Raw genomic sequence first — 72089 nt, forward strand, 5'->3', positions numbered from 1 at the left:
TCCCAGATTTTTCTGAAACTATCCTGCTCGTTATTTCTTTGTTTTCTTTTTAAATTTATTCATTTATTTTTAATTTTTAACATTCACCTCCATGAAGTTTTGAGTTCTAAATTTTCTCTCCATCTCTTTCCTCCCCACCCCAAGAGAGCATGCAATTTGATATAGGCTTTACATATACATTCATACTGAACCAATTTTCACATTAATAATGTAGTAAATAATTAGAATTAATTGGAGAAACCATACTGTCCATTATTTCTTACAACCCAATAGTATTCTGTCATAACCATATACCACAACTTGTTCAACTATTCCCCAATTGGTGGGCATCCCCTCAATTTTCAATTCTATACTGCCTTCAAAAGAGTTGCTATAAGTATTTTTTTGTATGATTAGGTCTTTTTCATTTTTCTTTAATCTCTTTAGTATACAAATCTAGTAGTGGTATTCTTAGGTCAAAAGGTATGCACAGTTTTATAGCCCTTCACATATGATTCCAAATTGTTCTCTATAATGTTTGGAATAGTTCACAACTTCCCCAACAATGCATTAGTGTTTCTGTTTTTGCACACCTCATACAGCATTTGACATTTTCCTTTTCTGTCATGTTAGCCCATATGATAGGTGTGAGCTGGTATATCAAAGTTGTTTAACTTACCCTTCCTTTAATCAGTAGTTATGTAGAGCACTTTTTCATATAACTATAGATAGTTTTTTTTTATTCTGAAAAGTGCCCTATCACCTCTATTGATCACTTATCAACTGGGTAACAGCTTATTTTTTTTTAGAAACTTGACTTAGTTCTCTATATATTTGAGAAGTAAGGCCTTTATTAAATACATTTGCTAGAAAAGTTTTCTCGAGTTTTCATGCTTTCCTTCTAATTTTACTTGCATGGTATTGTTGGAATATACATACATACATACATATATATATATATATATATACATATATATATATATATATATATACATATATATATATGAATTTCATGTAATCAGAATTATCTATTTTACCTCCTATAATCCTCTCTATCTCTAGTTTGGTCATAAATTCTTTTCTTATCCATATATTTAACAGGTAATTTTTCCCCCTAATTTGTTTATAATATCACCGTTTTTGTCTAAATCATTTACCAATTGTGACCTTATTTTGGTATACAGTGTGCAGTGTTGATATATGCAGTTTCTTCCAAATTGCTTTCCATTGTTCCCAGCAGTTTTTGTCAGATGGTGAATTCTTCTTCCAAAGCTTGGCTCTTTGAGTTTATAAAACACTGTATTACTGTGGTCATTTACTATACTATATCTTGTACTTAATCTATTCCACTGATGAACTACTGTTTTGGTGCATTTTTCCCATTCTTCTCCCTTCCCCTTCTCCCAGGGTGTTCCAATTTTTCAAACCTTTATTTTCTTAGATCATCCCAACAAAAACAACTCACATCCACAGCCTCTGTCTATGTAGACTCCTAACTTTCCTAATGATGATAAAATCCCTAATTGTTATTTGTGTCATCTTCCTATATAGGACTGTAAGCAATTTAACCTTTTTAAGTTTCTTATGTTTTTTCTTCCATGTGTTCTTTTATATGTTTTTCTTGAGTTTTTGAATATTGAATATTTGAATATTGTAATTTCTATTCAGCTTTGCCTTTTCATCAGGAATGTTTGAAAGTCCTTTATTTCCTTAACTATCCATTTTCCCCCCTTAAAGATTATACTCAGATGTGCTGGGTAAGTTATTCTTAGTTGTAATCTTTGGTGTTTTGCATTCTGAAATATCATATTACAAATTTGGAAACTTCTAAGTCTTTTGTGATCTTGACTGTGGTTCCACGATATTTGAATGGATTCATTCTGGCCACTTACAATATTTGTCGTTGATCTGAGAGCTCTGGAATTTGGCTGTAATATTCCTAGGAATTTTCCTTTAGAGATCTCTTTCATGATATGATTAGTGGATCCTTTCAATTTCTATTTGGCCTTCTTTTTCTAAGACATCAGGGCCGTTTTTCTTTACGATAAAAATAAATATGATTTTGAGGCTTCTTTTTTGATTATGGCTTTCAGGTAGTCAAATAATTCTTAAGTTATCTCTCCTGAACCTACTTTCTATGTTAGTTGTTTTTCCAATGAGACTTTTCAGATTTTCTTTCTATTTTTTTTTCATTCTTTTGACTGTTTTATTGTTTATTAATGTGTCATGGATTCACTAGATTTCACTTATCTGATTATAATTTTTAAGACATTATTATCATCCGTGAGCTTTTGTATCTCTTTTTCCTATTTGGCCAATGCAGCTTTTTTAAGGAGTTCTTTTATTCAGTTAATTTTTGTGCTGTTTTTACCATTTGACCAATTCTGTTTTTAAGGTCTTATTTTCTTCAATGTTTTTTTTAAAGTCTCTATTCTTAATTTTCTTGCATTTCTTTGATTTCTTTTCCCAACTTTTTATCTGCCACTTTTATCTCTTTCTTTAGCTTTTCCAGGAATGCTTGTTGGGCTTCTATCTAATTTGTGTTTATTTTTTTTTCCCCTTGAGGCTTTGCTTGAGAGCTTTTGCTTTGTTAATGTTGTCTTCTTCAGAGCTTGTGGCTTGATCTTCCTTGTCACCATAGTAGCTTTTTATGGTCCAGTTCTTTTCATTGTTGTTGTTTGCACATTTTCCCAGTTTGTTTCATGACTTTTAATTTTATGTTAAAGTTGGGCTCTGCTCACTTGGGAGTAGACAGGCACTGTCCCAAGCTTTAGGCTTTTTTATACTGTTATTTTCAGAGCTAGTTCTGGGAGATAGGATATTTTTGATGCTTCTGAGTGATCCATGAAGAGATATAGTCTCTGCACTTATTGTCCACACTCTGGTCTTTACCCAGGAGGATCTTTGCCTCTCTTACAAATCCAAATGCTAGCCCTTCTTCCTGCCTTTGAACTGTAACCAGGCCCACGTCTTTCCTGTAGCCACAAATGCTAGTGTTCCTCTCTGCCATAGTAATCTGAGTAGGAATTGCATATGGGCAATGGAGATGCCAAATAGTGCCCACTTCTGCATTTAATGCCAGCATATGATTTCCTACATTCGCTTTCTGACCACCAATCCTCTTACAATCTCTGGGCTCAGAGCTCCCAAAGCTACTTCTTCTACTGCTGTCTCATTTACTTCAAAGGGTTAAAACCAATGTTGGGGTTATATGTACTCCAGACTGGCCCCCACTCTCATTCTGACCTTGTATGGACTATGCCTCTCCAGAATTCATTTTGAGATATTATTTTAAAGTTGTTTGGAGGGAAATGTTGGGAAAGTTTACTGGTTTACTGCCTCTACTCTATCATCTTGACTCTGCCTCCAATACATACCTACTTAATCAGTCCTCTTTTTTTCTATTATACATATGTGTGTATACACACACACACACACACACACACACACATACATATTTGTATGATTTTCCCTCTGACCACTGCATCCCAGAATTGATTGGCATTTATTTCCCACATCATTATTAATTGTTCCCATGATTTATTATTTGGCCCACTCATTATTTAGTATTTAATTATTAAGTTTTGTCATTTGTGCTCCCTAAGCCAATTATTTTTATTACAATATTTTATGTAAAGTGTGTATTCACTATTTCTGCCTTTTTATATTTATTTGCAATATCTGTGTTCACTAATAATTTCAATTTTAGTAAAAGTTTCCTGTGGTGGTGGCCATTTAAAAGACAGTAAAAGCTCCAGTATCTCCAGCAATTTGTTAAGTTCATATTTTCTATTTTGCTTATTTTTTAGTTAGACTTATCCAATACTGAGAGGGGAAAGAATAATGCTTCCTATCACTAATATGTTACTGCCAGTGTCTTATTGTATCTTAGTTAATGTTTCCTTTATGAATTTGGATACCAAGGCATGAAGAATATATAAATTTATTACTGATATTTGCTTATTTTCTATGATTCCTTTCAGCATAATGTAATATTCTTGTTTATTTTTTGAATGTTTGTTTTTGCTTTGTCAGCATGATTACAACTTTTTTTAAATTCTCTTCATTTCTAGTATTTTTTCAAACATTTCAATTTTATGTGCATTTCTTTGCTTTCTTATCTAATCTGTTATTTTTTTCAATTATATTGGATAATTTAATTTATTTGCATTTAAAGCTATGTTAAGAGTCAAGAGTTTATGTTTTTTCTCCATTTGTCTCTAATGTATTTTTTTAAAGTTATGGCTTTTTTCTCTCTCTTTCGCAATAGACACAATACTATGTCTCTTCAATTAATTTAGCTTAATCTTTTTAAATGTGGCCTATTTCCATTGGCTCTCTTTCTATGACCCCAAATATCCTTTTATTGTTTGTAACCCCTTCTCTTTGGAATTTTGCTTATTATTCTTTTTTCTTTTCTGCTATCGATTTTGAAATTTAAATTTTCCCTTCATTTTTCCTTTCAGTTGGACAAGTATATTCTCCCTTCTCCTCTCATTCAACTGGTCCCATTCATTAGTTTTTTTTTTAATCTTTCATTTCTTTGCCCCTTTCCATAGAGGATCTCTCTCACTCTATTCATTATCTAACCTCTCTGTCTACTCTGGACCTTCACTTGCTGGTTCATGACCTCTCCACTTACATAATCCCTCTCTATTCTCTGTATTCCTCCTGGAATCAAGACTTCTGAGATATCCCTTTTGGCCTCCCTTCTAAACAATTTTTGGCACTGTTTTGTAGAGCTTGCCCTGAAATTATCCCTTTCATTGTGCCTCACACCTAGAACTGCATCCTTATATTCAGGCCATCAATGATCTATATCCTCCCCATCACATACTTTCCTCATTTGCCTCAAAATATCCTGCTCAGGCCCATGCCTTTTCAATACCCAGGATGCCAGTTGGCTTAGAAACTCTGAATTCCCCTGTCTTTGAAACAAGACAAGAAATCTTCTCACAGACCAAATCTCAAGGAAACACTTTTCACAATATCACTGTCTCCCTTCACAGAAGATCTCTTTTCACCCATAGAAGCATTCATCAATGAAGCACCCTTCCACCACAAAAAGTGTTCTTTTCACAACCCTATTCATTCTTTTATTTTTTCCAGCCAAAGGCAAGGTTTATTAGCACATTCATCATATTGGCCAGACTCCAGTGCAAGTGGGCTATATCTTAAGAATCTCAGCCATGTCTACATTTTAAGAATCTGAATTTAGACAAGATGGACATTATATACAGAAAGACTGTGGGAGGGGTCTAGGAATGTCCAAGTAGTTTGGGGTGACTGGATGAGGTATCTAAGGAAGATCTGGATGGTAGTGGCCGTAAACTGGCATGAACAGAATGCCAGGGACCTGGAGCAGGTTGCCAAGGGAGAATGAAGTCTAGCTAGGATTAAGGGTGGGGAGTGACCGGGAGCAATTGGGAGGTTATAGAACAGAATTGGGAGATTGGGCTTAGCCAGAATGAAAGCCAGTTGATAGGATTATAGCCTCAGATGAGCACCAGAGATCTGGCCAGGTAGGGAAGTCCAGGGATTTTTTCCTTTTTGGGCTCCAGATCCTAAAGACATGGTATTTTCCTTTTAGGGGTTCAGATCCCATGCCCATCATTCCCCCCCTCCAACAAATGGGACCCAGATTCTTTTGGGGTAAGGGACAGAGGTCTTGGCTACTGAAACTGCTTCCTGCTGGCAAGGGGTGTAGAGCTGTCCCTGCCATGAGGAAGTATTAAGAAGGTTGACTAGAATTGAGCACAGGCTGCATCCAGTGAATTATGGGAGGGGACATTGTCTGGGACCCACTGTTTGCTACCAGCTGTAGGTGAATGTTCTGTAGTCTGGAAGAAACAAATCTGACAGAAAAGACTGCAGGGCTCAGGTACAGGGAGAAGTGGAAGTATAATAAAAGCCCCACTAAAATAATTTACATTTGACTTGCAGGATTATCTGATCTTGTTTCTCATTCTAAAGTTTAAGCAACACTTTTGTAAGTTTTCCACCTCTGGTTCAATAGATATACAAATGAATTTGAATTTTCTAGAGGCTGACTTTCACTTCAATCTTCACTGAAATTCTCCTCCCCAAACCAAACTGAAGATGTTTTTGACTTAATTTCATTTGTTTGGGGGTACTGAATGACTATACCTTCAGGTCAAAAGCAAGATCTCACGCACTTGCATTGATCTTTTACTGACCACTTCCTCTGATTATAGAAATTAGCTATAAAAGAAAAAAAAAAGGGACTAGATTTAGGGCCCAAATATGGTGGGATAAAACATCCTTAGCCCTGTTGGGATTCAGATAATTCAGTTTTCCAACCATGCAGTATCAAATCCACCTTATAGCCAGACTCAGGAATAGCCAGGTGGGTAACATTCCTTTTCAAAGAAACATAGGACCACATCTTAGACTGAGGCTAAAATTGTCCTCTCAGCTTTTCCCACCACTATCATATTCTCTCTGAGTAGCTTGTGGCATTTCTCTCGGATGGCAGATTATTGATTATCGATGGATTATTATGATCTATCAGACAACTCAAAATAAAATCCCATGAGCTTTTACCTCAAACAGCAAGTTTCACTAACCACAGCTTAGGAAAACTTCTCCAGGATTTACATCTCAAATTTAAATTTGTCCTGGTGTGAAAAGCCAATCATTAAGAGATTATTTCTGTATACTTGCAAACTCTCAGCAAGACAAAACCCAAACAAGCTTTTTGGCAAATTTACACATTAAAACAATAACCAAACAATAGCCAAATTGTTTTAGCTGTAACCAAATTATGCAGAGTTGCTTGACATAACTGATACAAAAAGTTCACCAATTTGAAATTTGAAACAAAGCCATTACCAATCAGGTGACTTCAGTTTTGTTAAATACATTCCCAAATTACTTCACACAGAGAATCAACATCTCATAATTAATAGTTAGAACTACAACCTTAAGAGTGTGCTTACCCAAGTTCAGAGGCCAGCTTCTTTATGTTGAGCAGAATGTGCTGAACCTGAGTGATGTTTCCAGGCAAAGGTTGCCTCAGGGCCCAAGGCCATTGCCAGTGGGGCCCATGCTGTAGAGGGCAAATTCAGAGGTGGGGGTGTCAGGTGAAACTCTCTTCTCCTATGAGAGGGATTAACAGATACCCTCTTGACTCAAGGGAAGGGAGTGGGAGAAGGGAGTGACCAGGTCTGTAAGGAGGTGTTTCAAAACTCCTTAATGATCCATCACAAAACCTCCAGAATCTGCTAAGATGTTTTTAGCTGTTCTATCTTTTCCCTGTAACCTCCATGGAGGAGCATTCAGGGGTGTAGAGGGAAGGGAGTAAGTAAGCCTCAGGGAACCAAAAAGCAACTGCAGTTTTCCCAATTCCCTAGCGCTGAGAGAATGGACAAAATTGGGCATACACTTCTGGATAGGGTGTCCTTCCTTGTCCTCTATGCTGTGGAAGGTATACCCAGGTCCATGGCCTCAGACCGACCCAGTGGACCAAGAGCCTGAGAGCATCAGGCTGAGTGAGAGACAGCTTTGTAACTGTCTGCCCAAAAAGCACCTCCAAGCCTTACTAGGTGCTTAGAGAGCAACCCCAACTGAACGTCAAGGAAGAAGCAGGGGAGGCTATCATACTTTCCAGTCTTGGCTGGAGAAGAAGTTGGGGTCAGGCAGCTTCCCTGTATGGGCCACCAAAATGTTGAGTTTTAGATGGTAGGGGTGCTAGGACCCCAAAATCATAACCCTCGAGTCCTGCCAGAAAGAATTTGACCCAGTCTTTCTTTCACCCAAAGACAAGGTTTATTAGAAGATCTGTCATATTGGCCAGACTCTTAAGGAATTTTAGCATTTGTATTGCTAATGCAAGTGTGCCAGATCTTAAGTATCTGAGCTGTGGCTAGATTTTAAGAATCTGAGCCACAACCCTGTTCATTTCTTCCCTCCTCCTCTTCACCCACTCCCCTGTGGCATCTTTTTTTTTTCTGAGACCAGAAGCACTTCATTCCCCTCATTGCCCAAATTTGTTTTGAAATGGACACATCATATACTCTCCTCTATCCCTCTTCTCCCCTGTCCTCTTTAATGCAACCTCTTATTTTGTAATGCAATCACACACACACACACACACACACACACACACACATACACATAAAGTTCTAAGCAGGTTGTCACCAGGTTCTGTTCATATGCTCGAGACCCACCTCTCCACTGTTACCTCCACCTGACTTCTGCCTGGAATATATTTAGAAAGATGTCTCTAACTGGTCTTTCTTCAATCACCCAGTTGCTATTTCTATCCTTGACTATTACATTCATTCACCACTCTTGTATTTCTTTTGCCTGGGATGCTAAAAAAAAAATCTCTCCAGGTCTTTTTTTTTTTAAGAATATTTCAAAGCTTTATTTATTGTCAAGTGTTCACCTTTTTTTTTTTAAATTTATGGTTAGGGTCAGATTTGCAGGGTAGGGGGTTCCTTTTGCCCTGCATTCTGAGCTCCACTGCTCACTGGAGCATATTATTCCATTCCCTCCTATGTTTTCTGGTGGGTGTATAATAAGGTTTTAATTCAAATTTCCTTTTATTTGTATTTGAAGATCTTTCTCCTGGTCACTCGCAGAACTTGTTTCTGAATTGACTTATTAGACTGAACTACTTTATACCTTAACTTTGCACCCTTCTATTTTTTTCTTTCCTTCTGCATGTAAGATATTAACTCTTTCAATTGGAATTTCATTTACTATATTCAGCAATTTGAGGTAATTTGTATATTATTCCTTGCATTATATTATTCAGATTTTTAATAATCATTTTTCTGTCAGAGCAATACTCCTTAAATTGTCTCTAGGCAACCTGTCTTTGAAATCATTATATCTTGTTTGGACAGAGAGAATAATTTCTGTTAATGTGTGTATGTGTGTGTGTATGTATCCATATATGCATGTATTTGCTTTTCTTCTAGATTGTCCTTTGAGTGTTTGCATTCCTAATCAATTATTCTTTCTATTGTTTCTTTGATGAGATTTATTATTGCCCTATCAAGTTTTTCTATTCTTCCCATTATCTTCTCTGTGCAAGCCATAAATTCTCTCACAATTCTCCTTTTCTCTTTGTAACCACTCAGGAACAGAGATTCCATGTACTTTTAAAATCCCTAGGATCTTCTCTCTCATCAAGTGTTGAAACATTTTCCTTTGTTTTACAGTATTTACTCATAGATGCCTGAACTCATTTACATCTGAAGGCCATATTTGTCTGCTGCAGATATTTTCTTTGTCAACTTCTCTGCTTACATTTAAGGTCTTTGATTTTCTTCATCCTGAGATCTTTGGTAATTTAAACTTGTTTTTTTTTTTGTCCCTCATGCTCACTTCTTGACTCCCCTCTGATGATGGTTTCCCTAGGGGCTGAAATGTAAAGCATCTCAGCCTCCTACTAATCCAGTTAATCCATAGCTCACTAGCCTAGGTCTTTTAGAGGGGACAATACCAACCCTAGCTAGATGCCAAGATCTTTCTCTTGGATTTAGTAGAATGCTCCTCAATTCATCCTCCCCACATGGTATTCTGGTTTGTTCTCTTGGCTCCTCAGCCTGACCTGGCAGCTCCTAAAACTGACATACTAGTGCCATTGAAACTGGGAACGATTTCTGTCATTTAGAATTTTGGCTTTTCATGCTCTGAGTGGAAAGCAGGTTGGGATATGGACGTGAACTTCACTTAAAGCTCACACGTATTTCCTACACCTTCCCCTTTGTTTCTTCACTCTCCTATAGAAATTCTTTGCAGCATGGAATGCCACCATGCACTGGCCACAGATGCTTCAGGAAACTTCCACATCCTCAATCCTGGATTTCTACAGCACTAGGAAGAGGAAGGTGGGACCAAGGTGTGGAATATATTAATCTCATGTGTCAGATCTTTGCATCAGTTGGGTAGGACAATAAAGGGTGTAGGAGAGAGTTCTGAGTTTAAGGTAGACATCAGTTCATGCTTTCTTCTTTTGGTTCTTGGTGGCCTAGATCATGGGATAAGTTGAAGTTGCTTCTCTTTGGTGCTTAATCTCTGTTTGGAGAGGTTTAAAAGTCATGAGGATCAGAGATAATATCTCATCTACCATCTTTTGATCATATTACCTGAAAATTCAAATAGATCATTTTAAAAGGTTGTGGCAAAATGAGAAAGCATATATAAACAAACTAATTTTTGTAGATGGTATAACAAGGAATTTCTGGGCCGAAGTTGCTTTGTTTACTTTTTTCTATTCCAACTCATTGAGGCACACACTTAAGGACTCCCCAGTCAGTTAATTTTAAATCTTTGGCCATAATATCATAGAAGTTAGACCAAATGTATGTGCAGGTTACTACAAACTGCATGATGGAGTCTTCATTATAGGATAGGAGTAGGTCCATAATAAATTATAAAATCCATTTATGTTGCTAAAGTTGTGACCACAGAGGAGTATTCATATGAATTCCACAATATTCCTAATGGAAATCTGATTCTAGATAAAGGAATCATATATCTGAATGTGTGTGTGTGTGTGTGTGTGTGTGTGTGTGTGTGTGTGTGTTCATTATAACAGTAGGAGAGGTAAATGACCACATAAATCCTTCATGGCTGTTGGGAGCAAGAAGCTCTTTCAAATGCTAGATCTCAGATGAAGTCAATGAATATTAATGGAATTGGACAAATGAATATCAACTTGAAGACGTAATTGTAGAAAGAGCATTGGGATTGCTGCTTACTTTGTGCTAAAAATACCGAAGTCCAGTTAGAGGGAAGTAGCTCTGACCAGCCATTGGGGGTGCTGGGTAGTAGAGACACTAACAGTGTTGTAAATGAATCAATACATCAAGGGAAAATTCTCTGGTGTCCCATTTTCCATTTTGGTCATGATATACAAATGAATACACTAAGCATTAGTGGAAGGGTGAAGGGGAAATTTGGTTGAAGTCTAGAATATCTTATAGATGGATACTTAGGATGTTTTTAATTGTTTCTTAATTACATATAATGCTATCTTGAAAACATCTGAACATAGACTCTTTTTTTTTGTTTGTTTGTTTTAGTAGTACTGTCTGGATATATTCTCAACAATGGGATTATTTGTTTAGCTACATTTAATTCCAAAATTCCTTAGGGACCAATGAAGGAAAAATTTAAGACTAGACATTAGGCTAAGGGGTTCAGATCTCCTACCAGGGGTGGGGATCCTGCAGCTCGAGACCACATGTGGCCTTCTAGGTCATTGGGTGTGGCTTTTTGACTGAGTTCAAGTTTTACAAAATAAATACTTTTGTTAAAGGGATTTCTTCTGTGAAGTTTGGATTTGGTTAAAGGGCTGCACTTGAGGACTTAAAGGGCCACATACGGCCTCAAGGCTACTGGTTCCCCACCCCTGTGACCTAGATTTATGCCTTCAATCAAGATGCTGTATTATTAAAACACACACACACACACACACACACACACACACACACACACACACACACACACATATACACACATACCCTCTGATGTGGATGAGGCCACTTTTAATGTAGTGAGCTAATTTTGGAACATGTTGAGATATACCCCCTTCTCTAAAGTGTTCTCTGAAGGTTGCTTATTTTTAGATGGCATTCCCTATTCTTGAAAAATAATCACATAATTCTTGAAAGATTATGTACTTTTGATTATGCCCAGCCATTGTTTCTGACTTCACCATCCTTTGCGTCATTTCCATATCTTCAAATAGCATACTTGGCACTGAGGGAGCCCAAGGAATATTAGCACCCCCAAATTAATCTTACTATGTGGTTTATTGATAGCCTATCTAGAACCAGTGAGGCACAAACTAGAAAAAAAAAAAAGAGAGAGACATTCTGTCTCAAACCCACCCTCATTCTCATTTGCTCGAGATGGGAAAATGAATCTTTACCTATAACCACAACCTAGGCAATTGCTTCCATCTATACCTGGAGTCATAGAAAAAGTCTTGGCTTTGTGATCAGAACACCCAGGTTGAAATCCCTATATCTTTTACTTATGATATGTAAAGATAATAATAAGAACAGTTAATAGAAAATAAATATAAATGCTTTATGATCTTAGAAAATATAGCATGAAGAGTGACCTAAGGATGGCAAGGAAGTTAAGGACAACAAAAATGTCCCTTTTTACCTATATTAGAAGAAAAGAAAAAAGAATATGTTGTCTGGTATGGATTTGATTTTTCAATTAGTTGTCCCTTCATAGACTAAACTCCTTGCTTAGGAAGAGTAGGTTAGATTTAGGGCAAAGATAACTGAGCAGTAAATACAAATGGGGGAGATGCTAGTTTTTGGATTTTTTTGGAAATTAGCTTTTACTTTTTGGAACTTTGTGAAATAAAACATGTTGACATTTCTATAATTTGAAGAGAATGAAATACATTCCCACTTTATTTTTGTATTTCATCTCTGTGAGAGAAATGTGTGAATGTGAGCTTTCCATAGGGTTTCATGGAGTTAGTCTTAGTGGTAAGAAGAGATTTCAACTGCAGCAGCACCAGCAGTATAAAGAGCTTTATAATCTTCATTTAGGGTGTGAGACATGGAACTTTATTGTAGTTATTGTCACTTCAAGTTAGAGAAGATAGAATCACTAAGCCACTGGAAAATTACTCATTTTTAAAAACAAAATTAGATATTTTTTTTCTGTCCAGTGTGCCTGGATATCTATATTGTGGGGTTTCTATAACAAGTTGTAAATGATGTGTGAAATGAGCTATCTCTGCCCAGCACTGAGAGAAAGACTATAAAGTATCAGGTTTGGCTGTGTTAATTGTTCTAATATTCAGATCAGATATATGCCCAGAAACAATAACATTAAAATGCCCTGGATTGGGATCATTTCTTTTTTCTTTTATAACTTCCTGCAAAATTGCCCCTCTGCGTTAGTCCATCCTGTCCCTTTTCAGAAATGATAATGGATTATGTTTTATAGCTCTTTATCATTAACAAGGTTCTTTCATATGCTATAGCTATCCCATTCAAAATGCAACATGATACTGTGGAAATAGCACTGTATTTAGAATCAGATAACCTAGGTTGAAATCTTAGCTTTACCATTTTCTGCTTTGACTTACTCTCCCTGGATCTCAGTTTTATCATGAATAAATTAATACATTTTTTAAAAAAATATTTATTTTTAGTTTTCAACATTCACTTCCACAAGATTTTGAATTCCAAATTTCCTCTCCATCTTGGGGATTTCTATGCCCCATTGCCTGTATATCTTATTTCCCAGTTGCATGTAAAAACAATTTTTAACATTTGTTTTTAAAACTTTGGGTTCCAAAGTTTCTTCCTTCCTCCATCCCCACCCACTCCCATTGAGAAGGCAAGCCCACACTGAACTGTGCTCCTCTTCCAACCTGACACAGTAGACCTTTCCAACTAACCATCCAAGTTGTCTTGGGCTGGAAATTTATTTCACTCTGTCTTTTTATAGGTTCTGCTGCTCTAGAATTTGTTTAGAGCCATTTTTTACAGGTATTTGGAAGGGTTTGGGGAAGAGCTCAAGCAAGTCATTACTTTTACTCCGCAATCTTTGCTCCACCCTCCTAAGTTTTTTTTTTTAAAAAAGTGGTAACTACAACATTATTTGTTTCTTTAATAATACCATTCATTTTACGCATTAAAAACATTATTCTGAGAAAGGATGCACAGGTTTTACCAGAGTGCCAATGGGGTCCATAATGCCAAAGAAGTTAAATACTCCTAATTGAACTGATCTTGAAGGATCCTGTGATCTTTACATTTTCAATGATGGTTAGATAGTATAGGTATTACTTTCCTACTCTATAAAACATGGTTTACCCATAATAAACAACTACTGCCAGAATTTTAAAGCTTGAATCATATTTTTATATCATTTCTTTCTCTCCCCTTTATACCTCAAATGCAATGCTTTAATCAAACCACCTAAACTATTTTATTTTAAAGAAGTAGTTAATGGGGGGGGGGAAGAAAGCACACAATCATTAAAAACTTTGGCTAAAAGGAAAAACTTTTATCTTTTTTTCCTCTCTCCCCTGTCATTTCACCTCTATCCAGAGTAATTAAAACATTAAAATAGAAGATAAATCTGGTCAATTTGGTATGGTGGGATAAATTAAATCTTTTATCTATGTAGATTAAAAAAAACCCTACAATATCAAGTTCTACTCATGAACCATTGAAATTAAAACTGTGTAGAAAAAACAAAACAAAACAAAACACAAAAGGTTTGATAATGGCTCAATTCTGATTATGAATTGGATTGGAATGGTAAAAAAAAAATTCCTCCAATACTCAAAAAGAAAATAGTTTAATTTATGTCAAAAATGTCAAAAATCCAGTCTGATGAAATGAATGGATAGCTACGCCGACCCTTAGAAAATTCCACTTTGGATTGGATAATGACCACTGGCCTATCGGAGGGGTTCCCTTAATTAAAGGGTTGTATAACAAGATGCTGTATTTTGAAACGTTCCTGTTCATCTGTTGCCCCCTCTGTGTCAGCTCAAAAGTCCAAGAGACCCAAAATGGACAGAACTCTCCTCTGACCCAGGGCCAGGGTTTTTTTGCAAACATCATTAGGTTATGCTTCTGGGCAAAAATCATGACTTACAATTGTTCCCACATGAAAGAGGGGGAAAAGCTTCCAAGGTTTTTGATAGCTCTAAAATTCGATAGCTCTTACAAAATAGCCCCATTAGTCATTTCAATCCAGTTAAACTTGATTGAAGCTATTTTGTGATTTTGATGAAGTGTCCTTCCTGGGCATCTTAGCATTTAAAAACAAATCCAGTCCAATGTCCTATAATTTTGCCTTATAGTCAGGAAACATCAACAACAACAAAAATTCAGCACAACTAAATACTATTATTCACCTGCCAAAAATGAAACTTTGGCATTGTTTTACAATGACTGTAACCTAAATCCCCATTTCAAAATGACTGTATAAACTGTAAAAAGCTCCTCAATAAAAGTTTTTTTGGGAAAGTTTGCAGGGCCTGCCCTCAAAATCCATTGACCACAGCATAATTTGCCTTCTCTTTTCTCTTCATCTTTCTCCTTTTCCTGTATAATAGCATTACTGGCTCAAAATGTGATTTAGTGGAAAGTCCGCTCTGACTTGCTGATAATAATAGGCATGAATTTTCTATGAAGTCGATCTGTTTTCCAAAAATAATAATATATTTTCCAATAGTAGAGTGGCAGGACAAGGGGATTCTTTATATTTGTGTAGGTTTGTTCAGTCCATGTTCCTTTTAGGCCCAATTGAGATTAATACTGGCTGACAGCTTTAAGGCCTGTGTGCTGATTCAGCTGGACAAGTTGAGGGAGGAACAATGGGTTATGCTTAACGGGTAATTGGAACTCTAGTGACCTTTTCTTTTGGCATTTGGCACAGTCCTTTGGACCAGATTTGTCTGGGGGTGGTATCTTTGGAAAAGATGAGCAAATTTTGGCTTTAGACAGGGAGTCATTGCAAAGGAGGTTTATTCAGAGAGCATAACATCCTCCCTGGAGATTTGCTATCTCGGATCAGATGCTAAACTGACCATAGTAAAATGGCTTGCTTTTAGCATAGGTGGCACTGCCAATGGAAAGCTAGTAGAGTATTTGAAACAAGCATGCAGGACTGAATTACTGAATTGTGCAATTGCCTCCTCTAAGAGGTCTTCAGTGCAAATGATCATTAATCATGTTTCACTGGAGGACCTGGATGCAGGCAAGGTTCAGGAAGAAGTAATGTTACCCCCTTCATCTCATAATGTACTCTTGCAGTAAGTGGCAAGATGCCTTTGGGGTGCTGTTTTCCTTCCTCTGAGCCTTAGGAGCCATGTTTATTTTTCTTTAATTTCTCTTAAAAACAAATGATTATCATTTTTTTACATGATCATAGTATTTTTTCCAAATTTATTTAGTCATTCTCTAATCATAAGACTTCTACTTTGTTTCTAATTCTTTGCTATCACGTAAAGTGCTGCTATAAATATTTTAGTGTGCATAAGGACTTTTTTGTTTGTGAAAGCCCTCTTTTATAGACTTCTTTGAGGTCTAAACCCTTTAATGGAATCTCTTGGTCAAAGGGCAAAAAAATTTCATCAATTTATTTGTATTATTTGCAGTTGATTTCTGAAATCATTCTAATTCACGGATCCACTAAAAATGCTTAGTGTTTCTTCACGTAGTCCTTAAAAACTATTGTAATATTTTGTCATATTTACCAATTTGCATGGCATAATGTAAAACTTCAGAGTTGTTCTGATTTATATTTGTCTTATAATTAGTGACTTGGTGCACTCTTGAGGTGGTTGTCAATACTTCAGAATTCTTTTGAGAATTTTGTTCTTATTCTTTGCTTATCATTTGGAGAATGGTTATTATACACACACGCTCATGCATACATGTGAACATGTATGTGAATTCCCTATATGTCTTGGGTACTCAACACTTATCAGACAAGTTTAATATAAAGATTTTATTTTTATTTTCATTCTAAGGCTTCCTTTCTAGAGGAATGTTGGGGGTTTTTTTGTGCAGAAGCTCTTTAACCTATGTAATCAAATTTATGTATTTTTTTTGTAAGTTCCTCTGTTTTGTGAAGAATACGATAACCAACCTATTGCTCTGAGAGGTATGTCATCTGATTGTCTACTAATATCTTAATACTATGATTTTTTTTAATATAAAGACCATGAATACTTTTAGAATGTATTATAGAATATGATGTAAGGTCTTGGTTTAAGTCTACTTTCTTCTAAACTGCTTTCCAGTTTTCGCAGGAATATTTTCCTAAGTAATTTATGATTTCTGCCTTAGTGGCCACTAGGTTCTTGAGTAGCATTGTTTCTGATATTTTTTCTATCCTATTCCATTGAAATAACTCTATTTTTATCCAATAGCAGATAGTTTTGATAATTACTGCTTTAAAAATATAGTTTGAGGTCCGGAATAACTATTACCAGTTCATCCCTATGTCTTTTCATAATTTCCTTGATATTCTAGATTACTTTTTTCCATTTGAATTTTATCATTATTTTATTAAATTCTATAAAGTATCCCTTTGCTAGTTTAATTGGCATAGCATTAAATAGTGTAAATTACCTTTGGAAATATTGATGCTTGTACTATGTAAGTGTGGCCTAGCCATGAGCACTAAATATTCCTCTAGCTATTTAATGCATCCTTTACTTCTTTATGGAACATTTTATACTAGAATCTATACAAATCTCTTTTAGTGACTCAGTATATTGATGCCTAGATATTTTATGCATGGGATTTTCCTTTATATTATTGTCTGTGAGATTTTGTTATTGTTTTATAGAAATACAGTTGGTTTTCAAGGTTTATACTGTAGCCTGCAACTTTGCTGGAATAATTTATCAACTTGATTAGTATCTTTACTTATTGCCCAGGATTTTTCAAGAATGCTATCATATCATCAGCAAATGAAGATGCATTTGTTGGCTCTTTTAATATTATTGTGTATTTTTTTCCCTTATAGCATGATTGCAATTACTTTTTTTATTTACTTGATATATAGTAAATATTTTATAGCCCTTCATTGTTATTCCATCCGCTTCTTAAATGTATTTCTTGTAAGCAATAGATTTTACTCTTGCATAAAGTTTTTCACTCATTTTCATTTTATTAGGTGGTTTAATTCACATTTAAAATTTTGAGAATTAGATTTGTGTTTTCTTCCATTTATTTTCAATATTGTTCTATTTTTAAATTAAGATTTCTGCTCCTTCTTCCACTGTATAAATAGTACTTCAGTTCTTTTTACAATCTATTTTAAGTCAGCCCTAATCCTATGAGCTTTTTTTTTTACCCCCATACCAGGGATAAATGACTTGCCCAGAGTTACACAGTTAGCAATTGTCTGAGGTCAGATTTGAACTTAGGAAAAAGAGACTCTTCTGACTCTAGGCCCAGCACTGTATCCACTGTGCCACCTAACTGCTCTTGGGAATTCTGATTTTATTTCTCCTGAGGCAGGATGAGTGGTATTTCTAAGCCCTAAATACCTGCAGACCCAGTAGAAGTTCCCCATCTTTTTTTATAGAAAATATCTCTTCTCTCATCAGTGATATGCTTGCCACCACAAAAACACAATTCCCCACTTCTTTACCCTTTTTTTCAATTCATCTTTTGTCTTCTCACCCATTCTCCTATAAATTCTCTTCATCCTGAGAGACTACAGGAGTTATTTTCTCTGGACATATTTCTCTCTGTCTTCTTCCCCTTCTTCAATATTCTTCAATTCTATAATTTAACCTCTCAAAAAACAATGATTAATTTGTACACAGGGTGTTGTGAGATTTAATCTATAATGTTTCGGGTCTGTTCCTCCACCATTGCTTCTATTGGAATTCTGCTTTGACCCTTGTTTTCCTGTGCACATTTAAAAATAAATCTCTTGATTGTCTCTGTTGTGTTGTTGTTTTTTTCATTTGTTTCATTTTTGGTTTTGTTGTTATTGTAATAGTTTGACCTTTTTTAACTCTGTTGTCTGGGGTATTTGAGAAGAAAAAAACTTCTTTAGGTACCCTGTCTTTCAATGGATGTTGAGAATATGTCTTTGTTTTTAATCCCTGTGCCTTATTTTATTTATAGTTAAGCTCAAGTTTGCACAGTAGGTCATCTTGGTCTGCATTTTGAACCCCATGACTCTTTGGAACAAATTATTCCAATTACTGCTACATTTTCTGGTAGGTCAAGAATAGGCTTTTGTCGTTTGAATTTACTTTTCTTTATAATTGAATTTTCTTGTCACTTGCAGAATTTGTTGTTTCTCAATGGGCTTTTAAAGTTTAACCACCATATGTTATGGAGTTTTAAGCCCAGGGTTTTTTTTTTTCTCTGTATTCGTAAGTTCTGGGTAGTTTTCACCTATTTTTTTTTTCATCATGGTATTAAGGGTTGTTTTTTTTTTTAATTGTCGCTAACTTCTGTGAGAACCTTAATGCACATATGTATTTGAGAGCAATATGTTTTGCGTGTATGGACTTTTTTTAATTTTTATTGTTATCATTGTCACTATCATTTTATTTTCAACATTGTCCTTCACTTCCATGTATTTGAATATCCAACCAGTTATTATTTATTTTGTTCTGTAAGATTTATCATCATTGGTATTGATTCAATCTTTTTTTCAATTCTGCCAGTTATTTCTGCTATATTGCCTATAACTTCTGTTCTTATCATTCTTATTTGTCTTTTAAACCATTCAGGAATAACCTAATGTGGTTCCATGTTATCTTCAAAAATTCACAGCATCTTCTGCTTTATCAAGTCTTGAATGATTTTCCTTTGCTTGCAGTATTTATTCATAGATTCCTAAACTATTGTACTTGAACCATAGGCCATAATTCCTTCTGTTGTTATTGAATTGTTGTTAATTGAATTTTCTTCCTCCTGAGATACTTGATAATTTCACTCATTTTTTTTCTTACTTTCTCTTGTTACTCACTTTCTGACCCTCTCCCTTTTGATAGCAAATTTTATGGGGGCTGGATCTCTAAGAGTTTCAACCTTCTCCCAAGCTGAGTAATTTACCATTAGTTAACCTCAGTCTCTGACTCATGTAATTTCTAAGGGAACAGTATCCATCTTGATGCTGATTTCTTTCTCTCAGGCTTAGTGGCATACAACACAACTACCCCAGAACATTTCATTATTCTCCTTTCCCTCTTCAGTTCTCTGGCCTAGTAATACAGCACTCTTTCATGCTGTTATCTCACCCTGAACAAATTTCTGCAGTTTGGCTCTCCATGGCACTTCAGGAGAACAAGATTTAGAGTTGAATCCTGTTATAAACACAAATATGTCCTGCCCACCCTCCTTCCCTTTGTTCCTCTACTCTCCCATAGAGTTCCCTTAAGACATAGAATGCTTCTAACTGCTATTATGGGCTTGGTGGCTAGAGTTCTGGGCAAGCTTACATCAGAGGCTAGAAATTATTTGCCTTTTTTACCAAAGGTCAGGTTTTTCCTTGTTTGGGTTCTTGGTGTCCTACAGCAGGAGTACAATTGAAATTGCTTTATCCCTGGCACATAATTAATATTTTGGAGATATGAAGCTTAGTGAAAATATTTAGTCTTCCATCTTATTAGTCACCTGGCATATAAGTCTCACATTTATTTTTCAAGTGTTTTTTTTTTTTTAGTTGTGGGAGAAAATAACCAAATCCTAGATAGAATGATTTTTTTGAAGGGTGGATTACTTCCTATGCCATCATAGATTCCAAGCTATGTATGACTTAGCAAATAAGGGTTGTGGGAGGCAGCATAGCGAATTAGAAAAAGGACTCGATTTTATGTCCTAAGTTGTGGGTTCAATATTGACTTTGCTACTTATTGTTTGTGTGATCTTGAACAAGTTCCTTAACTTCTTTAAACCTTAGAATCCTAATCCATAAAATGAGGGAACTGGACTAGGCCTCTAACTTTCCAGCCAGTTTTAAATCAATGATTCTATGTCATGTGGTGGGTTGCAATATTAGTATCACAGACTTCTCAACTCCAAAACCTGCATTTTGTTCATTACTTCTAGAAAATTAAAAGGGATTCTTTTTGACAGGTAGCAAATTAGGGACTTTAGTTGATTGACCTGGGGTCCTAAATTAAGAATGCTTGTTTCAAATTAATGTGTACCCTTCATTGGAATCCTATTTAGGTGGGTAGTCATATTGTATGGGGGAATGGTGAGAATTGACCTGAATCTAGTATGGTAGAAAGACAATAAAAATACAGACTATCGTGAGATACCTCAATCATAGGAGACAGGAAACAGATCTTCCATTGTCTTTGTAATCTCCAAAATGCCTCCAAAATACTTTGCATTTGTACATTAGACATTTAATTCCTGCCATTCCTTGTTGGCCATTCTAGTTTATAATGCAACTGGCAGAATAATTCATATGCAGAGGCAAATGGAAGAATGAATTCATTTCTGCAGAAGAATAAGTACCACCGTATTCTAAAATATCATATTCACTCATAGAGTGATGCATCATTTATTCTCGTAGCAATCTTCTGAGGCAGGCGCTATGTTATGCCTATTTTATAGAAGAAGAAACTAAGGCTTAAAATGTTAAGTGACTTACTCAGGATCATACTCCTAATAAGTGTACGAAGGAAGCTTCAAACTCAGGCCTTCCTGGCTCCAAGTCCTGCAACTTATTTACTATGCCACCTGTCAGAGGCATTCCATAAATGAGACACTGATACAAGGTTTCAGAATCACAGAAGAGAAAAAAAATCTGTGATTTTAAAACCTTATTTCCAAGTACAATTTCAGGCTTGAATCCTCTTAATTTCATGCTACATATTTTCTAATTAGTGTTATTTTTCTTATACATTAAAATTGTGATTCATGAGTAACTATGTCCATTTCCATGTCTTCTCCTCTCTGTTAATACATAATCAGTTTCATATTTTGTGATATCATTTAGTGCCCACCATGTCCAATACTTACCATTTATTTTTTTAAAAGAATTGTTCACGATATACTGACATGAAGTTTCTATATCACCTACAAATTCTTTAGCTTCTTACATTTTATTTCTCAAGCCATAATTTCCTGTATATTTTTTGGCTAAACTCATCTTTCCTCTCTTTTACCTCAAAGTCTCCAATTATCAGAGTCTTTGATTTGGAGGATATTTCCAATTTTTTCATAGAATTTCTCCAACACTTCATCTTCAGCAACTGAAGCTGTCAGCTGAAATTATGTTCCTTTTAAATGTATTTTTTTTCAATTAACATGCATTTCTTTTTTGTCCACCCCACTACAATCGTCTTACATTGAGAAAGAAAAAGAAAACCTTTTTTAAACAAATATGCATGCATTCAAGCAAAGAAATCCTCACATTGGCCAAGTCATAAAACATGACTCATTCTGTTTAGTTACTTGCTTCTCTGTAATTGGATAACATTCTCCATCACTGGTCCTCCAATTTCAGGATTTATCAATGCATTAATTAGAGTTCTTAAGTTTTCTTAAGTTGTTCATTTTCAGAATGTGTCATACTTTCAAATGTTCTCCTGGTCCTATGTACTTCATTTTGCATCAGTTAATACATGCTTTCTGATGTTTCTCTAATATTATTTTCATCATTTCTTAATAAAAATGGGATTCTGTTACATTCATATCCTATAATTTGTTCAGCCATATCCAAATTTATAGGCATCTCCCTTAGTTTCTGGTTCTTTGCCACCATGTACAATGCCACAATAAATGGTTTTGTATATCTTAGTCCTTTTCCTCTTTCTTTGATCTCTCTGTGATATATGCCTAAGAGTGGTACCCCTGGGTCAAAAAGTATGCAATAACTTTTAGGACAGTTCCAGATATCTCTTTAGAGCAGCTTTCACAGATCTACCCACAGGGTATAAGTGTGATAGCTAATCTCCTAGAAAAGACTGCCTATGATAGATGCCTCCATATTTTTGTTCTCACTTTCTTCTTGATCCCTTATAATCTGGCTTCTGACTTTATCATTCCACCAAAACTTCTCCCTCCAAAATAAGCAGTTATCTCTTAGTTGCCAAATCCAATGGCTTTTTTCTCAATCCTCATTCTCCTTGACATCTCTGTAGCCTTTGACACTGATGATAACCCTCTCCTCCGTAATACGCTTGTCTCTAGCTTTTCAGGACACTCTAGTTTTCAGGTCACCACTCTCATCTATTCTCCTGCTGACCTCTCCTTCTCAATCTACTCATCCAGATCATGCCCTTTAACAATAAGTGTCTATCAGGGTTCTGTCCTGGGCCCTCTTCTCTCTCTACAAAATCTCCCTCAGTAACCTCATCAGCTCTCATGGATTTAAGTATCAGCTGTGCATTGAGAGTACCATCAGTACACAAATCTGTCTTCTGTCCCAATCTCTCTTGACCTTGAATCTCACTTCTTTAACTGCCTTTCAGGCCTCTCAAACTGGATATGCAAAAACTTAAACTTATTATGTTCAAACCTCCCCTATTACTATTGAGGGCAACACCATTCTCCCAGTTCCTCAGCAACCTATGAGTCATCCTGGACTCCTGGCTATCTCTCTTTTCCCATATTCAATTGTGGACAAACCTGGTGATTTGACATTTGTAATATCTCTTGAGTATGTCCCCTGCTCTACTGACACTGCCACCACTCTGGTACAGGTCTTCATTTCCTCATGCCTGGAATATTACAATAGCCTACTGGTGGGTCTGCCTGTCTCAAGTGTCTTCCACTCCAATCCATCCTCCATTCAGCCACCACAGTGATTTTCCTAAAGTGAAGTTCTGACCATATCAGCCTTCTACTCATTAAGTTCCAGTGGCTCCCTATTGCCTTCAGGATCAAATACAAAATCCTCTATTTGGCATTCAAAGTCCTTCATGACCTAGCCCCCTTCTACCTGTCCAGTCTTCTTTCCTTTACTTCCTACAATGTACTTTTGGATCCAATGTCACTGACTTCCTTGAACAAGATACTCCACATCTTGGCTCGGCATTTTCTCTTGCTGTCCTCCAAGCCTAGAATGCTCTCACTCATCAATTTCAACTAGTAGCTTCCTGTAGGTCTCAATTAAAATCCTATCTTTCATAAGAAGCCTTTCCCAATTCCTCTTAATTCTAGTTATTTCCCTTTGTTAATTATTTTCTTTTGATCCTGTATCTAGCTTGTTTGTACAAAGTTTACATGTTATCTCGTGAGTTCTTTGAGAGCAGGGACTGTCTTTTGTCTCCTCTTTGTATCCCAAGTGCTTAGCAGGTGCAAGGCACATAATAGGGCTTGATAAATTTTTATAGATTGCCTGTTTTGGTTTTTTTACCCTGAAATCAGTTCCATCAACTTTACCAATATGGTGGATGTTAAAATTGCTTTCATTTCTGTTTCTCTAATTATTAGTAATTAGCTGTATTTATTTTTATGGCAGTTTTTTTTTAATTCTCACCATTACTACCACAATATGTGATGGCAACATTTCACACAAAATGTTTCTTGCTGCTTTTGGATGAATATTAAAATCTACTCTGTCACTTTTTTAATGCCTTTCCAAGGAGTATCCCTGAGATATTCTTACATTTAGCAGTAAATTGCTTCTTTCTTCTACTTTCATTTAGAGCAAGAGTCAAGATTGACCTGCTGTAGCTCCTCCCTCAATACGTCTATTCATTGGTCATTGGAGCACCATGTCATATTGAGTGCCATCAGTTAAATTATAGTTTATTGACAGTAAATAAAACAAAAAAAATGCTAGAACTGAACCACCAGTGCAGGCACACCTACATGTGTGGAAGAGGATGCCTATGATGGAGAGATACTTAAAATTTTTCTTTGTTTCAAAGGTTTCCATGACCACAAAAGTTTCATCACCAGTTGGCTAGCTTCTAGTCACATGCCTTTCCATAATTTGCTATACTGATCCTTGGAAACCATATTTAGTCTCTTCTCTGGGATATATTTGAAACTTTTCTAGGTTGATTGGAATTTCCAAGGTATGCACTTTATTAGCATAGCCTTAGAGAACCTAGGGCTACCTCTTCACCAGCATGAAGCATTGGGGTAGGACTTCCGTGGCTTTATAGCCAAACGTATGAAGAGCTTGCTTTTGACTTCTTGACAACATTACTGTCATTTTTGGGACAGATATTCTCCAATTTAAGTTTTGGGATCTTTAATTGCAATGTGGTATATTGGATTTTGAGAGAGAAGACCTTGGTTCAAGTTTAATTGTCTTTCACTAGCTGTGTGATTCTTTGGCAAATCGTTTAATCCCTATCCCTATGTGTCTTGGTTTCCTAATCTATAAAATAAGAGGGTTGGACTGAATGATCTATAACCTTTAAAATTTTGTATACTTTATATCTATCTGAACAAATGGGCTGAGGGATATTGTCTGAGGTTTTTATCTGTGATCTTGGCAACAAAGTGAGAATGAAAGGCAGCTGTAAGTGAAAAGTAGTTGGCAAGGAGGAGTGGCTGAAATATTTGCTTTCGTTTCTCAAGAACAACCAGGTACAGTTCAAGTTTGGGGCAAAGTTTGCCTCATCAAAGAAAAATGTTATATTTACTGAAGTCAGTTTCATCATTCTTATTATTAATAATCCCTGGAAAATCTTTTAAGTAGAAGGGTGCTATGAAGGGAAGGTGTCTAGATCACACCACTGGAAATGAAAGAATACTAATAATCGTTTTTAAAAAATGCTTTTAAAATACTGAGAATGTGGATTTTTAAAGGAATAGGCTTAGAAAAAAGGAGTCTGAAGAGAGGTTAAAGGATCATTTAGTCCATCCCTAACCTCTGGGCAAAGGAATATTCACACCAGAAGTTAACCAATGAACTAAAAGACAACATTTGTTCAGGAGAGACTTTACAACCCTCTGCATTATGTCCAGAGTTGAACAACAGCAAAAGCCAACCTAGGTTAAGTTTGCTTTCAATTTCCTTTTCCTACTGGATTTATTCACCCCACCCAACCCCAACACATACACACCAGTTCCACTCTACCAGACTCTTACTTGGTGTCTCATTCCTGTAGCTTCAGCTGGTGACAACTGTCCTATCATAGAATCAAGAAATGGAAGGGGTCTCAGTGGCTATGTATTCTATTTTCTTCCTGTTGCAGAATCCACATAATCTAACAATTAGGCTTTTCTTGAAGAATTCTAAAGAGGTGAATGAAAAAGTGAGCTGCTTCCAAAGTTATAAACCCAAGAATATTCAAATTCTTTAATACTAATGAACTCCATGAAAACAAAAGGAAAATTTTCAAATGGTGGATTTTTACTTGTTCTGACATTGGAAAAGAAATGTTTGACCTGGGTGCCATTGCCCATCACAACTAACATACAAAATGAATTCTGTTACACATGGTGATCATTATTTGAGGTCAAAAGGCTCAAACCTGTGCCTGAGAAATCTTTTTATCTTCCACTAATGTAGGTTCCAGAAATGGTGACTTAAAGGAGTATTTTCTTTTTTTATTCTTTCCACCTCTTGTATAACAATGGAGGAGACAATTGATCTTTAAAAATACTTTTGGAAATAATTGGATGCAGGTCAAACAGCTGGTTTCTCTTTTTTTTTTTAATTCTGCAGAAATAATGATTTTACAATCTTCTCTATAATACTGAGTCAAAACAGAAAATAAAAACTTCAGCTCAAGGACATTGCCATTTTTCTACTAAGAACCCTTATACTCTTTGTTGCCAAGTCTCAAAGAAGTAGGGGATGTTCTCTTGAATTGTACTGGGTGGTTTTCAGCTGGCATTCTGATAACACATTTTTTTCTTTGGATAGAGGTAAAGATGGTGATGGTAGCTGCAATATAAGAACTGTTTTGCTTTGAAAGAAGTCTGTATGAGAAAAACACACATGCCAAAATATTCACAAATAACTTCTAAACAAACTTGAACATGGAGTATTATTCACTAAAATGCCCATGAGTTATCCATTCAGAATGAGAAACTTAGCAAGTAGGTTAAAGGCATTACACTGAAGATGCCTTCAGTGAATGATAGAAACTGACCTTCTGCTAAGCCATATATTACTCATTTCTTTCTACCAGATCTCTCAACTGAAGAAGAGTTCCCAGGCTGGGTGAATATCACTAATCTTTTTTATTGGCTTAAAAGTTTAAAGGAATCTACTTCTCAGGAGAAGGTAAGTAATGTATGAGGCAACAAAACTGAAAGAATGTTTTATTACTGTGTCTGTTTACTTTCAGACAGTGCTAGGTGAGTTCACAACCCAGGTCTCCCCAGATCCCCAAGAATCCTATTTACCTATATATGTTTTATTTTAATGGTACCTTACTAAGGAGGGCTGCTTCTTAGGTTACCATGAAGTAAAAAACCAAAACCAAAACAAAAACAAACAAAAAAACAGAAAGAAGGATTGTTTCAGGTTATAAAAAAAAAGAAAACAAATGGTTGAATATTGATGAAAACACAGTCAAGTAGTAGGTTTGGGGAACTCTCCAGTGAGTCAATTCCATCTAGTATAGGTTAGCACCTTTTCTATAAATTATAGTCTTAAAGAATTGCCTAGAGAATTGAGGATTTAAGTGACCTGCCTAGCTTTCACAGCTAAGAGGTGTCAGGGAGTCCTTGAAATTAGGGCTTCCTAGTTTCAAAAAGACTTTCTATTATGCTGTGTATTTCTTATAGCTTGTCTTAGATCTACATCAAATTCACCATTTAATTTTGTCCTCATAAGGGCAAGAGGTTCTTAATTTTTTTTTTTTGGTCATAAACATATTTCTTATGATCACAATTTTAATGCATAAGATACAACGCATGGGAAGCCATTTAAATCATTTACATTAAAATGCCATTATCGAAATATGTTAAAAAAAAAAAAGGTCACAGACCCCAACTTAAACATCTCTGCTATAAGCCAATTCAAGCACCAGGTTTTACTTGGAGTAGTTCAATTCAGCTCAAAAAGCATTTATTATATGCTTACTGTATGCCAGACATTGTTATGTGCTAAGGATCAGTATGTGCTCAAACAACATATGACCCTACAAGGTAATACATCCCCCCAAAAAAGAGACTTTGTCTCATTTGAATCTCACAGCAATCTTGTGAGGTAGGTATTATTATCCCTATTGTATGTATAAATACCGTGTGACATTAATGAGAGATGAGGGCAGGGGCAGTTTAGCTTGAGCCATGACTGACCACGTCTAGAGAACCTGCTCACCATTCTCTGCACTTCCCTAGCAGCACACTTCCTTCTTGGGTGTAGCTTCTCTTTCTACACAACTCACTCTGTTTTCCTTCTAAGAGGCCTGACTTTGTGTTCCAACACACAGATGGCTGAGTTACCACCTTCCAGGGAAATGGTTACCATCTCCCTAATTGACCCACCATAGTTTCTGATTTGTTCCAGGTGAATTGAAGCTGGGGAATTGTTCTCTCTTATATACAACATGAACTTTAGGAAATTATATGTCTTTCAAGCCCCCAACCAACCCTGGCAGGTGTACATTGGCTGAATAAATCCTTAAGAATTTACATCTTCTCCCCTTTGGGTTTCATCGCTTCCATACCAGTTTCACAGCAGGCATTTAAGGGGAAGGGTTGGGGAAAGAGGAGACATAAGTATTCATATATTACCTGCTACATGCCAAGCATTTTCATTTGATACTTATAACAAGTGAGGTTCTGTTAATGCCATCTTACAACTGAGGAAATTGAAGCAAACAGGTTAAATGATGTCCCAGGTTCATAGAGGTAGTAAGTTTCCAAGGCCGCATGTGAACTCAAGTCTTTCTAGCTGCTAAATAAGCAGAATAGGCACAGATTCAAATTGATATCTTTTTTTAAAAATACAGCATCACCCATATAAATACCTAAAAATACCAACTAAAGAAATAACAATTCTAAAGAAGCAGCTATTCACCACAGGGAGGAAGAGATGGCACAGCCTGTGCTTTACACTGCTCTCCATTGGGTAAATGAGTAAACACAACAAGTCCATAAAGGTGGATAAAAGGAAGATGGGTGTCTGCTTTCCCCAAACTTGCCTCGTCAAGGCATATAGCTGTTGTGTCTTTATCCCTATTATCCTTATGGCAAAAGTACTCTTTTTGCACCTCCTCTCATAGGAGGGTGGCTAGGGAAAGAATGTCAGCACTTGGCCAGTGCTGTTGAGAGCCCAGAAGGCACTTCCAAATGAAACAGCTTAGTCCTCTCCAGCCCATATGCCTCTGATTCAACCACACCTGTGGCTGATGCCACTGAGATCCGAGAAAACTAAAGTTCACAGAGGCTGTGGTCACACACTGTCAATAAGTGTTGGAGGCAGGATTTGAATCAGATCTTTTATTTTTATTTTTTTTTATTTTTAACATGTGTTTTTAAAACTTTGGGTTCCAAATTTTCTCCCTTCCTCCCTCCCCACCCACCCCCATTGAAAAGGCAAGCATCTCCATACAGGTTATAGATGTGTAGTCATGTAAAACACTTCCATAGTAGTCATGTTGTGAAAAATTAAGTACATTTCCCTTCATTCTATCCTACCCCCCATTTATTCTATTCTCTCTTTTGACCCTGTCCCTCCTGAGATGTGTTTGCTTCTCATTGTCCCCTCCCCCAATCTGCCCTCCCCTCTATCAACCCCCTGCTCTCTTGTCCTCTTCCCCCCTATTTTCCTGTAGGGTAAGATAAATTTCCATACCCCATTGTGTATGTTATTCCTTCCTTAAGCCAAATCCTATGAGAATAAGATTCACTCATTCCCTCTCACCTTCCCCCATTTTCCCTCCATTGTAAAAGCCTTTTCTTGTCTGCTTCATGTGAGATAATTTACCCCATTATACTTCTGCCTTTCTCCTTCTACCAGTATAATGTTCTCTCACCCCTTAATTTTATTTACCAGATATCACTCCTTCATCTTCAACTCACCCTGTGCCCTCTATCTATCTATCTATCTATACATACATACATATAATTTTTTTCCCTCCCACTAACCTAATACTGACAAAGGACTCATGAGTTACAAATATCATCTTTCCATGCAGGAATGTAAACAGTTCAACCTAAATAAGTCTCTTATGATTTCTCTTTCCTGTTTAAACTCTTCATGTTTCATTTGAGTCTTGTATTTGAAAGTCAAAATTTATATTCAGCTCTGGTCTTTTTCTCAGGAATGCTTGAAAGTTCCCTACTTCATTGAATGACAATTTTTTTTTACCCTGATGGATTATACTAAGGTTTGCTGGGTAGATGATTCTTGGTTATAATCCTAGCTTCTTTGCCCTCCAGAATATCATACTCCATGCCCTCTGGTCCCTTAATGTGGAAGCTGCTAAATCTTGTGTTATCCTGATTGTGTTTCCACAATATTTGAATTGTTTCTTTCTGGCTGCCTGTGATATTTTCTCCTTGACCTGGGAATTCTAGAATTTGGCTACAATATTCCTAGGAGTTTTTCTTTGGGGATCTCTTTCAGGAGGTGATTGGTGGATTCTTTCCATTTCTATTTATAGCTCTCTGGTTTTAAAATATCAAGGCACTTTTTCTTGATATTTTCTTGAAAGATGATGTGTAGGTTCTTTTTTGATCATGGTTTTCATATAGTACAATAATTTTTAAGTTGTCTCTCCTGGATCTATTTTCCAGGTCAGTTGTTTTTCCAATGAGATATTTCACATTCTCTTCTATTTTTTAGTTCTTTTGGATTAGTTTTACAGTGCCTTGATTTCTCAAATAGTTACTAGCTTCCAATTGCTCCATTCCATTAAGGAAGTATTTTCTTCAGTAAGCTTTTGGCCTTCCTTTTCCATTTGGCCAATTTTGCTTTTTAGGGCATTCTTCTCCTCATTGGCTTTTTGGACCTCTTTTGCCATTTGGGTTAGGCTATTTTTTAAGGTGTTATTTTCTTCAGTATTTTTTTGGGTCTCCTTTAGCATCACTCTCAGTTTTTCCTCTACTTCTCTTACTTGCTTCTCAAAATCCTTTTTGAACTCTTCCAAAGGCCTGGGACCAATTCATATTTTTCTTGGAGGCTTTGGATGTAGGAGCTTTGGCTTCGTTGTATGTTTTGATCTTCTTTGTCACCAAAGTAAGATAATATAGTCTGACTCTTTTTGTGCTGCTTGCTCATGATCCTGGCCAATTACTTGAGTTATGAACTCTTTGTTAAGGTAGGGGTCTGCTTCCAGTGTGGAGAATAAACTGTCCCAAGCTTCGGGGGTTTTGTGTAGCTATTTTCACAGATAATTCTAGGGACCTGAAATTTTGAGTTCTTCCAAGGTGCTATGATCAAGGGCAAGGTGTTTACCCTTTCCTGTCCTGTGCTCTGGTACTATGAGTGACCTTAAGCATTGGAATTGTGAGGAGGATTTTCTCTTTACAGCCACCACAACCTCCACTATGCCAGCACTCCTCTTTGCCCCAGGACCACCACCCAGAACTGTGACCCAGATCCATGCACGGGCAAAAGAAGAGAATCTTGCACCAGCAGAGAGATCCCTGCAATTCCCCTCTGATCAGCCACTCAATTCCCCCTTAGTCTGTGGGCCAGAAGCTCAAGAGGCAGCCACCACCCCAGGGCTGAGCTTGGGGAATGTGCTTCTCTTTCACCACAGAAACAGACTTTTTGGGTGTCCATGGAATGAGATTTCTGGAAACCACCATAGCTGCCTGTGATTCAGTCCTCTGCGGCCTGCTTCAGGTTTACTGTGGCCTGTGCGCCCACCCTGAACTGCGTTCCTCTCATGGCCTGGCGCGATATACATTTCTGATCAACCATCCAGGTTGTCTTGGGCTGAAAATTTGTTTTCCTTTGTCTTTTCGTGGATTCTGCTGCTTTAGAATCTGTTTAGAGCCATTTTTCATAGGTATTTGGAGGGGGTTGGGGGACAGCTCAAGCAGATCACTGCTTTTACTCTGCTATCTTGGCTCTGCCCCCCTCAGATCTTTCTGATTATAAGTCGAACACTCTATTCCCTCCACAATGTCATTTGTCCAAAAAGAAGTATGATGTAAGGCAGAATGTGTGAGGAGAAGGAAGTGATAGTTCATAGTTGGCCAAGAAGATTTTCATGGGAGGTTTAGCAAGATCACCATCTTAAGTTTTCAAGTGTTGATTCTCCCATTTTGGAAGTTGAAAAGGACTGGTACAGTCAGGGCATGGTCATCTACCATGAGAACAATAGAAACACCAGGCATCCAGGAACTGTCAGTCTAAGGGATGACAAGGATGATTGTGGGAGCAGTGGGAAGTCTTCATTTTCCTACAAAGTAAATTTTATTCTTGGGTTAGCTGGCAGAAGACTAGGGAGAGATATAAAGTTGTCTAGGAGCAACCCCCATCATAGTAGAGTTGGAACAACTTGAAGAGTCCTAGGAAGCTGCTTTTATACCTGTCCCTACTGTTCCTGTTGCATTGGCTCTGATATGTTTAGCACTGGGGCTATTAATTTTGGTTAACCTACATATGCCTGGGCAATGTCAGACCACTTGTTAAGCAGGCATTGAAAAATAAGTACTGCATTAAAACATGGATACTTGACATCATTTCATTAAAAATTCATATATAAAATGTCAGTCTCAATAAAAAGTCTCCAGGAAAATCTAATGCATACACCATATATACTTATATGAAATCAATGTATTTGCGTGTATACACACAGATACATATCTATATATGTGTAAATGTATTTGTATGTATGTGTATATATTTATATATGTTTTTAACCTAACTCTGTGATCTGGTTGCCCTACTCTTCAGCATATTATTCTCAAAAAGTGGTACATAAAATTGTGGTAGTATCATCTCTCTATCCAATTCCCTGAAAGCTGTGTCCCTCTTAAAGAAACTCCAGATCACATTAGCTTTGTAAGCTGTGACATCATAATGTTGAGTCACTGAGTTTGCAGCCAATTAAAACCCCCCTGTCCTTTTCTGAACAATTGGTATGTATCACAGGAAGAACTTGCAGGCAAGGCTCCCTGATTCTAAGGCTGACTCACTATCTGCTACACCATATTGCCTCTCCAAATATACTCAGCAACAAAAGATTTGCATAGACATGAAGGCTAGTGAACATACTCAGCCTGTGAGTTATACGTGCCTAAGAGTAATTATAACTCAACATTTACCAAGGGCCACTGTGTGTGTGTGTGTGTGTGTGTGTGTGTGTGTGTGTGTGTGTGTGTGTGTTTAAGGTACTGTGGTAGGTTTTGGGAACACGAAAGTGAAAAATGAATCAGTTTTTGCACTCAAAGAGCTAAGAAAGTAGTATGGGGCATATGGTAGGCACACAGATAAGTATGATGCAAATAAAGAAGATTCAGGAAAAAATACTCCTAGGAAATTTGAGTAGAGTTATCATTTTTATTGGACATGTTGAGGAAGGCTTCATTGAAGAAGTGGAAGCAGAGCTGGTTCTTGGGAAGAAAAGGATTTTGACAGGAAGGGTTATGGAAAAAGTTCTAGTATGGAGGACAGTTTGGGAAGATCCACAGAGGTGGGAGAGGTAGTGGACAGCGTGGATCTAGTTCCATTTAGTTGAAAGGTAGAGTTCATGTAGATGAGTGATGTGAAATGTATCTGTCAAGGCAGGTTCAATCAAATCATTCAAGGTATTAAATGTTAGGTTATGGAGCTCACATTTTATCTTATAACAATAGAATTCTTTCCCTTCCTCTTTCCCTCCTTCCTTTCTTCCTGTGCTTTGCATAGTAGGCAGAGATTTAGTCATTCTCTTTTATGAATCCAGTTTAATAAAAAATTCTATAATTTGTATCTTAATAGTCTAGCAAGGGAATCTTGTCAACTGGTCTGAGTTCCAAGGTTTTAATATATTTACTAGTACTAGGCTAATGCTGCTTTATAAGTTCCATAAGGAAACCCATGGAAAGAGATTTTGTAGCCCTGGGCATGGTGGGCAGGAAGGAGAGAAATTTTCCTTGCAGGGTCAATCTATATTGAGATTGGGAAACCCAGTGGCTTGGCAAATCCCTTCTATCTCCTCCAGGAAGGACGAAGATTTAGTCTCATGGCTAAATAGTATCATATGTTCTTCTCATCCCTAAAATGACTCTTGGCTGTTTGGTAATTTCATTCAATAAAATGACTGTTAACGTCAAAATAGCATATAAGACTTAAAACGGGAGTCCAATAAAAAGAAACACTTCAGTTGTATTATTAAGTCCTTAAGGGACTTTCAAGGTTATTTCAAGTTATTAAATTATGGTCTAACAGTAGTGTCTGTATGAAATTTGTGCCTTCCATATGATAAAAACATCTCTTAAGCATAAGTGATGACAATTAATTTGATACATCAATTTCCCTCCTACTATTTAAAAGTTAACATTTACAGAGATTTATCAGAGTGAGTGATGAGAAATTATTGATAACTCATATGTGGACACTGATAATTGCCTTTATATCAAAGAGTTAGATTATGCAATGAAAATGTTCATTTTACTTAGTAGTAACCAATGAGCCTCCATGTTAATGTAGTAGAGCCTCCAGGAATGCAGTAGGGAATTGCTGTTATTGGCATTTGCCTAAAATGGAAGTTTGTGTGGCACAAAAAGGAAATAAGGATAGATTTTAGGGATTTATAGCTATAGGTAGATGTAATATATCAATATTTTTAAGGATTAATATAACTGCCTATTTTGAGAACTCTATGAAGGAAAGCTATAACCAATGAGCCTCCATGTTAATGTAGTAGAGCCTCCAGGAATGCAGTAGGGAATTGCTGTTATTGGCATTTGCCTAAAATGGAAGTTTGTGTGGCACAAAAAGGAAATAAGGATAGATTTTAGGGATTTATAGCTATAGGTAGATGTAATATATCAATATTTTTAAGGATTAATATAACTGCCTATTTTGAGAACTCTATGAAGGAAAGCTAGGGGGTGATCCCAACAGTCGGGCCAATTCTTTACTCCACTCACCCTCAATGGCTTAGCTTAAATGATGCTCTTCCTCTAGGTAGACTAGCTAGTTAAACACTTTGTGGGAGAGCTTGACCAAAAAATGAAATAAAACTTGATTTTTATGGCTAAAAATGGAAAGTCAGGACCTAGGAAATCTGACAGAATATTGGCCTCAATTAGAAACAAATGCAACCCAGACTGTAGAAATAAATAATAATGGCTAGAATCTCTATAATGCCATAAGGTTTACAAAGCTTTTTACAAATATTACTTCATATCTTCACAGCAAATCTAGAAGTAGGTGCTATTATCCCATTTTTACAGATGAGGAAACTAAGGCAGACAGTGGGTAAGTGACTACCCCTAAGTTATACAGCTAATAAGTATCTGACATTCAATTTGAACTGAATTCTTTCTGATTCCAGGTCCAATTATCTATACATTGTATAGATTATTGCCATGATCTTTTGTATTTCCTATTCTCATGGTGAGAAAAAGGCAAAAATTGCCTCCTGGTTCTGTAGTTGAGGGTCTGTGTGCTGCTCATGTGCTCTTCTTTTTTTTATTTATTTTTTTTCATTCTTAAACCTTATTTATAGTCCATGCTTCTTCCAAATGCATTGGAATATTGCCTTATGGCAACTATTAGACACTTTTTGGATTCAATGATAAGATTTTCACTCCTACATTGAGGTATCCGTATTCATATTCTAATAAAACTCCTTTTGAAGAGCATTTTAATTATCTTAGTCCTTCAATGGATTCACTATCTAGTATCTCCAAGATTAAAACACAACCACACTTCTATTAGAATATGAGATCATTATTATCTAAAATTTTTTGCTACCTAGCTCATATGGTTGTAGTGAGAAAAGTTCTTTGTAAATGTTAACATGTAATGAAAATGCAAATTTTCATTATTAATATCTATCTATCTATCTATCTATCTATATACACACACATACACACAATGGTGAGAGTTGTTGAATCTGATTCAATTTAAATTTGAATTCAATTTAAATGGGTTTAAACATTGACAAAGTTATTTAAATTCACATAGAATCATATAGAACTTAAGAACTGAAAGTGATTTCATAGATCTATCTCATCCAACCACTTCATTTTCATCATATGCTTCCAAACAAGTCAACAAATATTCATTGTATTCTTGTTATGTACCAGGCACTAGGCTGAACCCTTAGGATACAAACTAAGGCAAAACAAGCCCAACCTTTAAAAAGCTCACATTCTAATAAAGAAAACATACTATGCACAAGCAAGATATGTAATGGGTAAAATGGAGATAATCATATTAGCAGTAAGGGAGACCAGGAAAAGGTTCATGAAGAAGGTGGGATTTGAGACTTATTGGAAGGCAAGGGGGAGTAGGGAATGAATTCCAGGCTTTGGGGACAGCCATTGAAAAAAACTTGGAACTGGGAGATGAAGTGTCTTATATAAGGAACAGCAAAAAGACCAGTTTTCCTGGATGGAAATCAATCAATGGAGACGAAAGAGTGCTCAGATAGGTAGAACCATGATAGAAGCATGTCATGAACACCTAGACAGAAGAGAGCATCAAGGAGAAGAGGGTAACGTACATTGTCAATGGCTGTAGAGGTTGAGAAGTACGAGTATTTAGAAAAAGGCCATTGGATTTGGCCATTCTGAAACCATTAGTGATTTTGGAGAAAACCATATCAGTTGAATGGGAAGCTTGGAAACCAAACAATAGATAGTGATGAAAAGAATGGGAAGAAAGGAAGAAGAGATTGTAAATGGCTTTCTCAAGGAGTTTTGTCAGTAAAGGACCACAGCTAGCAGAACTGGCTGAATCAAGGGAAGATATTTTTTTCCCCTTTGGAGGCAATTGGGGTTGGGTGACTTTCCCATGGTCACACAGCCAATGTGTCTGAGGCTGGATTTGAAGTCAGGTCCTCCTGACTCCAGGAATAGTGCTGTATCCACTGTGCCACCTAGCTACCTCAAGGGAAGATTTTTTTTTTTGAAGAGGGGAGGACAGGGTTTTGTTTGTAGCCAGCAAAAGGAATAGACAGTAGACAGGAAGGCATTGAAAATTGATGGGAGAGTGAGGATGATAGAGTGGGATATCTTGAGAAGAACAAGAATGGGATCACTTGTGCCTGTAGATGAGATCTTGCTTTGGCAAGGGACTCCTGTACCATTATGTGAGACAGGTGGTATCAGAAGGCAGCTGGGTGATGTGGGACAAGAAAGGGATAAGAGGGAGCTCCCACTAAATGGCCTATTTTTTTTTTTCAATGCAATGTGAGGTAGGGCAAGGGAAAGGTGGAGCATTAGGATGTTTGAGAAGGGATAAATAGGTATGACAAAGCTACTGTGGGACAGTGTTTTGATTAGGAAGATATAAAAATATTTCTTTACTGTTGTGAAGGCCTGGGAAAGAACTGAGGGGTGGAGGAATTGCAGGTCACAGTGAGGATGAAGAGTAGGGTTTGGGATCATAACACAGAGAGAAAATAGGATGATAAAATATTATAATCATATAAAAGCATTTCAGAATTCATAAACATAGAAGTGGAACATGTGGCTGATGACAAGATCAAAGATATGGTTATCTCTTTGAGTAGCTAAGGTGGGCCATTCATGTAGCTCCCAAAAAATTAGGAAGTGAAGCAATTGGGAAGCCCATGCATTAAAGGGGGTATCACTATGTGTGTTTAAGTCTTCTAGTATGAGAGCAGGAGTTGAAGAAGACAGGAAGACTCTAAGCTTGACACTGAACTCATTGAGGAAGAAAGGAGTGTCCTGGAGGTGGGTAGATAACAACTACCAAAAATCGATTTGGTAATAAATGTAAATTGAAGCGACCTCAAAGGAGGAAAGGTTCCCCAGTGCTGGTGGTAAAGAGAGAATATGATTCCCATTGTGTGTGAGGGAGGAGGTAATAAGTAAAATTGCATGGAAATGGTGGCCCAAGGGTACTGTGTGATCAGGGTGGGCCAGGTTTCATTGAGTACAAGATGAGGGAAGGAGTAAGACAGAAGAAGAAAAATAAAGGTTTAAGATGAAAGCAAGTTTTTTGTTTTTATAACCTATGGATCAGGCATTCCAGAGAGTATGGGTAAAAAGGTATGGGTAGTTTTTGAGTGAAACATTTGGGAGAGGGATGGGGAAAAGGGTTTGTGCAATGACAGGCAGTGTTTCAGAAGAACTAGTATGGGAAAAGCATGTGAAGGTGCTTTTATTCAATCATGTCTGATTCTGTGAGGCCATTTGGAAATTTTTTGGCAAAGATACTTGAGTTGTTTGCTATTTACTTCTTCAGCTCATTTTGCAAATGAGGAAACTGAGGCAAACAGGGTTAAGTGACTTGACCAAAGTCATATACCTAGTAAGTGTCTGAGGCTAGATTTGAATTCAGAAAGATGAGACTTCCTGACTCTAGTCACAAGAGTCTATCCCCTGAACCACGTAGCTGTCCATAGGATGAAGTGGGACAGGTTTCTGTTCTCAAAAAATGTTGGGAGTAGGCACTATTATTAACAAAATTTTGCAGTTACCTTTGTGATGACGTAGTCTCTACTATGACTTGTGCTGTGGAAGCAATATCCTAAGGTCTGGCCAGTGCGACTCAAGATAGCTTTTCCTTGAAAGGTATGGAACATTTGATCAAGCTTTAATTGGCTGAGACTATTCAAATGGCTTCCTAATCCCCTTGGTACAAAAAAAAAAGAAAAGAAAAAAGAACCAGGACATAAGGGGATCTAGCTCCTCCCTCAGGCTAAGCTCATGACCATCACAAGCATAGAAAAAAGTACATGTGGCCAATGAAGGTGGTCTTTTCAAAGGTTATATCCTTTTCCTTCTCACAATATCCCTCCCCTGGCATAGAGCAAAGTCCTTCTTACAAGTCTTAGATGGACTTGGAATATCCCATTTTGTTCAGATCTTGAACCTACAGTACCGGCCCAGCCTGAGACATGTCTAGGCTTAATACCTTTGGAATCTGCCCAGTGGACCAGGAATTACATCTCACTAATACCCCTTTACTTGCTCCCTGAGCTTCCCAAGGGATCAAACCTTCAAAGAAAAGAAAAGCACCTTTTCCTCAATAAAACAGTAGAAAACCTTGTCTAAGTTCTGTGCAAGATGGGGAGAATTTGCAAAAATTCTGGCTGGGAAATCAAAGGTAACAGAAGAGACGATGGTGAGTAATTTCCTATCCTTTGGCAGGAAGATCTGAGTTTGAGATTCTTGTAACCATCCTTATTTATCCACAGTGCGGGGGGGGGGTGTTGTTATTGTTGTTGTTGTTCTGTTATTTTCAATCTTGTTCAACTTTGTGACCCCATTTTTGAATGTTCTTGGCAGAGATATTGGAGTGGTTCACCATTTCCTTCTCTAGGTCATTTTACAGATGAGGAAACTGAGGCAAACAGGTTAAGTGATTAGCCCAGGGTCACACAGCTAGTAAGTGTCTGAGGCCATATTTAAGGTCTAGCTAACAGATTTGGAGTCCTTACTCACTTCATTTAAGGCTTCTTTAGGTGACAAAACAGTAACTAGCCAACCAAAATTGGGGGTGTAAGCCTGATTGTATTAATGGAATTAGGGGGTTCCTGCTTTTTTAATAGTTCACCCAGGTTTTACCACTTATATCCCTATGTTAAGAAAGACTATCTCCACCAGTTTTCAATAATCCTTCTATCTTTACCACTAGGGACTCACTTGGCAGGCCTAACAAATTAGACTGCTTTTACAAATCAACAACTAGTCCTGCCAGTTTTCTCCATCTGCCCAGGGCTGCCAGGTTCCTAATAAGCACCAGAAGATGGAACAAAACAGATGGTAGAAAATGTGTCTGGACCTTGAACATGAGACAGAAGGATTGGGAGGCTGTGGCTCAGTGTAACTCTTGTTTCCTTCATTACATTATGTGGAAAATACCCAAAGTAAACCTGAAATGTTCTACACTGAAAAAAAAAAAAGATGCCTACTTGGAGAAATAATATTGGTAGGGTGGCCATCAGCAATCTTGGTTGTTTTCAAAGCACATTCCTCTTTGGAAACCCAACATTGAAAGAGGAATTGGAGAGGTTGGGATAAATCTTTCCGAATATGATAAATTAGAGAATATTAGGAAAACTCTGTATTAACCTGGGCTGGATAATTTTTTCTGAGTACTGGGGTTTTGGTGAAAGGCTCATTTCAATAGCTTGCTGGTGGGTCTGTCTGTGCCAAATCTCTCCCTATTCCAATTTTTTTTTAAGATCATGATCTTGATTCATTGACTTCTTACTCTCCAAACCTTTTGCAAGTTCTTAGCAGTCAAGTACAAACGCCCTGATGGTAATGAAGCCATGGCCTCTGAGTTATTCTCAGTTATTCTATGTATTTCTTAGACAAGACAATTCTTAAAGAAACAAACACAGTTCTGGGGGAGAAGGGGAAGGATAGTGCAATGGAAAGAATGCTGTATTCGGAGTCAGAAGTCCTGGCTTTGAATTTTCCTTCTGTCACACCCTGTTTGACATTGGGTGAGTCATGTCTTTAGGTCTCATTTTCCTCATATGTCATATGGGAGGTTTAGATTAGAGGCCCTCTAACTTTCCTACCAGTTGCTAACTCTATGACATGACATGGTGACTATGGCTGTTTAATTGTCTTTGTACTTATGCTTACTGATTTTGAAAAGATACAAAAACTGAAGTGTATCATTATTAAAGAACTCACCAGACCCTAAAATTGCTCAAAATCTTGAGGAATTATTCGTCAAAGTATCACCAGCTAGTACAATGGCAGCGGTAAAAGGATATCAACAATACATGTTGTGTTTTTTTTTCATAGACACTCTGATTTTCCTTACTTTGGAAGAAGACCAATGACATCATGAGGTAATGTCTTGACTCTGGAGTTAATTGGATTGAAGGGAAGCAGAGTTGTGCAAAGTCCTCAACCTCAATCTCCCTTCCAGAGTCATCCACGTCCAGTAAGAAGACAAAAGCCAAGACCACTGGTGATGGTAGTGGATGACCTTAGAGTCTTCAATGTCTGACAAAGCTCTAAGTACTGCATAGTGCCTGATTCAACCTCCTTAATGACTGTTGGAACAAATTGTTCTCATCTACCCATTCTGCTGGGGAAAGTTGTAACATGCTTGGGATAGACATCCTCCTAACTCACAGATGAGTCTGAGGCCTGTTGGTTACCCTCAAACTGGTTTAGCCTGTCTGTTGAGACTCTTTTACCAAGGTGTGGCCACTGTGCATGTTACAGCTTGTTGGAGCCACAAGTAAGAGTTGGGTGAAGGTGGACAGCCCTGAAAAAAAGCTTGGCAAACACCAGAGGTGCTACTCCTCCCTGAACAACTCACACATCCCTTGGTGAAGTAACTTCTGTAGAGAAGGGCAACACCAATTAGGACTCACAGGGTAGCCAAGCCTCACTAGCTGAAGAAGCAAAGCAGTCTGATAGAGGGCAGCCTGTGCTTCAGTTCACTTTGGGATTCTTCTAATCAGTGTGGGGTAGAGGAGGAAGGGTCTCACATCAAGTCTAAAACTCCCTTTTTGCAAGACCCCCTCATTACCCTAACTGTTGCTCTCTGTGTACTCCATTTTACAAGGGACCACCTTACTTACAACTGAAGAAACTGCAGGTGTTTATTCTGGAGAAGATTCAAGGTAACATCACCTCATGCCTGGACTACTACAATAGCTGCTGGCTGGCCTTCCTGCCACAACTCTCTGCCCAAAGCAGTCCATCTTCTGTTCTTCTGGCAAAGTGATCTTCTTAACCCAAAAGCCTGACCATGTCATCCCCTACTCAAGATACCCCAGTGTATCTTCATCACTCATTAGAGCTGAAATTACTTGAGGTAAAAGCTGATTGTGCTTTCCTTTGTATCCCCTTCCCTTAAGGACCTCACCTAATAAGGTAGACAACTAATAATAACAAATATGACATAATGTAATAAAATGTAACATGGCATAAAAGCAAATATTTATATGGCACTTTGCATATGTTACCTCATTTGATCCTCACGATAACCTTGGGAGGTAGGTATTATCCTTATTTTACAAATGAGGAAACTTAGCCTGAGAAAGTGCAAATTTCCATGTGCCCTCAATCCTGAAAATCCCCTCACTTGATCCTTCCATCCTTGCTAACTTTAATTCTATTTCTCTTCTGCACTTTGTAGCTGAACATTTTGAAAAAGCCCTCTATGATAAGTGCCTCCACTTTCTCTTTTCTTCCTCTCTTCTTAACCCCTTACATTCTGGCTTCTTACTTTATCACTCCACTGAAATGGCTCTTTTCAAAGTTACTAATGATCTCTTAGTTGTCAAATCTAATGACCTTTTCTCAATCTTCATTCTCTTTGGCCTCTTTGTAGCCTTTGACACTGTTGATCACTCTCTCCTCCTTGAAAGCCACTTTACTCTGTCCTGCTTTTCTTCCTACCTGTACATCTGCTTTGTCTCTGTCTCCTTTGATACATCCTCTACCAGATCATGCATTCTAACCATAGGAGCATTTGAATGTTCTGTCTTACATCTTCTTCTCCTCTGTACTACTTCACCTAGTGATTTCATCAGCTCCCATGGATTTAATTACCATCTCTATGCTGATGATTTTTAAATCTACCTTTCCTGCCCTAGTCTCTCTACTGACCTCCAGCCTTGCATCTCCAACTGCCTTTCACACATCTGAAACTGGATGTGCAGCAGACATCTCAAACTCCATATATCCAAAATAGAATTCATTAACTTTCCCCCTATACCCTACCTCCTCCTACCCTCCCTGTTACTCTAAAGGGCAATGTCATTCTCCCAGTCCCTCAGGTTTGCAATCTAAGAGTTATCATCACTATTTCCCCCACTCACAGCCCATATGGCTATGGGGTGTTACTTTTGCAACATCCCCTTGTCTCCTCAACATGCCTACCATTGGTAAACCCCATTGGTTCAGGCCCTATTCACCACGTGGCTAGACTGTTTCAATAGCTTGCTGGTGGGTCTGTCTGTGCCAAATCTCTCCCTATTCCAATCAATTCTCCATTAAGCCACTAAAGTGATTTTCCTAAAATCAGACCTATGAAGGTCTGATCATGTCACCTTCCCCATTCAAACTCTGGTGGCTTTGTATTGCCTCCAGGATCAAATACAAAATACTCTATTTGGCCTATGAAACCCTTCATGACAAAATGCCTTCATATCTTTCCAATCTTCTTGAATCTCACTCCCCAAAACATACTCTTTGATCCAGTGATACTGACTTCCTGTCTGTTCCCAAAAAATTCACTCCATTTCTCATCTCTGGGCATTCTGTCTGGCTGTCCTTGTGCCTGGAATGTTTTCTATTCTCTGCCAGACTGTTGGCCTCCCTGACTTCCTTTAATTGTGAACTTAAATACCACCTCACACAGGAAGCCTTTCCCAACCCCTCTTATTTCTGATGCCTTCCTTCTCCTGGGACTTAGTAGGCACTTAAATGTTTATTGAATTGAAACGGCTTACTGAAGTTCACCCAGCTACTAATTTTTTGAGATGAGATTTGAACTCAGGTCTTCCTGACTCCAAGCCTAGTACTCTTTCTACTCTGACATCCATCTCACAAAAAGTGAATAATGAGGAACGTCTTCAGAGCCAGTAGCTTCAGCATGAAATAGGAATCAATATGAATGAGGTTGTATTCCTTTGACTCATCATGATGTGACTTTGTGTGTATGTGTGTGTATGTACCTACACACGCACGCACACACACACACACACACATACGTGCATGCATCTATGGAGCATGACCTTTGGCTTTCTTTATAAAGCTGTAAAAGCTTCAAATACAAATCTAAAATCATATCATAGGATCATAAATGTAGTGCTGGACAGGACTCTAGCAGGGCACAACTAGGGATGGCACAGTGGATAGAGTGCTGGGATTGAAGTCAAGAAGACTCATCTTTATGAGTTCAAATCTGGCCTCAGACACTTACTAGCTTTGTGACCCTGGAGAAGTCACTCAACCCTGTTTTCCTCAGTTTTCTCATCTGTACAATGAGCTGGAGAAGAAAATGGCAAACTAGTATCTTTGCCAAGAAAACCCCAAATGAAAACATTGGATACAGCTTTAACACTTGAATAACAATTAAAAACAAAAGGATTATCTAATCCAGTGTCCTCAGTTTCACACACAAGAAAACTGAAAGCCATAAATGATTTTCCCAAAGTCACTTAGATAGAAGCCAACGGAGTCAGGATTTGAATTCGGGAGCTCTTTCTCCACGTCCAGCACTTTTTACATTGCTCCCCTGTCTAACCGATTATATGGTGAGTACACAAAAACCAGTCTAATTTAGTTTGGAAAGACCCATCAGTAGGCTGGCCTTAAGGAAGTGCATTTTCTGGTCACTGCAATCCACAAAGACCCTCTTCCAAAGTCTAGTGTAGTTAGTTGCCTTTTGAATCAGTAGAGAAAAGACCCAGATCAATGGAATCATGAACTGTTGAAGTACTAAGCCGTGGAAGCAAGTGTGCTATGCCTCATCATGGGAAGCTGTGATAAGTCAAAGGAATGAAGTCAGAAAATGTAGGTTTCTGAGCCTAAATGTAAGGTCTGTGGGTCAAGCCAAGTTAAAGACAGTGGAGCAGGCCATTGGGGTTTGAGACAAAATGGGAATGTCAGAACTCATAGGCACTTAATCAAAAGTCTGAGTCATCAGCAAACCTACAAAGAGTTAGGCCTGAGGGGTTGAAGCCAAGGGCCTTAGAGAAAAAAAATGTCTACAGTGTGGAGGGAAAGTTCTATGTGAACACTGAGGCCTCTGCCTAGGGGCTTCTGTTGTCTTTTGTAGTGAGATAGTACAGGCCCTAGAAATACTTTTCTGGGCTTATATCTGTGGGATTTTAGGAAAATGGTTTATTTCATTCGAAAATTCTTCCATTCCTAGCCTTGTTGACTAGACATCTATTAAATTTGGCCCTATGATAGTGTTTTTTTTTTTAATCTCCTCCCACCATTATACAAGCCCTTCTCTAGAGTAACTTGGAAGTACTGGCAATAGGTTAAAAGACATCACTTAACCAGAAGGAAAATTAATTTTCCACTATAAATCCAGCTTCACTGGAGATGTAAATAAAGGCTCCAGGGAGAAGAAATTTATTTAAGCTCAAAATAAAGATAGTGAAACAAAGTAGTAAAGACAGTTATGAAAAGTGCTGGAATGGAGACAGATTGAAGCTAACGATGATATATGGGAATATTTTTGCTTCAGTGGGCAGATTTCATTTTTTCACAGTGCTGAAGTTTGGCACGACTTCCAGCCCAGCATCTCTTTTTGGTTCATCTCCCATCACCTTGGCAGTCATTCTGTTCCCCTGATAGCAAAGCTTGAACTATAGGATAAAGTACTTTTCTCATTTAAGCTTATCTTAGTTTCCAAAGTCTACAGGTGAACTTGGGGTATGGGCTGTTTGCCCAGAAAAAAAATCCTTCACCTCTCAAGAAGAATCCTCTCCAGAATATACATTTTTTTAATTATTCTCCCTGACCATCTGTGTATTTTCCATTTACTAAGCAGCTAAAAATGAGAATCACAGACTCCATCCCTAGTAGGGTCAAATTCCCATCACAAGGCAACACAGCTGCTTGCTCCTAAATAAATAAATAACCTAAAGAGTCAAGCAATTACTTATGTTAGTCTCAGACAGTTCCGAGATTCTTCTATCAGTTTTGAGACAAATCAATCAAATTTTCCCATAAAAAGCTTCAGAACCTCCTTTATCTGTTTTTAACCCATTTAATATTCTATGGGATAATGACTAATGATAACAGTAGTAATAAAAAGTCCTGAAACTCTCACTGTTTTTATTTTCTCTATTTCTCCTTAAGTCTTATTCATATACCTCATTCTTGCCTGAAGACAACCTTGAGGCTTTTGAAGTTTATGATGGTTGAATACATGTGTGGATGGAGCACTGTCTCTTGAGAATTGAGCACCTGTTTTGGATTCATACCACCTGTATGACTTTGGATAAGTCACTTCCCTCCAGCTACTTCATATGTAATTAGGAGGACGGAGTAGGTGATCTCTGAGCTTTCATCTAGCTCTACATCTTTAAACCTGGGATCTGCTGCTATGAATCTTGCAAAGCTTCCAATACAGGCTTAGAAATGGAGTTTGCATCTATCAGGTGAGTTTGAAAAGTACAGAGAAGAAGACAAAAGAAGGATGTTCAGAGAGAGACAAAGAAAAATTGGATAGTTAAGAAATTAGAATATTGAATTATTTTAAAATTCAAGCAGTGTGTAATGGAGATCCTCATCCATCATGATGCTTGTCAACTACAGAATAACAAAAACAACCAGAAAGTTATTTCACTAGAGCATTGGCCACTCAGTGATCAATTGTTCAAACCAAAGAAACTCAGGTAGTACTTTGTCAGTTGCTCAAGGCTATCTACAATAAGTTCCTCTACTCATTCTCTTCTTAACTCTGTAACGGCTAGCTTCAAATGTGCTGTCTCCAAACTTACTAATGACCTCTCAATTGCCAAATCTAATGCTCTTTGCTCAAACTCCATTCTTCCTAATGTCTCTGCAGCCTTTAGGAGCATCAATTAAACTTTTCTCCTTTATACTATCTTCTCTCTAAGTTTTTGTGACACTACTCTCTCCTGGTTCTCCTCCTACACATCTAATGTAGGTCACACCCACTTACCATTGGTGTCTCATCTGGTTTCTCTTCTCTTCTATACTGACTTCACTTGTAGATTCGATTATCATCCCTATGTTGATCATCCACAAATCTACTTTTATTGTTGTTGTTTGGTTGTGTCTGACTCTGTGACCTTATTTGGGGTTTTCTTGGCAGAAATACTGGAGTTATTTGTAATTTCCTTCTCTAGCTCATTTTATAGACAAGGAAACTGAGGCAAACAGGGTAAAATGACTCTCCCAGGGTCACACAGCTAGTGTTTGAAGGCAGATTTGAACTCAGGAAGATGAGTCCAGCACTCTAACCACTGCACCACCTAGCTGCCCTCAGATCTACTTATCTAGCCTTAATCTCTATTCTAAACTCATCTTACTTTGACCACTGCATGTTACACATATTAATTTTAAACTCAATATATCAAAAGCTAAACTCATTATCTTCCCCCCACGCATCCTACTCTCTTCATTACTTTCCAGTTACTCACAATGCTATCACCATCTTTATTCTCTTTCATCTTTTTTTTCCCTTCATGTCATTTAATTTTCCTATCATATAATTTCCTATCATAGTTCTCAGAAACCTCCTTTTCTCTGATACTGCCACATTTCTGGTACAAGCCATTATCATCTCATGCCTGTCTGTATTATTGCAACAGCCTGATGGTGATGAACCATGATTTTGCCCCTATTCCAATCTATTCTCCTCATTTGATCTGACCATTTTACGTAATAAGCTCCAATGGTCCCTATCACCTCAAAGATCAAATATAAAATCTTGTGTTTGGCTTTTAAAGCCCTTTGTGGCCTACTTACCCTCCATCTCCCTGGTCTTCTTAACATCTTAAATGTACCCCCTGTGATTCAGTAAAACTGACCTCCTGTATTCATTGAACCCTCCATCTCCCAACTCTGGATATTTTCACTGATTGTCCTCCATACCTGGAATGTCCTCCTTCCTCATTTTCACCTCTTGGAGGTCAAATTTCAGCTAAAATCCCCACCTTCTGTAAAACTCTTTCCTAAATCCTCTGAACTGTAGTGACTTCCCTCTGTAGATTATTTCCAGTTTATCCTGCACACAGCTTGTTTGCACATACTTCTCTATATGTGGTCTAGCCTACTATATTGTGAGCTCCTTGAGGACAGACTATTTTTTCCCTTTCTGTTGTGTCATCCCCAACACTTAGCATAATGCCTGGTGCAAAGTATGTATTTAAAACTGTTTGTTGATTATCTTAAACCCTGCTCCACATGGTGCTCTGTGGCCATCTTCATGGTACCCTAAATCTCCACTTTCTAATTCTAGTTGTGGAAACAGAATGCCACTCACCCTTGCCCTCTATTAAAAAGTAAGCTCTTTGAGGGCAGAGACTATCTTGATTTTTGGTTTATATCTTCAATGTTAACTCAATCCCTGGCTGATAGCATGTATTTAATAAATACTTTTCCACTTATTCATTCATTAAATACCTTTCTTAAAAATAATTTGAATGTCATATAAATTTGCTATATCTACTCACTATGAATCAAATAGTTTGTGAATTCCTGTTTCCTAACTTTGATGTCTCCATTTCCTCTCCCTAAAAAATAATTTTTTTATCTTTCAAGACACAAATGAAGTCCTATATACTACCTGACCACCTTGGACATAGCAATACCTCCTTCTTCTGAACTTTGGTACCTGGAAATTTGTTTATTATTAACATCATATTCTTATGTTGTCCTATAATATTAGTTAAAATAAAGAATTTATTTAATCTTTTACTCCCCACCCCCAATAGCTGGCAAGCTCTATGAAGATAGGCAATACTTCATATATTTCTTTAAATTGCTGAAATGCTTATCTTAGTGTCTTTTCTATAAAATCCAATCAATAAATGTTTAGTATTATGGGAACACGACTGGGCAACAATCTTAAAATAGTAGTTACTAATCATTTTTAAAGGAATTAAAAAGAAATCTACCAAAAGGGAGAAAATATAAACAAATGTTACTTCCTGGAAGAAGAGAAGGGAAAGAAAATAGTTATTTCAAAAGTTATCATTTGAGAAAATAAATGTAAAATTACTTTTTAAAAGACCCTGTGACATACATATTAAATGTAAGGTATCTGCATATACATATCTATAGGTTAATATAGGTGTATCAATGCAAGTCACCTCATACTTACTAAGTACCTACCATGTGCCAGGCATTGTGCTTAAGCACTGAGATACAAAGAAAGGCAAAAAAGACACCCTGCTCTCAAATTGCTCATGGGGGAGAAAACAACAAACAATTAAGTACCATCTAGAAACATACAAGGTAAAATGGAGATAGTTTCAGAGCAAAGGACTAAGAGTAAGTCCTGGGAAGGATACAAGACATCACGTCTCCTCTGTCATCTCTCCACTCCATTTATTTTCAGTATCTCTCTGTCTATTGCAGGGTGGGGAACCTGGCACCTCCAGGCCACATGTGGCCTTCTAGATTCTTGGGCATGGCCTTTTCACTGAATCCAAGTGTTATAGAACAAATCCTTTTATATAACAAATCCTATCTGTCCATGTCTCTCCCAAGGCGATAAAAAACTCTGGCTTGATTCTATCAACTCTGTTATCCTATATTTCTTTTCCTGTTTTATGGCTAAACTCCTGGAAAATGTAATCCATAATGACTCCACTTTCCCAACTCTTGGAACTTTAAGAGAACATTAAGAAAAGAGAAAGTGGACCCTCTCGGTCCTCAAGTGTGGCCCTTTGACTGAATCCAAACTTTACAGAACAAATCCCTTTAATAAAAGGATGTATTCTGTAAAGCTTGGAGTCAGTCAAAAGGCTGCACTGAGGATCAAGAAGGCTACATGTGGCCTCAAGGCCATAGGTTGCCCACCATTGTGACTTAAACCCTTAAAATCTTGCTTCTGACTTTCATCATTCTACCAAAACTACTCTCTCCAGACTTACCAATGATCTCTTAGCTGCCAGATCTGATTGTCTTCTGTCAAGTCTCTTTCTCCTTGACCTCTCTGCACTCTTTGACACTGTTGATAACCCTCTTCTCCTTGATACTCTCTCTTCTTTCTCTAGGTTTTTGAGAAATCAGTCCTGTGTGGTTCTCCTCTTATACTTATGACTGCTCTTTCTCACTCATCTTTCCTAAGTTGTCATTGAGATCATGCCTTACAACTTAGGTGTCCAACAGGTTTCTTGCCTGGGCCCTCTTCTCTTCTTCCTCAATACTACTTCATTTGGTGATCTAATCAGCTCCCATAGAAACCACTGCTATGCTGCCTTCCTAGCCTTTTGACTCCATTTCATACTTTTCAAACTGGAAGTCCAGTAGACATCTTAAACATGTGCAAAATGGAACTCATTAACATTTCCCCAAACCCTCTTCTTCCTAATTTCTCTATTACTGTAGAGGCCAATACCATCTTTCCAGTCTCTCAGGCTCAAGGCAGAAGGGTCAACATTGACTCCTCACTATCATTCACCTCCCTTCCTTCCCCCCATGTCTAATCTGTTGCCAAGAGATATAGATTTCATTTTTGCAAAATCTCTGGAAAATGCCCTTTTCTCTCCTCTGATGCTGCCATCACTCTAATGCAGGCCCTTATCATCTCATGCCTTGATTATTACAATAGCTACTGAGAAGTCTGCCTGCATCAGGTCTCTTTGTACTCCAAACCAATCTCTATTCAGCCATCAATATGGTTTTCCTAAAGCTTACTTCTGACCATGTCACCCCCCTACTCAATAAACACCAGTGACTTCTCATCACTTCTATGACTTAATACAATATCGGTTTGGTGTTCAAATCCCTCCATAACATAGCCCCATACTATCTTTCCAGTATTCTGACACCTTACTCCCCACTAAGTTCTCTTGGATCCAGTGAATTTCACTGAATCCAAGTTCCCCATTCCCAGGCATTTTCTCTGGCTGTCCCACATACTTGGAAGACTCTCCCTTCTGGCCTCCACCTAATGATCTCCTTGGTTTCATTTAAGTCCCAATTAAAACCCCATCCCTTACAGGAAGCCTTTCTCAACTCATAATTATAAAACTTCATTCTTTTAATTATTTCCTATTTATCCTGTATAAAGCTTCATGTGTACTTATTTGCTCTTTGTCTCCCCCATTAGATTGTGACCTCCTTGTGTGATCCTTTCTTCCCTTCTTACTTCTCTCCTGTCTTCCTAAAGGAGTCTTTACCCTCTTTTTGTATCCCCAGAGCTTGATTCATAGCCTGGCACATAGAAGGTGCTTAATAAATGTGTATTGACTAACTATAAATGTAGATGTCTGATAAATCTAATAAATTATGGGAAATAGAAGCTTTCAAGTATTATAGAAATTCACAAATGGAAATGGAATTCCACAATTGTCAAATATATGCTTAAGCAAAGAAACTTATCTGAGACTTGGAGATAAACATGATTGTATGGCCTGGGAACTGACCTGAGCCCCGTTTGAAAACCTAAGGATTATAATCAAACCTAGACTTGGAAAATGAACTGCATGTCAAAGGTTATTTACACACAGTGTGACAAAAGTGTGATTCATAATGAAAAATTAAATATATATGTATATATAAATGTATGTATATATACTTGTACATAAATATATGTGTATGTATGTGTATATATTTGTATATATGTATGTATATAGGCATGTGTATTTGCAAATATATATACTTGCACATACACACACATATATACATATACATGCACACACAGAGACACACACACACACATATATATATATATGAACATTTTGAACTTTGTGCCAAATGATATAAATTATATAAATAAACACAACAAAAGGAGATACTGCATGCTAAATGACTACTCTTTCCTTTAGATTGAAGAAAGTCTAGATACTCTTTACCCATAGGGGTATCATAGCAAGTTTAAAAGTATTTAAGTATTCTTTGGAATAGAATGGTTTGGGAACCCTTCATTTTATAATAAGCCACAAATACCCTTTGGAATGATATATTTCATCTAAGGGGGGACCAAATCAAAGCATTACATCAACAAATGTATTATGAAATCCTTCTCTGTATTTCCTACATCCAAACATCTATCACAAAATGCAAATAACACAATGTGGCTATGTAATAGTTCATGTGATGTGTTTTAGAGGAAAATCATGGATGAAATGTATGATCTGGTATATATGTTATTTAATAGTTAAGAGTAATAACCATCATATCTTGATTCTGAATTGTATCTGCTCATATGACATAGTCTAATCCATTTGCTTTTACCTTAATAGCAGCTAGATTAAGAGATCACTATGGGTAGAGAAGACGGTGAGACATATAGTATTGCAAGCTCCATGAAGGGAGGAGTATTGAATTTCATTCTTTGTCTATATTACAACAGTTAGAATAATTCCTGGAATATATAGATATTTTTGTTTTTAATTAAATTTGGCAAATATTTACTGAGTGCCCATTATATGACAGATACTATATTAGTCACTAGAGATACAAAGGTAAAAATAAAAGTCACTGTGTTCAAGTACTTTATATTTTATTGGTGTTTGGGTGGGACAATAGGTACACATATATAATGTGTGTATATTTACATGTGTGTATACATGTATACACTCATATATAATATGTATTCTATTTAAAATGTATTAGGCATTAAAACTTTGTAGAGCAATTGAAGGAATGCTGTGCCATAGAAGGGAGCCCACAAATTAGGATAAATTTATCCTAATATTAGTAGAGAAAACTGACTCCCCCCACTGTCCAGTCGTGATGATCAAAGACTATCTAGTTCCTCTTTTAATTAGTTTTCTTTTCCCTAAAGTTTATTTTAGCCCACCATTGTACCTTCAGTCTCCTTGTCTCTTGAATAGCTTATTTCGTCTTTTCCTTGGTATGGTTGACATACACAAAGTAAATTATAGGCTTCAGACTAGCTCAGGGCCATATGATCCAGAAAATTGAAATGATCCTTTCACATTCAGGTTAACTTCTCCTCCTCCCCCTCCCAACCCCAACTGTGATGGAGAATTCCATTTGGTTCAACATTAGCTAAAAAGAAAAGGGCAGGGGAGGGTCAATAATCCTTGGCAGGAATTTTATTTTGCTTCCTGACAAATCTTATAAATGTGTCAGTGAAAGTTGGTAGTTTTCTCATATATTCAGAAAATAATTTTTGTAAAGGCAAAACCTACCTGAATGTTCATGCAGTACATAGTCTGACCAGACTGCTGACAATTTTCCTCCAAATATTAGGCACCATAATCCTTTGTCTTGTTGACTAGTGTCTTGTCGCTGTCCCATTTGCTGACTGCCTCACTGGTCCTTGTGAGTTGCACTTTGTTCTTATAAGGAGATGGAATCTGACATTTGACAAACAGAAACAGACATATGTTCAGAAATCGTAAAGTAGAAATATAATTATATTAGAGATTCACTATAAAATGACAAAAATCCAATTGAATTCAGATCATCCTTGGACCAAAAATAGAGGTGTTGGTTATTAGAAAGACCTCATTATAACACACTGCCATTATTAGCAATGGGCTGCCCAGAGGATGCTTTATCAAAATAATAGTGCAGTAGATTCTGTACCTTCACTGTTAGATATGCCTTAACTAGATGCCAAATGAAATACTACTCAGTAAAGTATTCAATGATACCCAGATGTGCAAGTCATATAAAAATATGCATTAATGTTTTACAAAGACAGCTAATGAGGGTGAAGCCTCATTCTCTGTTTGTACTCTGGGACTCTGCACTACCAACTATGGAGAGCAGGGTTATAAATTAGTATAAGCCCAGGGGCACCCTGGCCAAAACAAATTAGTATAGACAGTAAAAGATTTTTTGTGGAAAAGAAATGAAGAATTTCAATAACATTGGAAATGGTATGGAATTAGCATCCATATTAACTATAATCAGCTTCATCATTTCTATGGGTGTGAGTCTGTGACAGGCCAGTGAAAATGTCAAGGTCTGATAAATGTTCATAGAATCATATTCCCTAGCAAAGACCTTGGGAGAAATAACTTTACAGGTTACCACTTTAACTTACCCTATCATTGATAGTGAACTATATTCTTTTAAGAAACTAGAACCTTTTGTGTGTATGAACCTGAGATTTTGCCTCACAATTGTCCAAATGTAATAGCTTTCCAGTTCTTCCAGCTACTTTTTTAGTCCTATTTTCATACAACTTATTGTTATATAAGCAAATCCTAGCTAGGCATAGAGATCAAATAACAAATGTTTACAAAGTACCCATTATATGTTAATACACCACTCTGCTAGTTGCTTTGAGGAGTACAAAAGTTATGTGGGACATAATCCCTAGTTCCAGGGAGAGTTGGTGCCAGGTCACAGAGCCCTGAAGAAGGATGATCCAGGAGTGATTAGATTGGGTCATAGTAGTTGGAGGGAGCTGGCAGAAATTGTATGTTATACAGACAAAGTCAGGAAGTGAGTGAGCAGAAAAAGAATGTACAATTGTCATAAACACAGAAAGCTGGGTCAAGTTTCCATTCTACTAATTCCATTGCAGAGAAAGGTTGCAAAGGAGGACTAATGTCTAAGTAGTTATGCTGAGGTAAGAATGTGTACAAGATAAGCTGAGCAGCAGTGAAGTCCAAATAGGCAGAGGACAGTGTCCAGTGATTTAAACTTTCAGAAGACAGAAGGGAGAAGGAGGTATCCTGGACTGTATTTGAAGAAAGGCTTGAACTAGATGGTTTCTGAAGTTCTTTCTAGGCATCCTATGTGACAGTAGGACTGTGAGCGAAGGACAGTTTGAACACAAAACTTTACAAATAAGGAGAGCTTGATAAACGTGGAATTGAAATGTAGTGTCCTTGTTAAATAAGAGCAGATGAAGTTTAATGGGTATTCAGTAAGAGCTCAAGAAAATAAGCCACTCCCTTGAATCTTTCTAGGGACTTCTGATAGAAAAGACTGAGCTAGCGATAACAGACATGACAATCCAGCCTTACACCATTACATATGCAACACAAGACAGAATGTAAATTGGAGGGTAGCTAGTATAAATGCTGTTCAGAAGTTGGTGTAGTGGGAAGAGGATGAGTTTTGGATCTGCGTTTCCTACCTTTATGACCGTGGGCAAGTTATTTAAGTGGTACTGTGGAAAGAATGTTGAATTTGGAGTAAAAAGACCAAAAGTATTTGGTCTGAAAACCAGCTCTTCCAGGTACTTTCTATGTGAACTTTGCAAAATCATTTCACAACTTGAGGCCTATTTTTCCTTCTTTGAAAAATAAAGAGATTAACTTTCATGATCTCTAAAATTCCTTTCACCTTTAAAATCCTATGATCTGGCTACTTTATAATTTCCCATAACATTTTTTTTGCATGTGTCACAGATTTGGGGACTTAATTGCATTTTATCATAACATCCTAGATTTAGAGACACAATCTTAAATATCATCTAATTGCCTCCTTCATCATTTTATAGAATGGAAACTGAGGTGCAGAAGTGACTTGCCCAAGTCAAACAGGTAATAAGTTGCAGAGTCAAGATTTGAAGCTAGACCTTGGCATTCCTAATCTAACTCTAACTTTGCTCCATGACTGGAATCTCACCAACTACTTTGCCTGCCTATGTGCCAGACCAACTGTTGGGGACTTAATTCTTTTTGGTTTCAGACCATAGATCTTGGGACCCTCCTGTCCTATTTGGAGAATGACTAATGAAACCCACAAGCCTTCAGTCGTATTTCATTTTATTCCCTGGCGATGTTCACACAAGACATCTTGATGCTATCACCATTCTTTTTTTCCAATTATGGAAACATAATCAAATCAATGTTCATATTGTAATTTGGAAAACAGTTCATCACTTTATTTCCCTATGACTCCTTTGAGCACCTCTATAGCTTTCCAAACCAAAGTACCCTTTTCTGACTACTCAGATACTATGTGTATCCCTCTATACTCCCTCCCTTCCTCCCCTCCCCATTTTCTTTCTTTCTTTCTCCACCCCCCCCATTAGCTAACATGCTTTGTGATGAAAAGACCAATACTTCTCACTGTCCCCAAGTATAGTTCCAAGCAAAGTAGACAGCCAGTGAGTCTGGGTCAAGTGAACTAGCTGTCATTCTTTAATATCCAAAGGACAAAAATACAATTAGACCAATAAACAAAAACCAAAATATTTGTACACGGAGCAGAGTAGTATTGGGGGACCTGGTCTGGTAACCAATAATATTTATCAAAGGGAAAATAAGATCAAATCAACAATTTTTTTTGAGTGCTTAATAAACACCAAACAGAAAGCTAGGTGCTTTTACAAGGCAGGATCATGGAGTTTTCCTGAGTGGATCTGAACTTTAGCCAAAGAGGAGAGAATTATTCTCAAGCTGTTAAGCAATTATTAATGTCTTATATCACTATGGGATTTATTTAGGGAGATTGAGGATCTAGGCATTTTTTTTTAAAGAAATGCACAGTCATTAACTCATATGGGAAATATCTACTTTAAAGAGGCTGGAATGCAGTGGGCAAATGGGACATAACGAAGCATTTCTGGAAAAAAAATAAAACAAAATGTGGTAAATACCATGTATTTTGCAAGCACTCAGCTCAGTGTATCATAAAATAGTGTCTTTCCTACATGTGAAAGAATATATGGTTCTAAAAAGTGTGAATTGTGAATTTTGTCTGAAAAATGTAATTGTATTCATTTTAAAGCAATTTTATTGGGCAAAATAGTTTTTGTAAAATGGGTTCCAAGACCATTTCCTCATGTACAAAATGGGGGACTTGGACTAGATGGCCTTTTGAGTCTTTTCTGGGCCTAGATCTATGACCTTACTCTGTTAGTGCAAATATAATAATAACAAAAGAGGAGCAAAGATTTGGGGCATCATTTTTCCAGGCATAGGGCTAAAGGATTTTGAGTGTAACTCCCATCAATGAAATGGGAGGCCTCATGGTCAAATTTTCCTCTCTTTGAAAATTTGCCTTTTAGCACTCAAAGATATGCTTTTCCAAAGAGAATTCTTGTTCCAAGGGGAATCTTTTCAAGAATTTTCCTTTTCAGACAACCATTCTCTTGAAGCATGGAGTTCTCTTTAGCAACAACACAAAAACACCCAGTAGGATCACAGGGACAGGGGCTGGCCTGCAGGCTCCATTGCAACCAGGAAGGAAGCCAACTTGGCATCTGCCTAGTCTTGTTTTGTAGCCGCTTTCGTGGACCTCTGCCACAGCGGCCACTATTGATTTGGAGTGTACTGAGTCCTTACATGTGTTCCTCGTTTGCTTTGGTTTCTTAGCCCAGTTTAAGACATTAGCAGGGAAGGGGAAGGAGGACTAACCAAATTTTAAAAAAACAGTGGAAAGAAAGAACAATTTTTTTTTCTATTTGCTTTTGGCAAATAAACTTGAAACAGAGTTAGGAAAATGTGAGGGTTTCCATTGCACTTTCTTCACCACCCTGAGTTTTTGCCCACCTGCTTAGGAAAACTGTGGGTCCTTCCTCTACAGACCCTTTCCTGAGCCAGCCGTTCTTCTTAGAAATAGAGTAATGTAATACTAGGAATCTGCACAGAGCCAGACTTTCCATCCACAACAGCAATGTGGGCCAAATCAAAAGCCAAACTACAAAATGTGGCATTTATTTAACAGGGACATACCGAACAATGAAAGCTACTCTGTCCAAAACTGAAGGTGTCAATACTTTCGACTGCATCAAGACCTTCTCACTTTCAGAAATTTAAAACCCTATTCTTGAAGGGACCTATCTCCACACAATGACATCCCAAGTAAGACTAGTTGTAACTATCAGTTCATTTCACCTATGTATAATAAATCATATATATATGTGTGCGTACATGTTTGTATGTGTATGTATATATATATATATACACGTACATACACATATACACACATATATATATATGTTATCTATAGTTTTATATATGTATGCATGTGTATGTGTGTGTGTGTGTGTATAAACTACCCAAATGTTTGCAAGTTGTTGTTGTTTGTTTGTTTGTTTTTTACCATGTTTAGGGTAGAATCAGTTCATAAGAAGGACACCATTTTAAAATTTCAAATGGTGATACAATGGCATAGTTCCCTCTACAGGAGTGAATGTTTAACAGCATGACATTGTCTCTCATAATAAGTACTGATATGCTTTTAAAAAATATATTCTTATTTTTTATGTTATATTACCACCAATCATAGCATAAACCTGTCTCTCTTTTCTCTCTCAGTTATCTATGCTTATTGAACACAGTTCAGTTCAATTGAGGTATTCCTTAAAGCTAATCTATTCTTTGTAAAGCACTCAGTCAAATCCTAGTGATTGTTAGCTTGTGGCATTTCCTATGATTTTGGTCCAAATCTCATATATATTTCTATTTCTGTCTCACCAGCTGGGTAACACTTGGGATAGAACACTGGGCTTGGAATCAGGGAAGACTTATCTTCATGAATTTAAATCTGGCCTCATACACTGACTAGCTGTGTGACCCTGGGCAAATCACTTAACCCTGTTTGCCTTGGTTTATTAATCTGTAAAATGATTCAGACAAGGAAATTTCAAACCACCCCAGTATCTTTGCCAAGAAAAATCAGAGAGAGAGAGAGAGAGAGAGAGAGAGAGAGAGAGAGAGAGAGAGAGAGAGAGAGAGAGAGAGAGAGAGAGCTAGCAAGCACGTTGTGTGACAGCCTGGGCAACTCATTTAACTTCTCTGTTCCTCACTGCTCTGAATCCATGGTCCTATAAATTGAGTAATTAGAATTTGGATACTACCTGCACCGAGAAATTCTAATAGCTCCCAATTTGAGGGGCTATATTTGAGTTACATTAACCTTTCATTAATTATCACTACATTGTTATATCTTTATAGTTATCCATTTTAACATGGGAGATTAGGTTTGTAGATTAGAAGAATTTGGTATGCAGAGCTTTCCCCCAAACAAGAACAATTATGAGGTTCTATTAAACTTTCCCAGGGCACTAGTAGTTAATCTAATATAATTCTGGAAAAATAAAAGATCAATTAACTTAAGTTTACACCAAACAAGTGTTTCTAACCCATGGTCCACTAACTTGGAAGAAAGATTTAGATAGATACAGAATTTAATATTTTTTTCCTTTGTGATTCTATATATTTTAGTTCATGAATATTAAGACATTGTGAGCTTTATCAGACTTCCAAAAGTATCCTTAACATGGAGGGGGAAAAAAAAGTAAGAACTCCAGCCCAAAAAGGTTTTGCAAATTTGCTTCTGTGAAAGGTAAATCCTCAACTTTGCCTCAGGCTCAATGTAAAGCTTACCGAGAAATGTTAAGAATAGAAAATCGATATATAACCAGAAATATAAAGCTGTGTCAGAAAGTAGAAAATGAGCATAGCAAATAGTCACAACCCACTCCCTGCAAAGAAGAAAAAATTTCTTATGTACATAATTAATTAGATGAACTCTAAATATATCTTTTCTATGTCTGTCTGTGTGAAAGAGAGAGAAATTGAATTCATTTCTTTAAAATGTGCCTTTTTGTTAATTCACATGTGGTGTTGTTGTTGGTTTTGTTGCTATCTTTTTAAGTTTAAGGTTGCTGGAGTCCAGTTCAGCCTAATTGCTAGCTACCATGATAATCTAGATTTAAACAAAGTAACTAATTACTCTGTCAATGTTCTCCGCATTACTGACAATTCCTATTCATGGACTCTTTAGAAGGGCTAAAAAAACTGTGCTTCATGTATGACACATATTTGCAAATCAAATTTTAATCTTCCCACCTCAAATCTTCTTCCCTTCCAAAGCTAGAAAAAAAATTTTGTTCTCTCTGTCTCTCTCTCTCTCTCTCTCTCTCTCTCTCTCTCTCTCTCTCTCTCTCTGTATATATAAAATAGATATATACATATACAAGTCTGTATGTATACGTACATATATACATGTATATATTAATATTTATATATAAATCTATGTATTTATCTATCTAGCTGCCATTTTACAAATAAGAAAAATGAAGCTCACATCATTAAGGGTACACCCCAAGTAACATAGGGAAAAGGGACTGGACCTATAATTTCATTGGTATAGGCAATTCCTGGGTGGGCAAATGCTTCTTTCAATTTAGGTCTATCTGTTCTCTGCAATTTGTAGTCTTAGAAACAACCTGTCTAGAGCACTGAGAAGTCAAATGACTTCACCAGGTACTTATCACCTGTACAATTAAATACAAAATCTTCTGTTTGGCATTCAAAACCCTTCATAACTAACCCTACCACCACCACACACACACATGCCTTTCCACTCTTCTTACACTTTACAGATGGCTCCCACCCCAGTAGCCACCGCCATATACTCTATAATTCAATGACACTTGCCTCCTTGCTGGTCCTCAAAAAGTCACTCTACTTCCTAATACTGGACATTTTCACTGTCTGACACTCATGCCTGGAGAGTTCTCCCTCCTCTGCCTCCTGGCCTCCCTGGCATCCTTCAAGTCTAGCTAAAATTCCACCTCTTATAAGAAACCTCTCTTGATCCATCTTAATCCTAATGTCTCCCCTCTGTTGATTATTTCCATTTAAATCACTTCATAGCTTATTTATAAATAGTTATTTGTATGTTGACTTCCTCATTGGACTGAGAGGTCCTTGAGATCAGAGACAGCCTTTCGCCTTTCTTTGTATTTCCAGAAATAAGTGCAGTGACTAGAACATAGCTGCTTAATAAATATTTCTTGACTGATACAATGATTAATTGACCCAGACAGTGTGTGTCGGGGCCAAGATGTGAACCCAAGTTTTTCTGGCTCTGAAACCAGATCTCTATCCACTTAGCCATGCTGCTTCCTTTCAAACACTATAAAAATGGGATCAGTCAATATTATTAGGTACCTGCTATGTTCCAGGCACTATGCTAAGGCCTAGGGATACAAAAGGAGGCAAAACAGTCCCTGTCCTCAAGGAACTCTCAATCTAAGGGGTCATAATATCTATCCTTTCTATCTTGTAGGGTTATGATGAGATACATAATAATTTAAAATGACGTCGTTATCAGCAACAAACTTTTGTAAACCTTTTCATATGCTCAAATGGCATGAATGATGAAGTTACACTGGGCAACGTCTCATATCTCTGGCCTTTTGTTCCCATCTATAAATTGCAGAAACTTTACTGGGTTATACTGTATTCTCACCTACCTTCTTTGCAATTATTCAGTTCATAGAGCTCAAAGAAAGGGGGGAAACACATTATTTAAAAGGAGAAAAAATAGTGCTCTGATGAAAAAACATCATCTATTAATAAACACTTCTGCAAGGCCTTAGAACAGGGGTTCTTAAACTTTTTTGTGCCAGAATAATGCTTTTAAATGCAAACAGTAATACACACACACACACACACACACACACACACACATATTTCTTTTGTAAGCATATATATGTTTGTATTCAATTATATTGAAATGGTTTGTTCTTTCTGTCTATCTATCTATCTATCTATCTATCTATCTATCTATCTATCTATCATCTATCTACCTAATCTTAAAGTCCACACACCTCATGTTAAGAACTCCTATATTAGAACTTTACAATCAGACAATAAGTAAGACTTTCTAAAGGTGTCCTTCTTTTAGTTTCTCAAAGTCTGGCTCATCCCATCAGTTTCCACAAGTCCCAAAAGGTAGAGTACATCACTGTGATTCTCAACAAATAGGCATCTTCCAACCATTATTGTTTATTGGCAATCTTCCTGAAACTGTCCACTTCTAGAAGAAGGCACCTCTTGCCTCTTTTCCAAAGATTACGCTTCTCTTCTTTCAAGGCCTTTTTCAGTATGCAAAGGGAAATCTTCAGAGTTCCCTATAGGGATAACATTATAGTTCAAATCCCAGACCAGACTAGGAGTACTCTTTCTTGCAGTCTGTCCCCTGTCCTTTGGTTGCTATTATTTTATAATCTGACACCAAAGTTCATCCACTGTCTAGGAACACACCTCCATCTCCATATTTAAATGGATTTCCATTTTTTCTATCTGACAGGGTCAAGGTGAAATTCATAGTCAAATGTTTTCTTTCTCATAGCTCTCAAGGAGTGTATTTCCCACCCATTAGCACTTCTTAAAGAGCTAGAAACTTAAAAAAAAAAAAAAGCAAAACCTGAGAAAAAAGTGCCTGGGGAAACTAAAATGAAAATGTAGAAGTCTGGCTGAGAAATATTCTGCTTCATGAATTTTATTTAAGCTAGCTCTCTAACCTTAGGGAGAATCACACTATTCCTTGTGAAACTACTCAGAGATATTCCTCGTGTGGTTAGCAGAAACATTATTTTCACTGGCATTTCTAATCCATAGATTGAGCAAGCAGAATTGCTCTGTTGAAGGAAGAAAGGTGCCCTTCTAAGTGAAGCACTCATAGGGCTTTACTCTGAAGATTTCTGTAGGGCAATGTCCTAATCTCTAATCCAAGCATCAGATATGAGAATAGATGAGATGAGTAGATGATTTAAAAAAATAAAAAAGACTGACTGCCTCTCAAATGGGACCAAGTCACCAATAACCTTGGGAGATTTATTTTTTCCCAGTTTAGAAAGAGGGAAAGCTAATGATGTGTTATGGCCAGAAGGTGTGTCGCTCTACAGTGGGAGTTTTAAGGATCTTTGGAGAGGGTAGAGAGAACCCATAAAGGAAGAAGATAACAGGGCTTCCTCCAGACATGAAACAGTAGAGCCACCACAGTAGTAGTGACAGTAGAAACAACCATTCTGCTACTCAAAAACAACTGAAAGCTAAATATTGGAAGAGAATGCTTGCTCAAGTGTCCAGAGTGCTCAGAAACACACACACACACACACACACACACTCACACATGAAGGTCCTTACTCCTACATCTACCTAGCTTTAGATGGGTGAGCTAGGTCCACACTTTTAAGCATATTCTTTTCTTCTGTTAAAGATTGCATCTGACTGATCTCATTTTATTTACCATAAACATGTCTGGATTTCCCTTTTTCTAGTTGATCAAATTTTATTTCTTACAAACATCTGTAACTGATAATATCTTTTGCATTTCCTTATGTCCTTTTTTTTTTTTCCTAGGCATGGGTACCCAAGGCAGCTCAGGGAGAAACACAGGTGATAGTGACTTTTCCTAGCACAGGACTAGAATCCCAATTCCTCAGCCCATTGTTAGAGAGAGTTTTTAACTCTCTAACTGGGGTGCAGGGCATAATCTTGATCTATTCACAGGTTTTATAACTCCATTTTTAGGAGGAGAATTACTATGAATTCGGAACATTTGAAGTTGACCTCATCAGACAAGGCTTTAATGACTTTAAATTAGTTACATAAGGATCCCCCTCAATAAGGTAGCTTCCATGAGGGTAAAACACTTTTTTTTTTATCAGCACCAAATTGTGCCACCTGATGGCCATAAGCCTCCTACAATTGGTTGAAACAGTCATTGCTATTTCTTCTACCTTTGCCCTTCCATGTGTATCTACAGCTGGGTGACAGAAACTGTTATTTTACCAATGATGGCACTATTGCAAAATCATAATTTAGTTATTACAACAAATGAATTATCTTAATTACTCATATGTTCTTTAAGGTCTACAAAGAGCTTTACTTGTAAACATCTTCTGTAATGAACATTAGCATTATTTTATAGATGAGAGGACTGAAGTTCAGAGGTAAGAAGAGATTTGCCCAATGTAAGGCATCTAGAAAGTAGCAGAGGGAGGGATTTGAATTCACACCTATTTTGACCACTAGCACTATACTCCTTCTATGTCTCTGATTCTGCTCATCATTTCAGTTCAATGATTTTTAATAAATACCAGTGATTTGAAAGGACAATCAAGAATCTAGTGGCTGACACCTTTCCACCATAAGGACAGCCCTGCTTCTTTCCTCAATGTGTCCTGTGCCTGGTTCATGATCTCTCTCTGCTTCCCCACTCCTGCTCTCATACTACAGTATTTTCACACACATGCGGATACTCTCTCAAACATCTGAACTTGCCAATTCCTTCACTTACTCATTTCCCATAGTTATTCCTCCACTACTCCTCAGTTACACACAGGGAAGGTCATACTCTTCATGTTGCCATTACAAACAGGACTTAATTTTCTACATTCAAGTACAGAACTCAGTACTTCCCAAGACTATCGTGTATATTCCCCTCCTTTCCCTTTCTTGACTCTCATGAAACAGTTTAACTCTACTATTCTTCTGCTGTTGCTGATCATAATCTTCCAAGCCCCAAACTAAGACTGCTTTCACCATTTACTGCCTTCATTCCAGTTGTTGTGATGTAGAGCAAAGCTGGAGAAAATCATGAAACCATGGTGACTGGGTGCAATGCAAATGTATGTTACTGTACAAGACGTCATATCCACTCTTGTCAGGGCTAGCCCTACTTGCTCTGTACCTCAGAATTCTAGGTTATCCTGAGGAGATAGTGCATGTGGATCTTCTCTTTGCTATTGTCTCAATAACATCTAAGTCCATGTTTCCACCATTTCTTAGAGGACTAGTGACTAGCTTCCCCATTCCATTTAGTATCAGGTAGCTTCAGGTATAGCAAGAACCCACATGCCAACACTCCCCCAAAATCTCTGGGGAGCATTCCCCTCCATGCCACCTTATTCTCTACAAGGAAAAGATATAAGGGATTGGAATTAGGCTTACAACCAAGTTCAGTTTCTAAATAGCACTGATCAAATCAAAATCATGTTCAAACTCAGCATCTTTGCTGGATTCTGCTAGACTAGACTTCCAGACCCTTACTTCTCAGGGTAACAATTCTGGGTTGCCTGCAACCCTTAGTCCACATTCCTGGATTCCTGGATCCCAAGAAATTGTTCCCAGCCCAGAATAGAAAATCCATTCCTTGCACTGCACAGGAAAAAACAAACAACCAAACAAAAAGGCTAAGGACCCAGGCCTGTTTTTTGGAAGCCATATGGCCTTTCAGAGGGGGCAGAAAAGAGCCCCAAAGGATGTCTCTCCCCCTTACCCCATGGTCTCACTAGCTAAGAGTGAGGGAATCACATCCCTCCCTCAGATACAAATTCAGATAAGCTACAATCAGTTGTGATTCAGGGTGTTTTGAAGACTCTGACAATTGCAGCTTTTCACTCAGTGGAAAGAGCCTTCTCCCAAGCTTGTAGCAAGCCAACCAGAAACAGTTGCATTATGTTTTTGTAAGCTCCTGTCTTCACCTAAACAGCTCCCCAGGGTCCTATACATGGATTCAGTGATCTCAGCAAACTGAGGGGATATGCACAAACTCTAGATACCCACTGAATGATATAATCTCAACGAGGCCTCGATGTGGCAAGGCAATCTTTTTTATATTTCCCTATTTGATTTTATATTTCCCTATTTAATTCACTAGCCTACTTGCCACAGCAGATTTTCTTAAACTTTTGATCCCTCTTTAGACCTCCCACAGAAGGGGAGCTACAGCCCTTCTCCTGACCCTTTCAGCTGAGAATCTTGGCTCATATTTCACTGAAAAAAAAATTGAAGCTATTAACCAAGCTGCCTTTTCAATCCTCCTGTTCATTTCATATCATTATTTTATCCCTATCTCACATGAAGAAGTACCATTGACCCTTGCCAACCAAACTTTTCTACGTGGACACGTGATACCATTCTATCTCTTCTTCAAGAGAAGATCGCTAGCACTATGGTTCTGACCCTCTCACTAATCTTCAGTCTCTCGCTGTCTCCTTCCATTCCGCCTACAAACATGACTATGTCTCTTTCATCTCTAAAATTCCAGATTTAGTCCAAGCATCAGAACTAGCTTCTATCCTGTCTCTCTCCTTACTTTCTCAGCTAAACTGCTCGAGAAAAACATCTATAATCAGTGCCTTCGTTTCCTTTCCTCTCTCTTAACTCTGCAGTCTGACTCAAGCAATCATAACTTAACTAAAACTTCTCTTTCCAAAATTCAACTGAAACTTCTCTCTCTCTCTCTTAATTGCCAAATATATTGGCCTTGTCTCAACCCTTATCCTTCTTAATGCCTCTACAGCTTTGGCCACTGTCAATCACTCATTTCTTCCTAGGTTTTCATATCACCTCTCTCCTGGTTTTCCTCCTACCTGAAGAAACCTTTTCCCATCCTTTTAAATACTACTGCTTCCCTCTGAGATTATCTTAAGTTTCTCCGGTGTGTGTATATATTTATGTTCATACATATATGTCTGTACACATCTTGTTTGTAAGTAGTTGTTGTTTGCCAATTCTCTCAGTATGTGTGCTCCTTGAAGGCATCATCTGTTTTGCCTTTCTTTACTTGCCTAGGGTGTAGCACATACTAGCTGTTTAATAAATGTCTGCTGTTGGCTTGCCTGCCTGTACTAGGTGATGAAGAAACATATAATATTGAAGACTCAAGAGTTTAGAATCAGAAGCTAGAGACAAGTAGTAGGATAGGATAATAGAAAGGATAATAGGACAGCTAGTTATGCCATTTAAAAATGAGGGAACCATTATAGTGACTTGTCTAAGATCACATAGTCATTCAATGGCAGGGTTGGGATGAGGGTACAGATCAACTTGACTTCCAAGTCTCACACTTTTCCAACTTCACCACTCTACCTCTCAATTCATTCTGAAAAAAAAAATGCAATGTATTCAATGGCATCCTTCCTGAACTCTGAAAATCAGATACTCTCTCTTCCCCTTTTCCATTTTCGCTACAGTTGTAACAGCTCAACGGGATATGTTATATTACAGTATCAATGTAGGGCCCTTACTTATCCTACTCCATCATTTTTCATCTCACCTAAACATACTACTACCATTTGACAGGGATGCACTGCTGCCCTTCACCCCAGCTATATGTTGTTCTGTTTACCATGAGTCATTTGATGAAATGCTATGTAATAGCAAATATTGGTAACTTAACCTGATGGAAAGAGATGCCAAAAACTATTCCTATTTTTCTCTCATTGCTTTCCTCTCTCCCTCTCTGTCTCTCTCTCTCCTTTTCTTTTTGTCCTCTCTTTTCTTCTTTTCTCATCATTTTTTTCACCCAATGTTAGTCTTTCTCCTCCTTTCCCTCTCTTTTATGCAACTTTTCATTCTCTTTTCTATCTCCCTTTCTTTCAGATCTCCACATTTTCTCTTCTTCTCCCTCCTTTCCTTCTCCCTCCCCCACTTTTTTTTTTACCTTTTACACGTCTCCTTCACTCTCTTCAACCCCTCTATCTCCTCTGTCCTTCTCTTTCCTCTTCTTTCGCAATTACTCTCACATATTTCCATTGTTCTTTTCTTTATTTTCCTCCTTTCCTTTTTCTTCTCTCTTTCTGTACTATCCACCCACAATCTCCTCTCTATGCCCCCTTCTTCCCTTTTCTCCTCTCTCTTTCCTCCATGTTCAATTCTCTCCAACTGCAGCGGTTAAATGCACCTGTGGTATAACAACCACAACAGCTAGCAGAGACTGTTCAGTGTTAATGAGCCATGTAATTGCCACAGTTAATCTGGCCCAATTGGGTAGTTAGTCAGTAGAAGGAAGAGAATTGCGGTGAAATTGGATAGGGCCATCCTGCAAAGTGAATGTCTCCAGCAGGCATTTAATTTAAATCAAACAAGGTAATGTCTGTAGTATTTTTTCCTTTGTTTAAAATCATTTCCTGGCATGAATAAGCATAATAATTAGTTACAATTAGCAGAACTTGCTTCTGAATCATAATTTATTTTAGGATTATCATTCGTAATGTGCTGGCATGTGTTTAAAAACATCTTACAAATTATATAAAAAGAAGGTGGTTCATTCAGATACAACAAGAAACAAATGTGATAGAATTTTTATGTATAATTAATTACTATTCAATACACATGCTAAATTGCATTTAAGAAGGAAGCCATCACATAATTAAGAATGAAATCCAGCTGGGGAGGACATCTAGTCAATACTCCAATCCCCTTGACAGAAAATGCATCTAAACTGACGATCCTCCATATTTTTTTTCTACCTCTCCTTCTTAAAGGATCTCAAATCTCTTAGATCTAGAACTAGTTGAAGTGGGAATAGAGAAAACAATAGTGCATGAAAGGGGCCTGCCTCTGGGGCCTCACATATTTCCTTTCACATCTTCCTGATCCTATTTGAAGATTTTTTTCCCCTTAGAACCTGAAGTTTAAGCTATGAGGATAGAATGTAGAAACTCCAAGTAAATCTATTAGCATTGTGTTCCGTTCAAAATTGCTATCCAACAAGAGTAAGCCTGTGATTCAATATTCCAACACCTAATTCAGAGTTTGGGAACTAAGATCTAAAGCCCTGAAGAATAAATCCAGTCTACCTGGTTTTCTTAAAAGCAAAGAAATGAAGAGTTCTTGAAGATGATATTTGACAAAATTATTTTTACATTTTAGGCTCTCATGATGGTTAAAGATATCTAATGGTGTGCCATAGGAGTTAATTCTTTCCAAAAATGAGCAATTCCTAAAAAGCTTTCATTCACACAGAAGTTAGATCTGAGATAATATGGACCTTACCACTTCTCATCTGTCCTGTGAGATTTCCCTCTAGCGTCTTATCAGACCTGATGCAAAAGCTCCATTCGACTAGCATCTATACAGCAAGACTGAATGAATCTTATCCCTCACCAACACACTGGTATGATTAACTCTGACTGCAACTGATTACCAGTGCACTTTCAGCCAAAGGACATATGCCACATAGGAGCCCTGGGATCAGCTACAGGATTAGTGATCATTATAGTGCATACTAGTCTAAGGGCATCCATTCTACCCTATGTGATCAGCTAGCATAATTCCCAGATATACCTCTAATCCTCAGAAAAGCTTAGGCTTTTTCTCACTCTGCATTAGTCCTCACAATTTAGTTGACTCTGTTGCTCTGATATGTGTGTGCATACATACATACATATGTACATATACTATAATATATGTGTATACATTCACAGATATATGTATACATATTCACATCTGTTTTTGTATTTGCATATATATGTGTATGTATCCAAATATGTACCTATGTATACATATGTATACATGTATTTGTACTCTTCTTAGCTTTGCTTCATACCCCTTTGTGGTGTTCTTTCACACAACTTATCCCCACATTCATGGATTGAATTCTCTGCTAAACCCAAGGAGTAGCATTTCTAGTACTATTGCTCTTAAACACCCACCAGGATCCTTCCCAATAATAATCTTCCAGGAAAAAGGTATTTATTAAGATGGCATTGCAAGAATATTTAGCACCAAACATTTTTCCCCTTCCAAACACGGAGTGTTATTCCCCTACACACACACTATTATTGATGAGAGTGAGTTCAAACTCAGAGTGTAAATGTAGTAAAAGATGTGTAAGGAACATGCGGCAAAAGACTCTTGCACCACTTTTGGCCCTGAGAGTACTTTTTATCCCTTTGTGGTATGTACATGAAATTCCCCTTAAGGGGAGTTCTCTGATGAGATCTGAAGATCGATTTATCTGTTAGTAGGGTTCAGACCCCTTGAAGCTGATACTTTTCTCAGATAACTATATATATATATATATATATATATATATATATATATATATATATATATATATATATATATATATATATGTAGTTCACATTTTTGTTCTTGGTTTGTAACTCTTCTATGAGATGAATGGTTTCTAGATAGATAGCTACACACACACATATGCACATATACACATGTACATATATAGACAAATGCATATATATATATACACACATATACATACACAAAGTTATACACACACTATATACACACATATACATACATACATACACACGTACATATATGCATATACACATATACATATATAGACAAATACATATACATATATAAACACATACACTTATACATACACACACACACACACACACACACACACACACACACACACACACTCCAAGGACTGAGGAAGAAGCGGGGAGGATATCATAGGCTGATTCCTTCTCAGGGCCTGGAATCCTTAACTTCTCAATTTGGAGTCCGCCACTTAACTGGATATGACTGATTTGTACAGTCAGTCACAATATATTTCCCATGTAGCATCATTTATGTTTATCTAAAAGTCCAAGCATTTCAATATTTTCAAATTTATTAGGGTCACATTTACATCTAGTTTACCCTTTTGTTTGTTATGTGGCCTTCTCTGATTAATTGTGGGTGGGATAAAACCCTATTCTTAACACATTTGTTCTTTTGGTTGATTTTTACCTAATTGTTTATTTGAGCTATTTTGTATGTTTTGTTTCTATTTCTATTTGATGCTATGTTTTGTTTTAATGTTTTTTTTTGGATGAGCATGGATTGTTTCTAAGCTTTCACTCTGTCATATTGCCTAGAAACCTTCACAATTATTTTTAAATAGGGATAGCTCTTTTGCAGTTTCTAACAATTCTCTTGATTAGTTCTCTCAAAACTGGTAAAACATTGCTTAACATCATCTGTTCAGTATTCCTTTGTATATTTTAGAACTGGCTAAATCTGCCCTTCGGCCAAATATCCTCCAAGCTAAATGACCCACATTTCTTTCATGCAATTTGATTTCCTGCAGTACACAGAATTGGGCAAATCCATACAATTCCATGTGTTGCTTTTCTACTTATCTGCATACAGAATGATACCCCTGCAGAGGAGAGAACTAGTTATCAGCAGGTATATATCAAATTGCATCTTCTAATAAGGTTGGCATTCTTTCAAAAGTGCCATGCCAAGGTCCCAAATACTTTTATTCTGGCTTGAAGGGAGGGGAAAGGAGGATGCTGAATGTACAATGACTCATGAGTGAAGGGAGCAGCATGATGGTGGCAACATTCAGCCCACAGCCAAGTGGAAATTGGCCTGTATAGCACTAGCTGTTTTTGAGGTTCCTTCATATGCCTACAATGCCATGATTTCATGAAACTCTAATGTGGCTTCTTGAAAGTTTTGCTTTCTTAAGAATTATTTTTTGAAAGAATCATTTTCTCAAGGGTTTCTGAGTTTTGATTTGGTTTTAACTATGGTTTCCTCTAGTTTCTGCTTCCTTTTGGTAATGTGGGCAGGTCCCATTGGGAATACTATATAACCCACCAATGACGTGAATAAGGCATAGTGTTGTACTCCATGTCCAAAACAATGTGGGGAGAGCCTTCAGAGTATTTCGTAAGTACATATCTTAGGAGGAAAACAACAACCTAAAAATGTCTAGATTTTAAAAAAGCAAATATCTTTCAGAAAAAAAAAAACAACAAAAGTGTGAATTCCAACAAGTAACCAAAGATGTAGGAAATTTTGGAACTATTGAATCATTTATACAACTGCAACAGTGACCAGAGCTGCTATTACAGCATTCTATCCTAAAAAAAACCAAAAACTTATTTTCATAGAAATGCTCTTATGTTAATAAAATATTTTCCTAATAGCAAGTATTTGAATCAGGTAGTGTATTTACAAATGAGGAAAATGAAGCTTAGAAGCTGTGTAATCTGTGGTTCTTGCATTAAGGAACTAGAATTAGAACTCAAGTCTACCTAGCCTCCAAGAATGACCTTCTCCAATCCATCTTTAAGGGAAATAAAGGAACATCATTACTCGTAAGATATCAAGTCAGATCTAAGTGATATCAAATAGCATTCCCTTCATTATCTTGTACAGTCAAGTTTAAATCAGGATACAAAAAACAGAATTGAAAGAATAAAGCACTATAAGGGAAAATCTTATTTTTCCTGAAAACACAATTTAAAAGCTTCATATGGACTATGTTGACCTATATCCAAGTTTAGTTCTTAGACCTTTCAAACAGTTGCCAGATTTTTGCATTGTTATGCTTAAATTCTATACAATTCTATTTAACAAACCTCTCTCTCTCTCTCTCTCTCTCTCTCTCTCTCTCTCTCTCTCTCTCTCTCTCTCTCTCTCTCTCTCTCTTTCTCTCTCTCTCTCACTTACTCTCATAGGGGCATTTTGTGCAACAAATTTGTCTTCTGTGTATTTTAGGTGTGCTTTTCTCCAGAATGTGACCTGATGATTCCCTCATTAGGCAATCTGAATCCCATTTCTGCACTCCTACCTCCTCTTGGAATACGGATGTACCCATGAAGTCTTAGGGGTGTGTGTGTGTGTGTGTGTGTGTGTGTGTGTGTGTATGTGTGTATTTCCTTTGGAGTTGTTAAACTGTCTTTACTAACTGGCATATATCACTCCCATTCTTATGAAGTATGGTGAACCCCATATCAGAAATTGCCATTTTTCCTTCTAATTAATCCAAGGCACAAAGAGTGCTAAGCACACAAAATCAAACTGATAAATGTTTGTTAAATTGTATTGAAATAAAATGAAATACAGCAATACAAAAATATATCAATTTTTTGAAGAGTCAAAGAATTTATTGAACTAAACTTAGAATCTAAGTAAATATTGATGTTCTTATAATGTTTTCAAATTGAGTTTTCGGGAAAAATAAAATTTTCCCACATAATACTTTTTTTCATTTTAATCTCTCATTTATCTTTGTTGTATGCTGAACCAAACTTCACTATGCAATATAATGAAGTGAATGTGGTTTGAAATGATTTTGATCTAATCTGGTATGTGTATGCATATATGTTATATTTATATATACATTTGTGTGACAATGCATACATGTACTTTTCTATCAAATTTGATTTTACAATCTGAGAGTGTAAGATTTTTCAAAGAACATTTGTACGTTTTTTGATATGTATAGGATATATCTTGTTGAACTAAAGACTTTGAGAAGGCATTTTGCTCTATTATTTTTTTTTTGCTAGTTAATCAACACAGTGAGCTCTTATATTGTCTATACATTTCAGTCAATCATATGAATGTAAAAATTTGTTCTGCTGGAGAATATTATATCTACTCTTCAGCTTCATGAACTTGTACCTATCCTAGAGTCAAATCTCCAAAGTTTCTTTTTATTCATGCTCCTTCTATGGTTTCCCTAAAAATATTAGAATATGGTTCACATGTAAGTTCCCAATGAAAAGGTAAAACAGCTCTCAGCTTTCAAGGAAGCACTCAGGTTAATAGA

The sequence above is a fragment of the Phascolarctos cinereus genome, unplaced genomic scaffold (assembly GCF_003287225.1).
Source record: "Phascolarctos cinereus isolate Bilbo 61053 unplaced genomic scaffold, phaCin_HiC Scaffold_1;HRSCAF=81, whole genome shotgun sequence".
In the NCBI taxonomy this organism is placed as follows: domain Eukaryota; kingdom Metazoa; phylum Chordata; class Mammalia; order Diprotodontia; family Phascolarctidae; genus Phascolarctos; species Phascolarctos cinereus.